The sequence below is a fragment of the Natrix helvetica genome (assembly GCF_964273705.1).
Source record: "Natrix helvetica genome assembly, chromosome: 6".
Classification (NCBI taxonomy): domain Eukaryota; kingdom Metazoa; phylum Chordata; class Lepidosauria; order Squamata; family Natricidae; genus Natrix; species Natrix helvetica.
In genome coordinates, this window is record NC_138553.1 from 77,279,367 (window position 1) to 77,350,946 (window position 71,580).

General features: G+C 44.4%; 3 protein-coding genes across 5 annotated transcripts in view; 2 read left to right on the forward strand and 1 right to left on the reverse strand.

Moving 5' to 3' along the window:
- Positions 1–1,674: 1,674 nt before the first annotated feature.
- On the forward strand, positions 1,675–23,853 carry LOC309395002 (fatty acyl-CoA reductase 1-like; the record flags this gene model as incomplete). The annotated part of the gene is made up of 11 exons (XM_081958728.1): positions 1,675–1,875; positions 2,994–3,169; positions 6,968–7,147; positions 9,204–9,381; positions 12,781–12,825; positions 14,005–14,123; positions 16,149–16,216; positions 16,786–16,957; positions 18,747–18,876; positions 20,483–20,610; positions 23,691–23,853. 11 exons carry the CDS (start codon positions 1,675–1,677, stop codon positions 23,851–23,853), a joined length of 1,560 nt encoding a protein of 519 aa, XP_081814854.1.
- A 21,677-nt stretch (positions 23,854–45,530) lies between these two features.
- LOC309395001 (fatty acyl-CoA reductase 2-like) lies at positions 45,531–66,166 on the forward strand. The gene is made up of 12 exons (XM_081958727.1): positions 45,531–45,749; positions 48,055–48,230; positions 48,921–49,100; positions 53,369–53,546; positions 55,897–55,941; positions 57,073–57,191; positions 58,995–59,062; positions 59,705–59,876; positions 61,888–62,017; positions 64,054–64,181; positions 65,663–65,755; positions 65,854–66,166. Exons 1-12 carry the CDS (start codon positions 45,549–45,551, stop codon positions 65,924–65,926), a joined length of 1,563 nt encoding a protein of 520 aa, XP_081814853.1. The 5' UTR covers positions 45,531–45,548; the 3' UTR covers positions 65,927–66,166.
- A 2,990-nt stretch (positions 66,167–69,156) lies between these two features.
- Positions 69,157–71,580, reverse strand: part of LOC309394623 (uncharacterized protein) — an 8,510-nt gene continuing 6,086 nt past the window's right edge. For all 3 annotated transcript variants that reach the window (XM_081958033.1, XM_081958034.1, XM_081958035.1), the window contains exons 3-4: positions 69,836–69,910; positions 69,157–69,757 (exon numbers count right to left, since the gene is read on the reverse strand). In XM_081958033.1, coding sequence (XP_081814159.1) covers positions 69,513–69,757; positions 69,836–69,910 — 320 coding nt within the window. In that variant the 3' untranslated portion in view covers positions 69,157–69,512. The remainder of the gene's footprint in view (positions 69,758–69,835; positions 69,911–71,580) is intronic.

Sequence of the window (71,580 nt, forward strand, 5' to 3'; positions counted from 1 at the left end):
CTCCAGTGTTTCACCATTCACAATGGAGGGAAGCCATTCGACTGATTAGTTCTTCTAACTTCCAGGAAACCTGTCCTTAGTTCTAGGTTGGTCCATTTCCATCTGTTGCTTCTTGTCTTGTTAAGGTGTTCTGAATATTAAACATGCTGTCAGGCCTGTAGTTATGTTCTTTTTAGGATCTTTGGCCTGCCACACTTTCTTATAATTTTCTATGCTGTTTCATTAGTGTAGTAGTTGGGAGGGGGGAATAGAAAGGAGTAGGATTGTGGAATGTATTGTTGACATTCTTTTATAGAAGCCAAGGTCATCTTTTGTCTCCGCACCTCGACACCTGACCGGAAGCAGAGGGGTGTAGATGCCGGCGTGGAAGATGATGATTGGAACATGTGATGGATTTGTGGGCGTGGGGATAGATCATGAACTTTCAACTGGGTGGAATTCCAGGATGCAAATCAGAGTTGGAATTTTCCATAGACGTGCTAACTTGCCTGTAGAATAAATTGGACCTTTAAGGATAACTTTGCCTTGGACAATGATTTAATTCTGCATGGTATTTAGAACACTAATACATGCACAAGAAGGATGGACTACTTCTGAATAGGACCCTCCTTAAATCGGTGGGGAAGTTCAAAAGTGTTGAGCATATTTGATAAACACAACTTATGCCTCCAAGTTTGACAGCCCTTAGTTTTACAGTCAAGAAGAAACACGGTTTAGCAAACTAATCATACAGATGTCAACGGTCTGACTAGCCACCCCCAGTGGTGAAATTCAGGTTTTTTTTACTACCGGTTCTGTGGGCGTGGCTTGGTGGGCGTGGCAGGGGAAGGATACTGCAAAATCTCCATCACCACCTAGAGGTGAGTTGCTACTGGTGCAGCCCAGTGCAGCCGAATTAGTAGTGGTATTCTGACCTGGGTCACAGAACCAGCAGCGACCCAGGCTGGCCACACCCCCGAACTAGTTCCCTGGTTGCCGCTGAGGCTGCCGTTTCCGGCATGTTGTTTAGTAGTGCGTGTGCATGCACAGTTAACTGTAAATTGTCTGGCTCGCGAGCGAAGCAAGCCCTAAGCGAACCAGTAGTAAAACCAGAAGCAACCCATCTCTGTTCCCACATCACTCCAGGCGAAGGATACTGCAAAATCTCCATTCCCACCTCACTCTGGGGCCAGCCAGAGGTGGCATTTGCCGGCTCTTCAAACTACTCAAACTTTTTACTACCAGTTCTCCAGAACCTGTCAGAACCTGTCAGAACCTGTCAGAACCTGCTGAATTTGACCCCTCCCCCCCAAATAGGCACTCACAGGAACTTGCATGGTTAAACAATAGCTTCACGCTTTCTCCACCCATGGATGTTCTCACTGTCCAATTATGAATGGTCCTTTTGTTTTGAGAACAGTTCACTTCTTTGTCAGATACCTGCAGCAGTGACCTTGGTGGATTCTTGGCTGTCACGGTGTATTCCCTTGAGCTTCTGCATTCTTTCCCACCCTTCCTTCCCCCACAGTTCTTTGTCACGTTGAATAGTGATAAGACTTGATAACTTTCAAAAGTGCTTCAATCATGACAGCAGGTGTGTTGTAGACCACAGGACAGCTTTCTCATAAGCTTTGAAGCTTTGATTGTTTGTTTTCATGTGTCTTCCTGCCAGATCCTGCCACAAAGAACTTGGAAATGAAGGACACCATGTCTTTGGTTGGCGCTTACTACAGTGGGAAGTCAGTCCTTGTTACAGGAGCTACGGGGTTTATGGGGAAAGTCCTGGTCGAGAAGCTTCTCCGGTCTTGCCACGACGTGAAAGCCATCTACATTTGTGCGCGGCCCAAAAGTGGACGTTCCATGCAAACCAGAGTGGAGAATCTGCTGCAATGCAAGGTAAGGAAATTCAAGGATGGACAGAAATGGGTAGCAGCTGGTAGGGTTTTGCCACAGGTTCACTGCAGAGGTGGTATTCAACAGGTTCTGACCAGTTCTGGAGAACCGGTAGCGGAAAGTTTTACAGTACGGTTCGGAGAACCGGTAAATACCAGCTCTGACTGGCCCCATCCCCATCTATTCTCTGCCTCCTGAGTCCCAGCTGATCGGGAGGAAATGGGGATTTTGCAGTATCCTTCCCCTGGAGTGGACAGAGAATGGGGATTTTACAGTATCCTTCCCCTGGAGTGGGGAGAGAATGGAGATTTTACAATATCCTTCCCCTGGAGTGGGGAGGGAAAGGGGATTTTGCAGTATCCTTCCCCTGGAGTGGGGAGGGAATGGGGATTTTGCAGTATCCTTCCCCTGGAGTGGGGAGGGAAAGGGGATTTTGCAGTATCCTTCCCCTGGAGTGGGGAGGGAAAGGGGATTTTGCAGTATCCTTCCCCTGGATTGGGGAGGGAATGGGGATTTTGCAGTATCCTTCCCCTGGAGTGGGGAGGGAAAGGGGATTTTGCAGTATCCTTCCCCTGGAGTGGGGAGGGAAAGGGGATTTTGCAGTATCCTTCCCCTGGAGTGGGGACAGAATGGGGATTTTGCAGTATCCTTCTCCTGCCATGCCCACCAAGCCACGCTCACCAAGCCACTCCACTGGCAGAGGGCTGCAGCAATGTGGCTGAAAAGGAGCTCAAGGGCCTCTTTTTGCTGGCAGAGCGCTCGGGCCGCCACAGGCGACCCCAACACAAGTGACGTCAAGTTGTCTATGGTCACCCCAGCCCCCGAGGTCAAACACAACCCCGATGCAGCCCTCATTGATATTGAGTTTGACACCCCTGCTCTCTCTGCTAGCATTTGATGCCGCCATTAATAATATCAAATAAATTAATTCCTGGTGTCTCTGGAGATTCTCAGTCATCCAGGTCATAGTTATCCCAAAGGTCCTTTTTCAAGAGGCAACTGGACTTCCTGTTACAAGAAAGTCCATTGGCCTCTTGGAAAAGCACCTTTGGTTTCATTCAACCTTAGGAACCTTAACATTTCCATTTTTTGTTAAGTGAATATTCTCTGTTGCACTCCAGGTGTTTGATAGAGTCCGGGAAGAGTGGCCCAATTTCCATGAGAAGATTAAGCCCATCAGTGCCGAGCTCACCCAGCCAAACCTGGCTATCCCTTCCGAAGACATGGAGGAGCTGCTCTCTGAGGTCAACGTGATCTTCCATTGTGCAGCAACGGTTCGGTTCGATGAGGCCCTGAAGTAAGTTTCTCCTTCCTTTCTTCTTGGGTTTCTTGCCCTCCAGCCCCAATCACATTTTCTTGAAAGGAGACATGAGTAAGTACATCAAGCCATTCCCAAGAATTAGGGCTACATCACTTTGAAGAAGACCATATTGGAGTGCAGCCATTATTTACAACACAGGCAGGGTGGGCTGCTACGGGTTTGCCTGGGTTTGGGAGAACCTGTAGCTAACATTATGGCCAGTTCGGAGAACCTCCAAATCCCACTCCTGGCTGGCCTCGCCCACTCCTCCCCTCCCAGGAGTCTCCATGCAGCCCATTTTGGATGCAAGGTAAGTGCAGCACCCATGTGGAGGCTCTAAGAGGGGTGGGAGAATGGGCTTACCGGAAGTTCCAGAAGTCTGGAAATGGGTCTGTTTCCAGCCTCCGCAGGGCCTCTGGAGCATGGGCGAAGCAGTTTTGGCCCTCCCAGAGGCTCGAGGAAAGCCTCTGGAGCCTGGGAAGGGCAGAAATGACCCATGGCAGTGGTGCAAGTAGGCCTTGCCCACCAATGGACACACCCACCCATCAACCACAGAACCTGTTGCTGAAATTTTTGAAGCTCACCCCTGAACACAGGTAATCCTCAATTTATAACCATAATGAAGCCTAGGATTTCTGGGGTAAGTCATGATGGTCATAAGTCAAGGCACTCACATGACAAGGTCCGGTTTTATGACCTTTGCTGTGGTCATGTGACTGTTGATGTGTGTGCACCCATTGGGACTCCAGAACTAGGTTTTTAAGTAGTGTTTGTCATAACTTTGAATGTGCACTAAGCGACTAGTTAGAAGTCGAAGACCATGTGTAAAAAGGTTAGAAGAGATCCATAAAGTGTACCGTATTTTTCGGAGTATAAGACGCACCTTTTTCCCCTCAAAAAAGAGGCTGAAAATCTGGGTGCGTCTTATACACTGAATACAGCATTTTTTGCCTCCCGAAACCCCGCCCCTTCAACAAAATGGCCGTGCAGAGCCTTTAGGAGGCTTATAGAGTGCTCCTGGAGGCTGGTTTTGCTCAATTTCTACCCCCCAGCCCCCAGAAGCACTCTATAAGCCTCCTAAAGGCTCTGCATGGCCATTTTTTTTGACAAAAAATAAGCTCATTTGCATGAAAAATGGGCCATTTCTGGCAATTTGTTTGCCCCCCCCCCAAGAGGACTTTACAAGCCTCCTAAAGACTATTCATGCCTTTTTTAAAAAAAAAAAACACATGCCCGTTTTCGTGAAAAATGGGCCATTTTGGGGAGGTCTGCAGAGCCTTATACTCCGAAAAATACGGTACTTGTTTGCTTTGCCAGAACCAAAAGAACTTTGAACAATGAAATATTTCTTTAGCTTATTGGTTTGGTTTAACGAAGAATACTACTTCCCACCTAAGTGATGGGAGGGGAGAGTGGAGCAGGAAGCATCTCAGAGGCGAACTAAATGCATATCCATCTTTTAAAGCTTAAGAATCGAAGTTGTCTAAAGTAAGGTTGGCAAAATTTGGCAATGGTGTGACTCAGTTTTGACAATCTGGTTTGAAATTGTTCCAGGCATCTGGATAAGGTTTGAATACTAGAAGTGGAAAGCTCCCACATTCTTTCCGACCTGATTCGTTAATTTTTTTAAAAAATTATTCTGTCAAAAACGAGGCAGCTACTTTCACAGGTGTGGTATTCACTTACCTTCCCTACCGGTTTGCAAATGTGAGCGCGCACGCTTGCTCACTTCACTTGCACACACCACCTCTGCGCATGTGCACAGCCTTCCACGCATGCACTTTTGGCAAAAAAATGGCCTAAATGGGATGCCGTAGATCTAGGGTGAGTGGGCAGGGCCACCTGTGATTTCTGCTATTGGTTCGAGCAAACCAGTCCGAAATAGTAGAATACCACCTCTGAATTAGTAGGATTATAATGTGCAATTTGCTGGCCTATTTCTGCTTTGCATCAACCCTCAGAACTTTCCCCAAGACATTGTTTGTTTGTTTGTTTGTTTGTTTGTGTGTGTGTGTGTGTGTGTGTGTGTTTAAAAAAAATAGAGATAAATAAAATTTATCTGAAAACTGTTTCAGCCTGATACCCTTTAGAGAGCATGGGGGAAAAAAGTACATTGCTAATATTTTACTCCTTAGTTCTCCTAACCTATTTAGCGAATGGACACAATGCTGGAAGTTCAAAGGGCTTTCATTCCAGTTTTGCTCGTAAAATTTGCTCCAAATAAATAGAAATAAAAGATATTGTCAGAGCCCCTCTGGCTCTGGTGCAAGCTTTCACTGGGTTTTATCTTCTCTCTGGTGTCTCTAGTCACTCTGGCCTTCTCTCTGGATTGGGCCCGTAACCTGTCAGTGTATGCACAGTGTGACTATTATTTTGAGACAACCCAGGAGCAAAATGCAAAGTTCCAGGTGTAGCTATAAAAGAAGAAACAGACATTGCGATCTCGGAACTTTAAAATATATCGCTCGCTTAGCTTTCGTTAACCACTGCTAACATTGTCAGAGTGCAAAAACCATTAAAGAGATACTTGCCTTTATACACTATTAATCAATTTGGCCATTGTGCACGTGATAGGCCAATCCACCCAACAACAAAGCTAATTACAGGTGGGAGGCGAGTGGATGGGCCTATCACATGAGCAATGGCCAAATTAATTAATAGTGTATAAAGGCAGCTGTCAGGTTCCAAAGGGTAATAAAAACAGCCAAACACAGAAACGGTTTGAAATGCAGTTTGTATTCTTCCTTCGGCACGAAATGACCAACAAAGCACTAAGGCAATGAATAAATTGTCAGAGCTGCCACCCAGTGCTCCCCACCAGCTTTTATAGTTACTTAGTAATTAGGATAGCCTGTTTGTTGTATCATAAATAGCCAGTTCACATTATCAAAGGCCTTCTGCGCATCGAGAAACATCAGAGCCAGTTCCGGAATCGCAATGTCTGTTTCTAGATGATAGATAGATAGATAGATAGATAGATAGATAGATAGATAGATAGATAGATAGATAGATAGATAGATGATAGATGATAGATGATAGATGATAGATGATAGATGGATGATAGATGGATGATAGATGGATGATAGATGGATGATAGATGATAGATAGATAGATAGATAGATAGATAGATAGATAGATAGATAGATGATAGATAGATAGATAGATAGATAGATAGATAGATAGATAGATAGAATCAATCAATCAATCTTAACTATAACATGGAAGTACACATGGAGAGACAGAGAGAGAGAGAGGGAGGGAGAGGGAGAGGGAGAGAGAGAGGCCCTCACATGCCTCCCTTATATAGACGGCTTCTTAACCCTGCTGACTCATTCTCATTTCATCATCTTGGTTTACAGCCTTACAGCAGCTGGTAAGCTATTAAATCCATCATTACCTTAACATATATGCTCTTTAGGAACTATGGGGGAGAGGCTCTGATGTTCCCATTGCCAAACAGCAAATGACCTTAAAAAGCAGAGTCCAGGTATCTTTTAAATTCACCAGGTAGTCAAAAGTGGAGTTTGTCTTCACTGTAGGTGATGCTGTTATCTTTATTTGCTGGGGGGGGGGTGGAGGGGGTTAGTCAACTAATTTGTACCAAGCGACGGTCATTTCCACAACTAGCAGAGATCTCTCATAAGGTGATGTAGACTATACCCGTGGTCTTCTCCGCACTACATGAGATATCTTGCCATCAAGACGTTCTGAAGCTCCTGAGTCAACTCTGAGAAGAGCCAAGAGGACCTCACACCAGCAAGACCTCATCCTAGCTTTATGTTCCTTCTTGAGCAGGGATGCTCTTCTCCTGAATGTTATGGGCACCCAGCAGCTCCTGAGGCTGGCCCACCAGATGAAGAACCTTGAAGCTCTCATCCACGTTTCAACAGCCTATTCAAACTGTAATCGGAAGCACATAGAGGAGGTCTTCTATCCTGTTCCTGTGGAACCAACGAAGCTTTTGGACCTGGTGACGTAAGTAATGGAAGCAACCCTCCCTCTATTGTGATGTGATTGTAAGTACATCTGAAGGAATAATTACTGTCTTATCCTATGCACTTTCTTCCAAGAAAGAGAGAGAGTTTGTGGCAGGGAAGTTCCAGAAATGTACAACATTTATGGAGGTGCCTCCTGCAAAGAGTATTGTTACAATATAGAACATAATTCTTTATAGAATTAGAATTCTTTATTGGCCAAGAGTGATTGGACACACAAGGAATTTGTCTCCAGGCAGGGGTAGGCTGCTGGAGGTTCGCAGGGGTTTGGGAGAATTTCTAGCTAAGATTCTGTGCAGTTTGAAGAACCCCCAAATCCCACTCCTGGCTGGCCCTGCCCATCCTACCCCTCACCTCCCAGGAGCCCACACATGCCTTGTTTTGGATGCAGATAAGTGCAGAGCACACACGAAGGTTCAGGGAGGGCGAAAAACGGGTCTACCAGAAGTTCAGGGAGGCCAAAAGCAGGTGTGTTTCTGTCCTCCAGAGGGCCTCCGGAGCCTGGGGAGGCTGTTTTCACCCTCCCAGAGGCTCAAGGAAAGCCTCCGGAGCCCAGGGAGGGCAAAAACACCTCCCCCACTGTGGTGCAAGAGGATTATTAGGCCACGCCCTCCATAGCCACGTCCACCCAGCAAATGGGCAGAGAACCCCTTGTTAACATTTTTGAAGCCCGTCCCTGTCTCTGGTGCATAAGCTCTCAATATCCATGCAAGGAAGAGGTGACAAATCGTGGTCATAATCATAAATGCAGTGGTTTTATAAGGTAATGATCTTTGTCCTGGTAAATGGTAATGGAGAAGGCGGAAAACACACATACTTGGTTAAAAGATCAACCGCCATCATTGTTCCTGTGGAACCAAAGAAGCTTTTGGACTTGGTGGCATAAGTCAATGCCCCCCCCCAACCTTTTGGGTACCAGGGACCGGGTTCCATGGAGAGAGATTTTTTCACGTACCAGAGTGGGTATGGCTTCCTGTGCTGCCTGCATCCCGCGGATGGGGCTTCGCTTGTTTGCAAGGACCGGTTTCTGGCATGCCGCAGACTGGTGCCAGTCCACAGACTGGGGATAGGGGGACCCTGGTGTAAGTAATGAAAGCAATCCTCCCTCTGTTGCGATATATTTGCAAGTATGTTTGAAGGAATACTTATTGCCTCATCCTATGTACTTTCTTCCAAGAGAGAGGATTAGTGGTAGGAAAGTTCCTGAAATGTGCAAGGATTGCTAAAGTAGATATACCATGGGAAGAATATATCATGTGATCCTTCTTGACCCAAGGTCTGTCTTCCTCTTGGTAAACAATGTTGAGATTGAACAAGACACATGTGGAAGGCAGGAAGGAAAGAAGGAAGGAAGGAAGGAAAGAAGGAAGGAAGGAAGAAAGGAAGGAAGGAAGGAAGGAAGGAAAGAAGGAAGGAAGGAAGGAAGGAAGGTGCCATGCCCTTATCAGAGTCTAAATCCAAGGGGGAAGATGAACAGCTGACCGAGAGAAGGAGAGTGGCTCTGTTGGCTGTGGAAGAAACTGGGGAAGGGCTGGGCAGAGCAGGGAAGAGATAGAACAAGGGAAACGGGGTTCAGATGAAGACCAAGGCCCACCTCCCTCTTCATCCGGGGGCACACTGGGGAGAACGGAGAAGAAAGTGGTTTCAGAGGTGGCATTCTCCCAGTTTGGATCGGTTCACCCTAACTGGTAGTGGAAATCGTCTTATTCCTATGGCTCTATTTTGTCCTATTTAGGGACGATTTTTGAGCAAAGCACATGCGCGTAAGGTCAGGTGCATGCATGGACAGGGCCCGTGTGAGCGAAACAAGCACACACACACATTTGGTACGGAAGGTAAGTGAAAGCCACCCCTGAGTGGTACATAAATCTAAGAGCTATTGCTAATGCTATCTTAAAAGAGGACCTGCCATGTACAGTATATAAAATTTTAACTTTTCCAAGGAGGTGCATGTGAAAATGTGTAAGGACAATGCTTTAAGTTTAATTTTCTCCCATCAATATATTTTATTTTATTTTTAAAAAATATCCTGCTAGGTGGATGGATGAGTCCCTCATTGAGGCGATCACCCCCAATTTGCTTGGAGACTGGCCCAACACCTACACCTTCTCCAAAGCTCTGACTGAACATCTGATCCAGCAGGAGAAAGGGGACTTAAATGTTGCCATCGTTCGACCCTCCATCGTGGGGGCTAGTTGGCACGAGCCCTTCCCGGTAAACATGTGTGCTCTTCTGTTGCTCGATTTACATGCTACTTCTGGCAAAAAAAAGGTGATTTAGAGCCATTCCCTAATGGCTCTAAATAAGAATGTGTTTCTTATGCCCTGCCAGCAGAGCTGGCAGCAGATTCAGACAGTGAGGAGGTTGGAGAGGAACATGGGCCAGTCCTGGATTCTGGGGAAGGCTCTGATGGGGACTCTGCATCAGAGGCAGAGATGGGGACAGGGCCGTCTGACAGTTATCAGCTCCCTTTGGAGTCAGACATCAGTGAGGCAGAAGAACAGCTGGAGCCTGTTCCCAGTGTGCGCATGTGCAGAGTTGTCAGACGAAGGGAACAGCTAAGGAACAATGGTCGACTTGGGAGTAAGGCCACAGGTGGACGGAGAATAGCCCCTTCCATAGGGAATAAAAGAGGAGCGAAAGGGGAGTGGAGTTTGCAGGAATAATTAGTTCATTCCTGCATTCTTGCCAAGTATTGTGGTGTCCAAAAGATATTGGCTTGGCCACTCTTCAAGCCTGATAAAAATCGGTAATTGTGAACTAACTTGAAAGACTGTGGGAGAGGAAAGACTTTGCTGGAGAGGAATTCACTGTAAATTAAATAAAAGGGGTTTATCGGGACGAGGACTCAACTTCGTGCTGCTGGGGAAGCCTCGGTCAGAACAGTGCTTCTAATGCTTTTAGCAAAGCCATCACCAATAACCTTTAAAGCTAAAAAGAGTGAACCTGGATTCATTGATGGGATCTATTATGGAATCTTAAGGTTAGGAGGTCATGTGTCCCAAATAATGTCTGCAAAGGCTTAATTTTATGGGCACAATCATAACATTGAAAAGCAGACAAACATCCCAAAGGCGTCTGAGTCTAATCGCCATCCAGAAATCATGATGAAATCCCTTGTTTACAGCCAAGCCCTTCAAATTAATTACAACAGAACATTGTTTTCTAGAAACTCGCACCGGAGGTTATATATTGAGCATCTGGATGTTTTTAAGAAGAGTCTCTAGACCAGATGTGTCAAACTCAGGGCCCAGGGGCTGGATCCGGCCCACAGGGTGGTTAGATCTGGCCTGCGGGGCCACCCTGGAAACAGCGAAGGATTGGCCCACAGTGCCTCTGCCACAGCTGCCCTCCCGGTCTCTGTTTTCACTGGCAGAGTGTTGCAGGAGGCCGTCGCAGCTGAAAACGGAACTCGGGTGCCCATTTTCACTGGCAGAGCTCTCGAGCCACCACAAGCACCCTTGACACAAATGATGCCAAGCTGGCCATGCCCCCCACCCAGCCCCCTCAAGGTCAAACACAACCCTGATGCAGCCCTCAATGAAATCGAGTTTCACACCCGTGGTCTAGATTATCACTTATCTAAATCGGCATAAGATCTCCTGCTTAAGCAGGGGGCTGGACTACAAAGCCTCCATGGTCCCTTCCAGATTCTATCCTATCCTAGTGTAGTCTTCTTCATTATTCTATTCTATTCTATTCTATGCCATGCCATGCCATGCCATGCCATTCCATTCCATTCCATTCTATTTATTCTACCCTACCCTACCCTACTCTATTCTTCATTATTCTATTCTATTCTATTCTCTCTCAAACTTTACTTCCCAAACTATAACATATTTCTCAGAATGATCTACAACATTTGGTTAGGTGCCTCAAGGACTCTCTTTTAAGTAGAGAAATGGACTATTATGTGAATAATAAATACCGAAGAGCCGCTTTTCCAAGGGGGGTGGAATTCCCCCCCCCCAATCTAAACTCCTCCAGAAGTTGAAACAAAGTCCCAAAAAGAAAACTGCAGAACACTCAAAAGAGTAAGGATAATAAAAGACCTGGGGAGACCCCTCGCCTCACCACTCTTCAGCTGTTTCGTTCCAATTAATTGTTTCCTTCCAGGCTGCGTTCAGCGAAGCATGCGGTGGCATTCCGCGCGCTCCCTATGCTCCCCAGCTCCTGGGGCAAAGCTGGAGACCCCCCCCCCGCGGCCGCCGCCATTCCAGGGGGTCCCGCAAGCCGCCCCTATGGCAGGGCACCACTCCAAGGCGCCCTGTGCTCCCCCTAGACTTCAGGGGAGCCCACCGGAGCAGCGAAAAGGCAGACGCGCGCGTCCGTCACCTTCGGCTGCCGGAAGTCGTCCCTGCCGGAAGTTGTCCCTCCCTCACGATGTAGCTGTCAAAATGTTTTATAACCCTATAACCCCTTTTCCTTGTAAAATTTTTAAAACTAATAAAAAATTTGAACAATAAAAAAAATAAATACCGAAGAGAAAGTATTTACAACTTATGGTTTATGGCGAAAGGTACTCTGAAGCACACCCAGAGCCACATCGACCAAATGTATTTCCCTTCCATGTGCTTCAGATTAAACACAACATTTGCTCACAGCCGCTCAACCTAAAAGATGATTAACTAATACCAGCAGGATACTAATCAACAAGAGCAAAGCTTGCCATAACAATTCACGTCTAGGCAACCAGTTCCTATGATAGGAAAGCTTAGAAGGCAACTCTGCCCACACATTCTTGTGAAAGACCTAGCAGCCTCATTCAGGAAAGCAGTCCCATCTTCCAGTCTGACTATCGACAGCCTCTTAGTACAATTTATGCTGGACGAACAGGACTAACGTCTGAGACATTTAGATTTTGACCGTGAAGGGTCTGTCTTTCTGTTCTTTTGCAGCTGAGAAACTAGCTTCCGATTTGTGTCTCTTCATCTAAATTCAAAGAGAAACAAAACTGGTAACCTCCATATTAGTTTTCAAAAGGTTTGGGCAGTATTCATGTCTTTACACTACCACTCTTTTACATTCTTTTTTGTTGGTTACCCCTTTGTTGTTGTTAGTTGCAAAGTCACATCCGACCCATCATGATCCCATGGACAACGTTCCTCCAGGCCTTCCTTTTCTCTACCATCTTCCGGAGTCCATCATGCCGACTGCTTCGATGACTCCATCCAGCCATCTCATTGTCTGCCGTCCCTTTCTTCTTTTTCCCTCAATCGTTCCCAGCATGAGGCTCTTCTCCAGGGAGTGCTTCCTTCTCATGAGGTGGCCAAAGTACTTGAGGTTCATCTTCAGGATCTGGCCTTCTAAAGAGCAGTCAAGGTTGATCTCCTCTAGGACTGACCAGTTTGACTGCCTTGCAGTCCAAGGGACTCGCAGGAATCTTCTCCAGCAACAGAGTTCAAAGGCCTCCATTCTTTCTCAATTCTTAGCCAGCATTTAGCATTGTTTGCAATATTGGCTTAATCCATCTGTGAAGAGCAAAATTCCGCAAGGGAACCTCAATTTTCAGTCCTGAAGGTGCTTGACTCTGTTAGCCATCTGAAATATGTTGTAGACAATCTTAATGGACACACAGACTCCACAACAATCTATGTTTCATTTTTTTTTCAGGGCTGGATTGACAACTTCAATGGTACAAGCGGCCTCCTTGTCGCGGTAAGTAGAGATGAAAATAGGACTGCAAAAATCTTGGGAGCAGTGAAACAGGCCCAGAAGAAACCATGAAGAACCGAAGCATGAAGCTTATCTAGAGAGATAAGGGCAGAATCTAGGGATTCTGACAATGCATAGCCTATGCCAGGGGTGTCAAACTGGATTTCTTCGAGGGCCAAATGAGCATTGTAGTTCTCCTCCATGGGCCAGAGTGGGAGGGAGGAGCGTTGGGGAAGAAATGGAGCAGATGCGTCCTGCAACACTCTGCTGGCCAAAATGGGGCATGGGGCAGCCGCACACAGACTCCCTGTGCTGCGTTTTTGGCCTGGACGGCCTCCAGAAGCTATTTGTCAGCCAAAATAGGGCATCCTTGTTTTCGGCCTCCTGCAGCACTCTTTCAGACATTTTTGCACAGCAGAGTGCTGCTGGAGGCTGGGGAAGTTGAATACGAGCCATGCAGGGGCCTCATGGCACCTCCATGTGGCCCGTTTTTGGCTGGCAAACTGCGTTGGAAGCCGGGGAGGCCGAAAACAGGACACACAAGGGCCTTGTGAGACTTCCCTGTGGCCCGTTTTGGCCGGCAGGTGTACTGCAGGCTGGTCCTTTGATATTTCCAGGCCGGCCCCATGGGCCAGATCCAGCCTTGACTTTGACACCCCTGGCCTAGGCTGGTCCAGGAGGAGGTTCACCAGGCCTGGCATTTCTGAGCGAGTTCAAGAGCTTTTGGCTTTCCTGACAATTATGACAGTTAAAGCACCAGAATGATCACACTGCAACAGTGGAAGGCTAGATTCTGGGGAGAGCAGAGATAGTTCCACTGTTACAGAATTCAAGTCTCAGACTAACTAAGCCAGAGGTGGGTTCCTACCTATTTGGTCCGGTTCAGATAGTAACAGATAGTAACTCCGGTGGACAAGTGACCGTACCGGTTCTGTGATCGGCGACGCCATCTTGATTTTCTGTTCTGCGCATGCGCAGAACAATCTCCATTGAAAAAAATGTAATTTTGATTGGTTTTTTAATGTGCGCACGCGCAGATCGTTTTAAATGAAAATGCACATGAAGCGAGCGCACGAAGCAAGCACAATTTTTTAAAATACCAAACCAGCTGGAACCTGAACTAAACTCTATGCTAAATAAGGAAGTCGAGTTACATGGGTTAATTAACTTCTTTATTTCTAGGGTGCAAAAGGGATTTTACGGAGTATAAAATGCAATCCAGCGGCAGTCGCTGATATTATCCCAGTAGATCTCGCTATCAACTTAACCATCGTCGCTGGCTGGCACACTGCAGTTCACAGGTGGGGCCTCTTTCTTGAGCAAGAGATAAGCCATTGAAAACAAATGTTTTTTTTTTTCAAGGTGGCAGATTTTTCAGGAGCTGCCAGAGTTGCAATTCCTCATATCCTCATCCAGGTTTTTAAAGCTTCCTGAAAGTCCAACAGTGCCTCCTATAGGCAGTACTGCAGTACAGTACAGCAACAGCACTTATATACCGCTTTACAGTGCTTTACATCCCTCTCTAAGCGGTTTTACAGAGTCAGCCTATTGCCCCCAACAATTTTGGGTCCTCATTTTTCCCACCTCGGAAGGACGGAAGGCAGAGTCGACCTTGAGACTGATGAGATTCGAACTGCCAAATTGCAGGTAGCTGGCAGTCAGCAGAAGTAGTCTGCAGTACTGCACTCTCACCAGTGCGCCACCGTGGTTCGTTTGTTCCTTCACAAGATCCGTAGTGTTGTCTTCTGCCCTCTGCCTTGTGAGAGACGCCAGCACACCTACTGTTTTCCCAACCCGCAAACCGGAAGTTCAGGAACCCTCCCGAAGCCTCCGGACAGAGAAAAATAGCCCAACTGCCAACATGGAAGTCCATTCCAAAACTTCTGGTTTGCGTGTTGGGCCATTTTTGCCCTGCTCAGGCTCCTAGAAAGCCTTTGGAGTCTGGGGAGGGTGATAAACGGACCTACCAGGCCCATCGGAACTCAAAAATCAGGGTGTTTCCAGCCTCTGGGAGGGGCGGGGGGTATTTTTGTCCTCCCCAGGCTCCAAGAAAGCTGTGTATACGCATGTGCGGGGCAGTGGTTAGGTGTCACACAAGCATGCACAGGGGGCAAGGCACAGGGGCATTAGATTATGGGGGAGGGCACACAAGTATGTGCGACTTGGCCCCTGAGGTGAAAAAAGTTCGCCATCGCTGGTATAGTGCAATATGAATGCAATATCAATACAATGCAATACAATAGTAGAGTGGGAAGGGACCTTGGAGGTCTTCTAGTCCAACCCCATGCCTACGCAGGAAACCCTACACCATTTCAGACTAATGGCTATCCAACATCTTCTTAAAGACTTCCAGTGTTGGGGCATTCACAACTTCTGGAGGCAAGTTGTTCCACTGGTTAATTGTTCTGACTGTCAGGAAGTGTCTCCTCAGTTCTAAGTTGCTTCTCTCCTTGATTAGTTTCCACCCATTGCTTCTTGTTCTACCCTCAGGTGCTTTGGAAAATAGCTTGACTCCCTCTTCTTTGTGGCAACCCCTGAGATATTGGAACACTGCTATCATGTCTCCCCTACTCCTTCTTTTCATTAAACTAGACATACCCAGTTCCTGCAACCGTTCCTCATATGTTTTAGCCTCCAGTCCCCTAATCATCTTTGTTGCTCTTCTCTGCACTCTTTCTAGAGTCTCAACATTTTTTTTACATCGTGGTGACCAAAACTGAATGCAGTATTCCAGTATTCCAACTGAATGCAGCATTCCAAGTGTGACCTTACCAAGGCATTATAAAGTGGTATTAACACTTCACGGGATCTTGATTCTCTCCCTCTGTTTATGTAGCCTGGAACTGTGTTGGCTTTTTTGGCAGCTGCTGCACATGGCTGGCTCATATTTAAATGGTTGTCCACTAGGACTCAGAGGTTTTCAATACAATTGTATAGAATATGAAGGATGTGTGTTTTGAGTTTATTTTTTTATGTATAATGTGCACGCATTTAATTTCATTGTACGAGGTGCAATGACAATAAAGTAAACTATTAACTATTAATCAAAAAACCTCCCTCTTTTCAATGAGTATTGAGAACTGACATCACAAACAATTGCCGCTCTAGGGTGCCACACTTGTTCTCCTTAACAGCCTAGACTCTCCCTTCCACCTCCCATGACATCACAAACAGTTGCCACTCTAGGATGCCACACTTGCTCTCCTTAATGGGCCAGGCATTCTAGAGTTATGCTGGAACACACACACAGACACACAGACACACACACAGATAATAAATGTAGTATTCATACATTTTGTGAACTTTTTATTTCTATTCTTTTTCAGGCCCAAATCGCCACTGATCTTCAACTGTACCTCAGGTGGCCTCAACCCGTTGTCATGGGAAGAATTGCGTGAGTATTTTTTTTTTTAAAAGGATTAAGGATTCAGAAAATTCCACTAGACTTTTTGGTCATCCTGGACAGCTTGCCTTGCCATTGAGATTTAAAGGGGCACCACTCTCATTGTGGATAAGTAAGCACAGGGTGAGGTTCTTCGCAAGATTCGGTTAATGTAATCTGACAATGAAGTTACAACGCCCGTCTGTGCATCTTGTGTGGAAATACCTTGCAAGGCCGACAGTAGCCCAATGATTTGTTTTATTGTTTTATTTGTGAATCTCTAAGGCCACCTTCTTGTTAATAGGAAAGCGGTGGCCCTAAACACTCTTTGTAACAACATAATAACAATGCTAGCTATAACAATAAAAAAGACCAATGGCTGAGGGAGGAGACCTTTCTTTCCTGACAAGGACTTATTCCTCTTTCTTCAGCTATATTTACATCATGTGGCAGGAAACCACATCTGGTTTCTTTGATGGTCAAAGAGCACTTTGCCTTCTCAAATGGGCATTTCTGATCATTGTCCCTTTTTCATGCAATTACCACAATGGGTGCAGTATCTCTTTTCTACCATTCTGCAGAAATTAATGCAACAAATGTGTATGAAAAAAATCCACTGGAGAAACCTTTCAGAATACCAAAGGCCAGCATGACCTCAAGCTACTTCCTCCATCATTACTGCACATTTGTCTATCACACCACCCCTGCTTTTCTCTGTGACCTGTATCTGCGGCTGCTAGGAAAGAAGCCATGGTGAGATTGCATCTACATTGTGAGGTGTAGGGGATCCTTCCAAAAAAAGTCCAGGTAGCAGTTTTAGGGAAGCGCCCTTAAGAATACAGATGTTGCAGCCTACCAGCTGCAAGCAGAGCTGGTGTTAGACTCGGACGATGAGGAGATTGGGGAGGAACTTGGACCAGTCCTGGAGTCTGGGGAAGGCTCTGATGAGGGCTCTATGTCAGAGGCAGAGAGGGGGCCAGGGCAGTACAACATTCCCCAGCTGCCTTCAGAGTCAGAGATAAGTGGAGAAGATGAACAGCTGAGGCCTGTTCCGGATGTGCATATGCACAGAGCTGTCAGGAGAGGAGAACAATTGAGGACAAAGAGTTGACTCCGGACGCAAGGCACATAGGGACGCTGAATGGCCCCTCCCTAGCTGGGGAATAAACAGAAGCAAAAGGGGAGTGGCATTGTGGGTGACAACCAGGGGTGAAATGCTACCGGTTCGGACCAGTTCACCCAAACCAGTAGTAAAAAATGCTACCGGTTCAGACAAAATGATAGTTCCAACGATCAGCTATGCAACAATCAGCTGTGCCGCCCAATTTGTATTAACTAGAAAGCAGGAAATCCTGCTTCCTGGTGAATCTAAATCGGCATCGCTCTTCCTCCCCTCGCTGTTCTACTTACGTTTGCAGACTCAGAAAAGACTTCTTAATCCTCCTTTGTCAGCACTGCACGGTAGCGCCTGTGGTGTGCACGCAAAGCGAACCAGTAGCGAAGTGAACCGATAGCAGAGTTCAGAGCATTTTACCCGTGGAGAGAACCGTGCGGATTTATTTAGGAAGACTTGTGTATTGAGGTTCATACCTCAGAAACGTATTAGCAGGAATTAAATTACAGCTTTGTGACTGTAAAGGACTGATAAGATCTGTTATTGCAATTAACCCTTAGAAGGATTATTGCCTGGACTTTTGTACAATGTGACTACCATGAATTCACAGTAATTAAATAAAGAGGATTTTTTCAGAACAAGGAGTTTGTGCATTGGTTCCACTAAAGCTGGGTCAAAACAACAGATGACCTTTTTCCAGGGAGGACTACCGTATTTTTTGGACTATAAGACGCACCAGAGTATAAGACACACCATGATTTTGAAGAGGTAATTTTTTAAAAAAAATGTTTTTGCACTCTGCAGGTCTCCCAAACCCTCTGCATGCCTCATTTTGTGCACAAAGAAGGGGGCGTGAAGAGGCTTTGGGAGGCTTGTAGAGTGCTCCTGGGGGCTGGGGGAGCAAAAACCAGGAAAAACGGCCTGTTTTTTGCTCATTTTTGCCCTCCCCAGCCCCCAGGAGCACTTTGCAGGCCTCCCAAACCCTCTGCACGTCCATTTTTGCAAAGGGGGCAGGGTTTCAGCAGGACAAAAATTCTGTATCCAGTGTATAAGACACACCCAGATTTTTACCTTCTTTTTGGGGGGGGAGGGGGAAGGTGCGACTTATACTCCGAAAAATACAGTACTTTCTCCATCAATTTGACAGCTTTGGGGATTTATTTGAAAAACGACCTGATTGACTTGCAGCTTTGCTCATTGTTATGTGTGCGTGCGCCTGCACACACACACACACACACACACACCAATAACAACAGAAACAACTCTTCTACATCTTCCAAGGTCATAATCCTTCCAACAGCTTGAAAACCATGGAAATGATTCTGCTTAAAAACACCATCAACTAAATTAATCATTAGGAGCCAATATTGGTTGTGGTGTCCCTTCCAACCCATCTATCGATAGATACGTTTCCATTTTGCCTTTCAGGATGATGAAACTTGTCACCCGCTTGGACAAGACCTTGAATCTTCTTGAATATTTTACCAGCAATTCCTGGGACTGGAGCTACGAAAATACAAACATGTTACTGAAAGAGCTCAATCCAAAAGACAAAACTGTAAGCATCTTATTGAACCCCAGATCCCATCAATTACATTTAAATAATGAAAAGGCGTGTCCGGGCTAGATTGCAAACGATTTCCAAAAGGACAGATTCCTTCTTCGGAGTGCTATGCACTGGTGGGATTCAGACGGTTCGCACCTCTTCAGGAGAACCGTTGTTAAATTACACACACACCCCACTATCAAAATAGATCCTGGGCACTGTGCTGCAATGGAAAAAACGGGCAATGGAGTGGCCCGTGCAAGGGAAGGAGAAGGCTGCTTTCCCTCTTTCTCCTCCCTGCTCCTCCTCCTTCCCTCATGCCAGCCTCTCCGTTTCCCGTTTCCCATTTCTCCATTGCAGCACAGGGCTCAGGACCCTTGGGAGATGGAGGTAAAGAGATGTTGCTTAGAGAATGGTCAGATAAGAGGCAGCATAGCCCACAGATGGAAAGTGGGTAAGGCAAGAGGTTTAGAATGGACCCTCTTTAGTTTCTCTACCGGGTATAGAACTCTCAAGCTAATAACAGATCCCGCCATCAGATTAAAGGGCCTAGGTTTCTCTCTTTCTCTAGAGCAAGTGTCAGCAACCTTAAAACACTCAAAGAGTCACAAAGGTTCTAACCGGAACCCCTTCATTCAATTCTGGAGCCAACTGGAACTCCGGTTTCCCCACCATAGAGTCTCCTCCTAGCGTGGCATCCTTTTTCCTCTGCCAACCAGAAGTCTGGTTCCGCCCACCATAGAGTCTTCTCCTAGCACGGCATCCTTTTTCCTCTGTTGTCCAGAAGTCTGGTTCCCTCCCCCACCATATAGTTTCCTCCTAGTGCAGCATCCTTTTCCTCTGCCAACCAGAAGTCCAGTTCCCCCACCATAGAGTCTCCTCCTAGCATGGCATCCTTTTTTCTCTGCCGACCAGAAGTCTGGCTCCCCACCCACCATATAGTTTCCTCCTAGTGCAGCATCCTTTTTCCTCTGCCAACCAGAAGTCCAGTTCCCCCACCATAGAGTCTCCTCCTAGCACGGCATCCTTTTTCCTCTGCCGACCAGAAATCTAGTCCGCCCCCCATAGAGTCTCCTCCTAGCGTGGCATCCTTTCTCCTTTTACCGACCGGCGACAGGGAGCCGCAGCAGAGGGATGGTGTGGAATTTGAGGGGGCAATTTTGTTGTATACCTATTCAAAATTTTCACTATGGTACAGCTAATAAAATGATTTTTTTTCAATATCTATATTGTCTGACATATATTGTCATTCCACATATAACCTTGCCATCCAAATCTTAAATCATGTGCTCCCACTTCCAATAAAATCCTAATTCTTAAAGTCACCTACTCTGTAATCCAAACTAAGTAACAAGCTGCAAAGTACAATTTCAAATTTGATCATTTGAACTCTCTCCTTTTTTCTTTAGCCTCCTGCGGGCGTTTGTATTTAATTCTAGGTTTCTTGCCTTGCCAAACGAATTTAGAAATACCTATTTTGCCATTGTTTGAATGGTACATCCGTATATCGATATAGGTATTTGTCCAGAAAAAGACATTTTTTATAATGTTGATCATAAAATCAAGAATGGAATAGTCCTTCTCCATTTTAAGTAATCTTCTTTCTCTTTGATTCCAGCTGTTCTGCTTTGACATTTGCCAATTGAGTTGGTCAGAATATATGGAAGATTACTGCTTAGGAACTAAGAAGTATCTGTTGAATGAAGACATGGCTGGACTTCCTGCCGCCCGACAGTATATCAGAAAGTAAAACACCATACAATCTTTTGTGTTAACTTTCACAACCTGATAAAATATTGTGTTCAGTGAATGAAATTGTTTGGTCACCACAATTAAGGGTTTGGGCTGAGTGCCACTTATAGCTCAACCAAACTTGGTACACAGATGACTTACCCTCTGGAAACAAATACCGTGGCGGTAAGACACCCCTAACACCCCTCAGGGGATGTTTTGTTAAGATACAGCCTGTTGTGCCTTAAAATGGATTCTACTGTACTGCCTTAAAATTGCTTCTATTGTACAGCGCAGTGGAGTTGCCATGGCACAGTACTTCACAAGGGGGCTCCCTCTGGTAAGGGGGAAAATACAATATTAGACATTGTGTCAATGTTCATGGAAGGGGGGTTGGGATAAATAAATATCCGGGCAGCACTGGGTTATCAGCTAGTGTATCTATATTAAAGCATACACAATTAAAAGTGCCACAAAGAAGGGGAGGGTTCAAATTGTCTCAAATTGTACTTGGTCTCCTGCTTGAGCAGTGGGTTGACTATAAGACCTCCAAGGTCCCTTCCAGCTCTGTTCTGATTACAATACAATAGCATAGTTGGAAGGGACCTTGGAGGTCTTCTATTCCAACCCCCTGCCTAGGCAGGAAACCCTATACCATTTCATACAAATGGATATCCAACATCTTCTTAAAGACTTCCAGTGTTGGGGCATTCACAACCTCTGGAGGCAACTTCTGTTCCACTGATTAATTGTTCTAATTGTCAAGAAATTTCTCCTCAGCTCTAAGTTGCTTCTCTCCTTGATTAGTTTCCACCCATTGCTTCTTGTTCTACCTTCAGGTGCCTCGGAGAATAGTTTGACTTCCTCTTCTTTGTGGCAACCCCTGAGATATTGGAAGACTGCTATCATGTCTCCCCTAATCCTTCTTTTCATTAAACTAGACAGACCCAGTTCCTGCAACCGTTCTTCACATGTTTTAGCCTCCAGTCCCCATATCATCGTTGTTGCTCTTCTCTGCACTCTTTCTAGAGTCTCCACATCTTTTCTACATCTTTGCGACCAAAACTGAATGCAGGATTCCACGTGTGGCCTTCCCAAGGCATTATAAAGTGGTATTAACACTTCACATCATCTTGATTCTATCCCTCTGATTGATTGATTGATTAATGATTGATTGATTGATTGATTGATTGATTCTGGGGTCAAGCTATTCTCCAAACCACCTGAAGGCGAGACATGAACCAATGGATGGAAACTAATCAAGGAGAAAAGCAACCTAGAACTATGGAGAAATTTCCTGACAGTGGTAACAGTTATCAGTGGAACGACTTGCCTCCAGAAGTTGTGAATGCACCAACACTGGAAGTTTTTAAGAAGAGATTGTACAAGCATTTGTCTGAAAGTGTATAAGGTCTTGTGCTTCAGCAGGGGGTTGGATAGATGGCCTCCAAGGTCCCTTCCAACATTGTTGTTCTATGTTATTCTAAAAGTAACGTTAATTCAATGCCCCTTGGATGCTATTCTTCTCTGTATTTAAGCATTTCTCATTCCTATCACCATAAGCATGAAACGTGAAGAAAGTTGTCCAAGAGCTGAACAGGAAGACTTAACAATAGCAATAGTTATTTAGCTTAGGTAGTCCAGGTGCATCTCATGTCTGATCCTTACTTAATAATCTAGATCTGCTTGCAATTCTCATGAAATGCAGGGTTAACATTCTGAATGGTTAGTGGTAGGTGGGAACGGACGTTGCTATCTTGAGCTGGACTGCTCAAACCTTCTATCTAAGGTGGATAAGGAAACCCCATAACAGGAGTTTTTAAGATCTGGGTCACTGGGTCTTCTCACCATGTCTGTCAGGGTTCCAAATAGCATCCAAAAGTAAATCAGAGTCCAAGGCAAAGTATTGCTCAAAGTTCCAATTTATTAAGAGAGACATGTTGGCACATCTGGGAAAACCCAAATCTGAAAGCTTCCCAGTTCCCTCCCCCCCCCCCAGTTGAAAGATGCCCCCACAGCCACAAGTCCATCACATGGTCCAGTCTTCCACTGCCATGCTGGCAGCTTCCACCCATCCAGTTCCGGTCAGGTGCAGAGTTGCAGAGATAAAGGATGACCTTGGCTTTCTAGAAAGAATTTCGTTATGGCTACATATCATCTAACTCCTTACGATCCCCCTTCCCATTTTCCCACAATAGAAAATGCCCAGTAGAATAATAGAAAGTGTGGCAGGCCAAAGATCCAAAAGAAAAGAGAGCCGCAGGCCTGACAACATCCCCTCTCCTCCCTCCTGTTTCCCTAAATCACTGGGATCATAGGGATGGTCACAGGTGGACTGCTGGGGGGTTCGCACGGGTTCGGGCGACCCTCTAGCGAAGATTCTGCATGGTTCGGTGAACCCCCAAATCTCACTTCTCGCTGGCCCTGCCCATCCCTCTCCACCCTGCCCCTCCCAGGAGTCTCCAAGCAGCCCATTCATTGGACCAGGTAAGTGCAGGGCCCACGAGGAGGCTCGGGGAGGGGAGCAAAAGAAGCCTACCGGAGGTTCCAGAAGTCAGGAAACAGCCCTGTTTCTGTCCTACAGACCCCGGAGAAAGCAGTTTTCATCCTATTGGAGGTTCGAAAAAAGCCTCCAGAGCTTCGGGAGGGTGAAAAATGGGCCTACTTACTGGAAGTTCTGGAAGTCCAAAATAGCCCTGTTTCCAGCTTCCAGGGGGCTTCCGGAGCCCAGGGGAAGCAGTTTTCAGCCTCCCAGAAGCTCAAGGAAAGCCTCCAGAGCCTGGGGAGGTCAAAAAACACCTCCCCCACCCCCGCTGCGGTGCAGGAGGTTGACTAGGCTAAGCCCACCATGACCACGCCCAACCAGCCACAGGGCAGCAAACCCATTGCCGCAATTTTTGCTGCACCCCTGGATGGAATGATTACTTTATTTGGGGCCAAGGTGGCACAGAAGGTCATACTTTTTTTGATACGATGAGTACATCTCACTCTACAAATTCCAACTGGCGGTTGATCTGGTGTCTATATCTGGCACTATCCTAGTTCAGCTCTTCTTCTTTTTTTTTTCTCTTTCTCTCTTTTCTATTTTTTATCAGGCTCAGGATCATCCAGGGTACCCTGAAGGCCGCTGTGCTTGTGATCCTCTGGCGTGTCTTCATTGCAAGGTCTCAGATGGCTCGCAATGTCTGGTATTTTGTACTAAGCCTCTGCTACAAGTTCCTTAGCTACATTAGAGCTTCCAGCACCCTTAGACCTTGACTGTGCCTTTCAAGGGATCGTTTCCCTATGTCCTGGAATAACCTTCATGTCCTCAAAGCGACTCCTGGTTTCTGTCTGCTCCAACAGCAACGAGATGCCATTCAGCTGCTTGTTTAAGCATTCAACAGATATCACAAGAGACTTTAATTGCTACTACTGCTACTATTAAGTTATTGCTGCTGCAGTGGGCACTGACTTCCTGTTCCTACATCCATCCCATCATCTCTTATGAAGCTGCATTTTTCACTATGGCATTTACCTGTTTTGTTTCATCCCAGTGCCCAGCTGAAGCATGAAAATCGGCACTAGGTATCTCCTACCCAGAAGTACTGAATGATATAATTTTCAGGCATTTTGTACTGTATATGAATTGATTTGTATTCCATGTACTCCTACTGAATCCAACCAGCAGAGCTAAAAAAATTGTTTGTATAATTAAGGTTCGGGGATCTCCTTCACTCCTACTGATGATGGGAACCAATGTGAAATCAACCAAGCAATGACAGCTACTTTTGAGGGTGGGATATCACACACACCCCTCTGTTCTGACCAAGACTTCCTGAGATCATGAAGTAAACTCCTTGTCCCGACAAAAATCCCTTTTTATAAATTTACTGTGAATTCTGCTCATTCACATCCAGCAAAGTCTTTCAAGGGAGGATTTACAGTCACAGTAAGATACCCCTAACACCCCTCAGGGTGTGTGTTCTGTTAAGATACAGCCTGTTGTTCCTTAAAATGGCTTCTACTGTACAGTGCAGTGGAGTTGCCATAGTAACGGCTTCACAGTACTCCACAAGGGGGCTCCCTCTGTTAAGGGGGAAAATCTAACATTAGAAAGTACATTTGGTCTGGACATTTTCCCCCTATAAATAAATCCCCGGGCAAAGCAAGGTTATCAGCTACTAGCAGAATAAATATATGCTTGTGGAGTCCTGGTCTTGGTATGGTCTACAGTGAGGCTGACAATTGTGAATTCCCAAGCTGATTGTGTTGTGTTGTACTGTCTCCTTCCTCTAATGCACCTGTTTATTAGGGAGATATCTATCTGCACACTTCCAAATATTATCTGTCTGTTATGGACAAACATATGTTTCATTTTTATTGCTTTGATAATACCGATTGCATATTTATGAAATTCATCTTCTTTATGCTCAATAAAAGATTTTTCAAAAATCATTTCTTAGTGACATCATTTTAATATTCATTTTATAAAATGAATGGATTATTGGACGCATCCAAACTTTCGACATCTACTGTGTGAGTTTTCTTGTCATCACTTATAAAACCAACAATTGAAAACCTATTGGTGTCTTGTGGTCGATATTTCTATAGCGGTGTAGAAGTAACACACACCCCTGTCCTAGAAAAATGAAATATTTTGAGAAATATTAAGAAGGCAGAATATTATATTTCCCCTACTGTGTTTCCCTGAAAATAAGACAGGGACTTATTTTCTTTTGACCCCCCCCCCAAAAAAATAAGCGCTTGGCCTTATTTTTGGGGAGGTCTTATTATTTTTGAGGTGCAGGAGGCGGTGAGCGTGGCCACCTCATGGCTGCTGCTGTGTTGCAATATTTTCGGGGAGGACTTATTTTCAGGGGAGGGCTTATTTTAGTGCATGCGCTCAAAATCCCAATTGGGTTTATTATCTGCGGAGGTCTTATTTTCATGAAAACAGGATAAAAGGGAAATAAAAATCTTAAAGTGAGACAAAAACTCAGTTCTCTGCCCCTAAGCAGATACTGAGCTGAGGCCAGCTTTTAGAAATGCAGGTCTGGTAATCCATTCAAGACAGGCATCAGGGTTCATATAAGAGCATCCAAAATTAAATTAGAGTCCAAGGCAAAGTATTGCTCAAAGTTCCAATTTATTAAGAGAGCCACGTTGGCATATCTGGGAAAACCCGAATTTGAAGGCTTCCCAGTTTTCCCACCCAGTTGAAAATTCAAAATCTTGAATAACCCACCATATTTTTATCCAAAATGCTTTAACTTTTTTACAAGTCCACCAAATATGATAATACATGGCATTAACACAATCACATCTCCAACATTTAAATTGTAGATTCGGATACATACAGGCTAGCCTTTTTGGATCTAAATGCCATCTGTACAGCATCTTGTAGAAATTCTCTCTCATGTTCTGAGCTTGTGTAAACTTTACATTTCTTACCCAAATCTCTTCCCATGTTTCCATCATTATTGGTTCTTCAAAATTTTGTGCCCATTTTATCATACAATCTTTAACTAATTCTGTTTCTGAGTCTATTTCTATCAATACATTATACCACCTTTTTATGTGCATTTGACCCTGGTCCCTGATTTGTTTTATCAAGTTATCCACATTTTGGATAATACCGGATTTCTGGTCTTTTTTCCATCTAGCCTGTAACTGACCATACTGGAACCAGTTTTGAATTACCCTTTCATCTCTTAATGCATTCAAAGATTTTAACTGTAGTGCACCTCTATCCATACTAAGGAGTTCTGCATATGTAGTTACATCTTGTTTTTGTTCTATACTTATGTTCTCTATAGCGTGTCTAGGCACCCCCCACATGGGTATCTTGTTGTTTAGCCTATTTTGATATTTTTTTCCAGACACGCAATAAGGCATTCCTTAAAATATGACTTTTAAAGATCTTGTCGACCTTCTTGTCATATATTAAATAAGCGTGCCAGCCATATACCAAATCATAACCCTCAATATTCAATATTCTATCCTCTGTTAGGTTAATCCAATCGCTGATTGTTGTTAAAACTGCTGCTTCATAGTATAATTTTAAGTTGGGCATTTTTAAACCTCCTCTTTCACGTATGTCTTGCATTATTTTAAGTTTTATTCTCGGTTTCTTTCCTGCCCAAACAAAATTGTTAATACCTTTCTGCCATTCTTCCAAATTTGCGTCTTTTTTAAGTATTGGTATCATTTGAAAGAAGAATAGAAACTTGGGCAAAACATTCATTTTAACTGCTGCTATTCTTCCCAGCAAAGACAATTGTAGTTTTTTTCCAAATATTCATTTCTCTCTGTATTTTATGCCATAATGGTTCATAATTATACTTACATAATTTCCCATTTGAAGTTGTAATATAAATTCCTAAATATTTAACCTTTTTTACTATCTCACATCCTGTTACTCTTTCTAATTCTTTTTTTTTTTTTTTGGTTCGTAGTCATATTTTTAGCTATCATCTTTGTCTTCCCTAGATTTACTTTGAACCCAGATACTTGACCACATTGATTAATTATATTCATTAGACCTATAACTGATTCCCCCGGCTGGGTTAAAGTTACAACCAAGTCATCCGCAAATGCTCTTACTCTATATTCGTAGTGCCTAATCTTAATTCCTTGTAGTTCGTCTGTTCAATAACAATTCCAGGGTTAAGATAAACAATAATGGAGACAAGGGACACCCCTGTCTTGTTCCTTTTTCAATTTTAAAAGATTCTGTTAGGCCTCCATTAACTATAATTTGTGCCGTCTGGTATATTGCTTTGATAGATTGCATGAAATGCTCTCCGAACTGCATCTTTTGTAGTATTTTTATTAAAAATTGCCAATTGACTTGGTCGAATGCTTTCTCCGCATCTAAAAATAGAAGCACTGCTGGGACTTGATTATACTTTCCCAGATATTCCATTAATGATTTGTCTTACATTACTTTTCATTTGCCTTCCCTGTATAAAACCAGACTGGTTTTATACAGGTTTTATATTGCCAATTGACTTGGTCGAATGCTTTCTCCGCATCTAAGAATAGAAGCACTGCCGGGACTTGATTACACTTTCCCAGATATTCCATTAATGATTTGTCTTACATTACTTTTCATTTGCCTTCCCTGTATAAAACCAGACTGATCATTGTGAATCATTTGCTGCGCAATTGGCATTAACCTGTTTACCAATATTTTAGCAAAGTTTTTGTAGTCTGTGTTAAGTAATGAAATAGGCCTGTAGTTTTTTTGGCTGGGTAGGATCCTGTTCTTCTTTTGGAATCAATGAAATAAAAGCTGTTTTCCAAAAGTTGAAACCCACCACTGTATCACATGTACTGCTAAAATGCTCATTATCCCAGAAGTGGTATTCAGTCAGTTCGGACTGGTTCAGGTGAACCGGTAGTGGTGACCTGCTCACCCACCCACACCAGCCCTATGCCATCCTATTTAGCCATGTTTTCAAAGCCCTGTGCATGAGTGCAAGCCATGTCGACAAGCAAAGCGCATACACGGAAGGCCACGCACATGCGCGGAAGGTGAGCACCAGGGTTGGGTTCCAGCTGCTGCTACTGCCGGTTCGTTCAGGGACACTTTGTGCGTGTGCAAGTGCTTTGAGCACATGTGTGCTTGAGGCATGCTATGCGTGTATGCGCAGTGCTAAAAAACACTGCTGCTCATGTGCAGAAACAAAAAACAAGGTGGTGGCATCTACGGCGGCACTGAGAGAACCAGTTCGGGGGCGTAGCAGGCCAAGTTACTACCTATGCGGCCGATCCGGTCCGAAATGGTAGGAACCCACCTCTGGTGGGCACACTCATGAAGGAGGTGAGAGAGTGAGTATGTGAATGCACGTGGAGAACCGGGGGTAGACTTCTGTAAAACCCACCTCTTCATTATATGCTCAGTGGCTTATTGATCATCAAGCTCTGATGATCATGAGGTCCCTTCTCTGATTCCATGAGATAGATCTCCAGAAATCTCCCCAAGAAGATTGCAACATTTTAATCAGTAGCTCTCTCTTATAGAAGTCTTTACAAAATCAGATCTGTTTTGTAACTTTTTAATTTTATCACTCACGTATACACACACACTCACACATACAGAGAGAGAGAGAGAGAGAGAGAGAGAGAGAGAGAGAGAGAGAGAGAGAGAGATGTTGAAATATTTGAACTTTTTTTTTATGAAAGCTCTCAAACTGTAAACAAACTGAATGGACCTTATTATTGCTTTTAGTGTATTATGTTTTTTGAGACCATGACTGCACTCATCCCCTAAAAGACATCACAGTTTTTGTCACCATGGTATAAAAAAGATGTTAAGAGTCTAGAAAGAGTGCAGAGAAGAGCAACAAAGATGATTAAGGGACTGGAGACTAAAACATATGAAGAACGGTTGCAGGAACTGGGTATGTCTAGTTTAATGAAAAGAAGGACTAGGGGAGACATGATAGCAGTGTTCCAATATCTCAGGGGCTGCCACAAAGAAGAGGGAATCAAGCTATTTTCCAAAGCACCAGAAGGCAGGACAAGAAGCTATGGGTGGAAACTAATCAAGGAGAGAAGCAACCTAGAACTGAGGAGAAATTTCCTGACAGTGGGAACAATTAACCAGAGAAACAACTTGCCTCCAGAAGTTGTGAATGCTCCAACACTGGAAGTCTTTAAGAAGAAATTGGACTATTATTTGTCTGAAATGGTATAGGGTTTCCTGCCTGAGCAGGGGGTTGGAGTAGAAGACCTCCAAGATCCCTTCCAACTCTGTTCTATTTTATTCTATTTGATTCTATACTTGTCACATACTCATCGTGTAAGGTCACAGTAGTGTGGTAAGATTCCTTTGACCTACAAACAGCTCTTATTAGGATAATGGAGATCTGAAGATACTTTAGAATAATGATATAATCTTCGAGAAAATAGCTGGTGAAAGCTTGTGCCACAACTAATTAGCTTATTAAAACAGCTGTGTTTGTCTTCTACCTAGTGAAATGTCAAAGATGGTGTAATCAAGAACATTAGATTAATAGTACCCGTGATGATCTTGTCAGGGCCACACCTATTAGATAAACACGGATTTAGAAATTGAAGTGTGGAGATATTACAGATTCTCCCTCAGTCTTGCAAGATATATAGTAATACTGTATGCTTAAGAAGATCCACTTACGGTATATCTAGGAAGTAATGGTTGTTGCCGGATTGTGTTTTTTTAATATAGTTATTGAGTTAATCTTCCAGTTGGTTGTGGTTTTTCGTATGTTTTGGTTTTTTTTTCCTCCTTTTATTTATAAGGCACTGAGTCATTAAGGAATCGGGAAGTCTGAAAATGGAAACAGTCCAAGAAATCAACACATATGGAATGCTTCTCTCTGAATGGGTTGGGAAGTTTTTCTAACATGGATGAGAAAAGGCCCTTCCTCACGTAAGGAAGGGCTTAAATGGACAGGGAACTTTCATTGGTGTTGGAGGCTGGATAGAGGCGGAGGAATGTTGTCCATCCATAAACCAGGATGGCTTAGTGTTGCATCCTTTAAAGGCAGAGGAGGGGTATAAGAAACTGAGTCTTCGGCTTGCTTGGGAGACAGCCAAACTCCCAACAGGGCATCTGTCTTTAAAAGGTGGCAGTTGCAATGGTGTGCTTGAGCTATCACCCATGTTTAATGCGTGTACCATTGCATATTGTCTGTCTGGTCTGAGGACTTCCCATGTGTGCTTTTTTGACTTGGAACTTTGCCAGCTGAATCACAAATGGCCATTGAATCCGAGTTATCAGCACTAAGAACTGCAAGAGATTTTACTTACCGTATTCTTCGGAGTATAAGACGCACCTTTTTCCCTCAAAAAAAGAGGCTGAAAATCTGGGTGCGTCTTATACACTGAATACAGCATTTTTTGCCTCCGAAACCCCACCCCCTTCACCAAAATGGCTGTGCATAGTTTGTAGGAGGCTTTCAGAGAGCTCCTGGGCGCTGGGGAGGGCAGAAATAAGGTTCAATTTTGCTGCACCCCAGCTCCCAGGAGCACTCTGAAAGCCTCCTAAAGCAGGGGTGTCCAAACTTGGGAACTTTAAAACTTGTGGACTTCAACTCCCAGAATTCCCCAGCCAGCATGGCTGGCTGGGGAATTCTGGGAGTTGAAGTCCACAAGTCTTAAAGTTCCCAAGTTTGGACACCCCTGTCCTAAAGGCTATGCATGCCCTTTTTTTGCTCGTTTTTGCCCCCCCCCCCTCCCGGAGCATTCTACAAGCCTCCTAAAGGCTATTCATGTCCTCTTTTTTTGAAAAAAAAAAACACGGCCCATTTTTGTGAAAAATGGCCCGGTTTTGGGTGGTTTGCAGAGTGCAAAAACTTTTTCTAAAAAATGTGCCTCTTCCAAACCTTGGTGCGTCTTATACTCCGAAAAATATGGCATTTTTATTTCATGTATTTTATATATTTCATCAAGCATGTATTAGATAACATATTTAAGTATAAACATGATTTTGTATACATGAAATGGACGCTACTCACAGCCATCAGCCGCTTCCTGGGTTGCGCACTATGAAGAACCCCTATTATGGGTTTCCTGCAAGGCTGTTTTTTTCCCCCTGTGCTACATTTCAGGGCGGTTGTGTGGCTATGAGGATTACAGCAAAGCGGCCTGCCTTAGTCATAATCCGATTCAGCAGTCATCAAAAGCACATAATCCATGTGCCTAAACAAATATGTGGGTACAGTTTGTCCTTTAATTGCCTCGTGCTGTACTTTTATCCTACTGCGCAAGGCAGTTTGACGAATCAAGGAGCCTCACTGGCTGTGTGCTTAGGAATTCATGTCTGTTGCTTTGCAAGAAAAGCTAACCAAGTCCTCAACAATCCTAGATCCATGATGATGAATCTATGGCACACGAGCCATCGCCCAGCTCAGCTCCATCTCGCGGGTATGGGTGCCTCCCGCTATCCAGCTGAGTTTTGGGTCTCTGCCGCGCATGCGGGAGATGAATGCGCATGCATGGGGGCACTGGGGAGGGTCGTGCGTGCAGGCACAGGTGAGGGGGGGTAGTGTGGGGATGTGTGGGGATGGGGAGAGCACAGGAGGTGTGGTGTGGCGCCCACCCCGCCGTGGCCCATTTTTGGTCCCAGGAGGCTTCAGGGAGGCATGCTAGGCCTAAAACAGGGCACAGGGGGGTTGTGTGGATGTGTGTGTGGAGCACAGGGGGGTCATGTGCATACACGGGGGACAGGGGAAGCATGGGAAGTCGTGCATGCATGCGCAGGGGAGGGGCGCATTGCACTATGGATGTGGGCATGGGCACATGTGCTGCCAAGCGCACGCACTTTTGGCACATGAGGAGAAAAAGGTTAGCCACCACCATCCTAGACTCTTAGCTATTTCAACCTATCTAAAAAGGACTGATTAGCTACCTGATAGGACTGTCTCCTTAAAGGTGTGTAGAGGTCCCAAAGTGTTGGTGAACACAAGTTAAGCCTCAAAAAAAAACTAGTCCTTGGTTTCACATTCAGAAGAGAAACACAGTTTAGCAAAGTGAACATGCAGATGTGATACACGTCATAGGATAGTTTCAAAGTCTGTTCCATAAGGTTTGAAGATTGAATTGTGTGATTTTATGTGTCTTCCTACCTTTCAACGACTTCTTCAGCTTCAATCTCAATATTCCTCGGGCAAACAATTGATACAAACTCAAGGTAAACTGCTCCAAACTCGATTGCAGAAAATACGACTTTAGCAACAGAGTGGTCAACGCCTGGAATGCTCTACCCGACTTCACTGTTACCTCCTCAAACCTCCACAGCTTCAACTTCAAACTGTCTACCCTAGACCTCACCTCATTCCTAAAGAGGTCCGTAAAGGGGGCATGCATAAGCGCACCAGCGCGCCTACCGTCCAGGGGTGGGTTCCTGCCAGTTCTAACCTCTTCTATAGAATAGGTTCCACAAATCCACAGTGCCGTTTAGAACCAGTTCCAGCTCTCTCCCCCCGCCCGTCAGCACCACGCTTGGCCCGCCCACCACTCACTGATTGGCTAGCTCACCAATCGCCCTGCCTGCCTCTAAGAGTCCTATCTAAACCTTAAAGTCTTAAAGCTGTCAAGTTTGAACACCCCTGGGTTTTTTTCTAAAGGGTTTGGGGTGCAAGGGTCTTGTAACTTGACAGCTTTAAAACTTGCGTGCTTCAGTGCCAGAGTTCCTGAGCCAACATGACTGGAGGAGGAATTCTGGGAGTTGAAGTCCACAAGTCTCAAAGCTGTCAAGTTTGTACACCCTTGGTTTTTTTTTTTTTCTAAAGGGTTAGGGGTGCAAGGGTCTTGTAACTTGACAGCTTTAAGGCTTGCGTGCTTCAATGCCAGAGTTCCTGAGCCAACATGACTGGAGGAGGAATTCTGGGAGTTGAAGTCCACAAGTCTTAAAGCTGTCAAGTTTGTACACCCTTGGGTTTTTTTTTCCTAAAGGGTTAGGGGTGCAAGGGTCTTGTAACTTGACAGCTTTAAGACTTGCGTGCTTCAGTGCCAGAGTTCCTGAGCCAACATTTTGGTTGCTAAGCAAGAGCGTTGTTAAGTGAGTTTCACCACATTTTACAAGTTGGCCATATCCACCCAGTCACATGACTGCCAAGCCACTCCCACCTGGTCACATGACCAGCAAGCCACTCCCATGAAGCAGGCCACACCTACAGAAGAGGTTCTAAAAATTTGAAACCCACCACTGCTATCATCCCTGTCCTACTGTCCCCATTTACTTGTACTCATTCCTTGTTCATGTCCATGTTTGTACTTATACCTGTTATTTAGTACCTGTTCAACAAATTAAATAAATAAAATAAATAAAGAGATCCTGCCAGAAAGGATACCAGGTCTTTGGTTGGCACCTACTATGGTGGGAAGTCAATCCTTGTTTACAAGAACTACTGGATTTATGGACAAAGTCTTGGATGAGCTTCTCTAAAGGTAAAGGTTCCCCTCACACATATGTGCTAGTCGTTCCCGACTCTAGGGGGCGGTGCTCATCTCCATTTCAAATCCGAAAAGCCAAATTCTTCACACCCCCGTCAGCCCTTCTTTATTCTCCTGCCATTGGGAAGGAGATATAGAAGCATAGGCAGCTGCACAAACAGGCTGAAGAACAATTTTTATCTGTCAGCTGTCAGACTCCTGAATGAAAAATAACTCTAACAACAATATGGTACGATTGACTTGTGGGGCCGGTGCGACGTGCAATAAATTCACATCAGTGGTGGGTTCCAGATCCCATTGCAACTGGTATGGTTGCAATGGGGGCCCGGCATCCTCCACAGGAATGTGTGCAGTGCGCGCACGTGTCTTACCTCCCAGCGATGCCTTCAAGAGCCTCCCTGATGCTCCAGCTTCTTGGCGGAGTGTCGCGCAGGCACTGTACGTGCAGAAGAGCCGAAGAGTTTAAAGACAGGTAAGGAGCTCGAGCGGGCAGGTGAGCCTTCCGGAGCACCGTACTGGAACAATACCCAGTGCTCCAGGCAGGCACCAGTACATCCGTACCAGGGCGTACTGCCTGCAACCCCGCACTGGTTCACATGGTGCAATAGGACTGAGTGTTTGTTAGTAGGATTCATCGGGCCAGGAATTTTCTGTCTTTCACAATGAGTTGTATTTTGTTTGGGGGAGGTGCACGAAGAGAGGCTCAACCAATCTCGTTGTACACATGATGTACTCTGACAATAAAAAGTTTGAATTTGAATTGGATTCCATCCGTTTTTCCCATCCACTCTTCTATTCTGGGGGTTCTTCTATCTTTCCATTTTTTGCACATACAGAGTTATTGCTGCAACAAGCATATGTCGTATTTTTCGGGGTATAAGACGGACCTTTTTCCCTCAAAAACGAGGCTGAAAATCTGGGTGCGTCTTATACACTGAATACAGCATTTTTTTGCCTCCAGAAACCCACCCACCCCCCCTTCACCAAAATGGCCATGCATAGCCTTTAGGAGGCTTATAGAGTGCTCCTGGGGGCTGGGGAGGGCAGAAATGAGCAAAAAATGGGCCGGGTTTTTTTGCTCAATTTTGTCCCCCCAGCCCCCGGGAGCACTCTATAAGCCTCCTAAAGGCATCCGTGCCCCCTTTTTTTAAAAAGGGGGCCCTGTTTTTGCAAAAAATGGGCCATTTTCTGCTGATTTTTGGGCCCTCTGACTGCTCTGGAGCCCTCTACAAGCCTCCTAAAGGCTATTTGTGCCCTTTTTTGAAAAATAAACGGGCCCGTTTTCACGAAAAACTGGCTGTGTTTGGGAGGTCTGCAGAGTGCAAACACTTTTTTTAAAATTTGCCTCTTCAAAATCTTTTGTGCGTCTTATACTCCGATGCGTCTTATACTCCAAAAATATGGTACATTAACAAAGATCCAGATGTAATAGTCTTGTCAAATAGTCCTAAGAGAAAAGCCCCTGGTTTCAATGTTATATTCAGCTATGTTCATTTTAAGAATCCTCTGTGTTACACAATGAATCTAGCCCCATTGTTTCTGACCCAGTTGGAATCCAATATAATTGTTCTTCCATCCGTGTCACGCTAACTAATCATTTTATTGTAGGGTGTTTGACTCAGATCAAGGCAGCTTACATCTGTACTATCGACCACACCTTCTACTGCTCAGAACATGATCCCAAGACAGCCGAGGTGAGGTTGGCCTCGCAAGATCTCCTCTTGAGAAATCCACACTGTTCTCCTGCAACTGGGAAGCTCTCCCTTGTGACCAGCGAGATGGCCTTCAGCCCTCCCAAGGCACCACTTCAGTGGCCAATGTTGTGGTGCTTCATCATACAAGGAGGTTTTTAAGAAGAGACTCGACAGGCACTTGTTTGAAATAATATAGGGCCGTGATGGCGAACCTATGGCATGTGCGCTGGAAGTGGCACGCAGAGCCATCTCTCCGGGCATGCTGGCCATCGCCCATTGCTCTTCTGGGTTCCAGCATTTGTGCTGGCCACCTGGTCTTCAAGTGCATGGGAGTGCCAGAAACTGGAAGAGCAGGTGACTGGCACACATTCATATGCCGGAAACTGGAAGATTAGCTTCCCGGCGCACACATGCATGCTGCAGAAGTGCTCTTCCGGTTTTCAGCACTCCCGCACTTGCGCGCCAGGGAGCTACACTTCCATTTTCCAGTACTCGAAGGCACGCACGCACTCCCATTTTGGCACTTGGTGCCGAAAAGTTTCGCCAACATTGGTATAGGGTCTCCTGCTTGAGCAGGGGGTTGGATTAGAAGACCTCCAAGGTCCCTTCGAGCTTTATTCTGGTTGATTGATTAATGAACAAGGAAGCATTACAACTACGAAGCAGTTCTTTCAGACCTCTCCCTTCCAGAGACAGGACTCCAAGCCAACAGAAGATCCTACCATCAAATCAAAAGGCCTAAGCAAAAGGCCACCACCAGACCAGTGGTGGGTTACCGGTACGGGCATACCTGAGCCTGCCCAAAGCACTGGATACCGTTCTGGTATGGTGCTCCGGAGGGCCCAACCACCCACCCACCCGCGCTCCTTACCTGTCTTTTAAGGCTTCCACATTTCTGCGCATGCACATGGCATGTACAACACCTGTGTGATGTTGCACAGAGCAGCTGGAGCATCGCGGAGGCGCTAAGACGCATGTACAAGCTGCGCACATCCATGTGGACAATGCCAGGCCTGTTCCAACTGTACCGGTTGGAACGGGATCCAGAACCCACCACTGGCCCAGACTTAAGGACCCTACAGATCGGATTCATCCCCCGGGCCTTGAGTTTGACACCGCTGCTTTAGAGCTTCCAGCGCCTTTCAGTATAGACTCTGCTTTCCTGGGGATTGTTCCCTGTGTCCTGGAATAACCTTCCAATCCGCAAAGCAACCACTGGTACCTGAATTTCAACAGTAACAAGATATCCTTCGACTGCTGCAGCATTCAACAGGTATCACCAGAGGCTTGCTCTGATTACTACTGCTTGCTGCTAAGAAATGCTGCTCTAATGGGCATCGACTTTTGTTTCCACGTCATCTCTACGAAAGCTTCCATTTTCACGTTGACATTCTCCAATTCCAGTTGTGTTTCACCCCAGGGCCCAGCTGAAGCATGACAACTGCCACTGGATGTCCTCCACCCAGAAGTACTGAATATGAATCGATTTGTATTCTGTATATTCCTAATCAGAGGTGATATTCAGCCAGTTCGGACTGGTTCAGGTGAACCGGTAGCAGAGACTCCGGGTGGACGGTGTTTTGCTGTCCTGTTTAGCCATGCTTTTGAGGCCAGGCACATATGTGGAAGGCACATATGCGAGCACAGCGCATGCACAGAATCCGGGCGCATGCAGGGAAGATGCACACATGGGTTGAACCGGTGGTAAAAATAAGTGAAACCCACCGCTGTTCCTAATGTATTTATCCAACAGAGCAAGAGATTTTGTTTTTATTTAAAATATTAATGTTATGGATTGTAACAAAGATGTACAGTGGATCCCTGGTAGTGGGGGTTTGAATTCTAGAGGAGAAAGGCGCAACATAATCCAGATATTATATGTCAGAGAAAAGAGGGTAAGGACAGTACATACCTAATGAAAATATATTGTAAATGCAAATAGTAGGATCCACAGCCTGGCAAGATTTTGGGTACAGGTGTGAAACCATAAAGAACTCACCTTGGAAGACTTGCCATGTTTCATTCTTGCTCTGGAGGCTGACATAGTTTTTGGGGAATCTCTTTCACTCATACTAAAGCTTCATTACCAAAGCAACTAAGGATGAAATGTATGTTAAATCCACAGCAGAGAAATGTTATTATGACAAAGCTCAGGGTTGAAACACTCTAGGTGTAGTCTTACTAAGGCTTTATAGAGTGGTATTAGTACCTCCTTTGATCATGAATGTATCCCTCTATTAATGCAATTTAGGATTGCGTTGTCTTTTTTTTTTTTTTTTTTGGCTTTTTCTTCTTCACAATTTTCTCTCTTTCTCTCACTGGAATCTGAAGTAGAAGCTTAAATGAGAAGATGATTGGAAATTACACTTAGAAGGCAATTACAATTATCCAGAATTGTTCATTACATGCCAAATGTATTTGTTTGATAAGCAGTAATAATCTAATACAGTTAGTTGCAGTTCCAATACTCGCAGTCATAATTCTTTCATGAAAAAATGATTGCTTTAAGCAATATATTCCGTGGTCCCAGCATTTCTCTCTACAAGATATACAGTAACTGCATTAATAGTCTTACTAAGAAGAGGAAGGAAAGAAGGAGGGAGGGAGGGAGGGAGGGAAGGAAGGAAGGAAGGAAGGAAGGAAGGAAGGAAGGAAGGAAGGAAAAAGCTCAGATATACGTATATCTCCCCAATCCTAACCCTAACCCATACTATCATACTCAAGCCCATGGGCCACATCCAGCCTACAGGGTTATTATCTATTTAGTCACTAAGAATCCACAATGAGTTAATGGCATATAATCAATCAATCAATCAATCAACCTATTTCAATATGCTGACATTATTTCTAGGTTGATGGTATCTAATCAAGCAATCGAAATATAGCAATGAGCTGTCATTAGACAGTGTACAGCATAAACTGTAAATGAATATTCATAATATATAATTTATTGTTCCACAGCAACCACAATCAAACACATCGGCTCAGTTCATCATGAATGAATGAGCCGTTTAAGGTGTGTGCTTACTCATCTAGTTTACAACCGCTTGACACAGGGTGACACATCCATTTCACTTCCTTGAACCCAGATAGGCGGAGCTTGCAATGATCTAATTTCGAGATACTTTCCCCATTTCCAACTATCAGATGCAGCTTTCGGCTTTCAGAGGTTCTCCTTTTCCAATAGCAACCAACTCAAATTAGGATAACAACAGAAAATACCCAAGGAAGAGGCAACAATCTATATACCAGGGGTGAAATTCAGCAGCTTCTGACCAGTTCTGGAGAACCGGTAGCGGAAATTTTGAGTAGTTTGGACAACCGGCAAATACTACCTCTGGCTGGCCATGCCCTCATCTATTCTCTGCCTCCCAAGTCCCAGCTGATCGGGAGGGAATGGAGATTTTGCAGTATCCTTCCCCCAGGAATGAGGAGGGAATGGGGATTTTGCAGTATCCTTCCCCTGGAGTGGGGTGGGAATGGGAATTTTGTAGTATCCTTCCCTCAGGAGTGAGGAGGGATGTGGATGTTGCAGTATCCTTCCCCCAGAAGTGGGGAAGGAATTGGGATTTTGCAGTATCCTACCCCAGCCATGCCTAACCAAGCCATGCCCACAGAACTGGCAGTAAAATAAAAATTTGAATTTCACTACTGTTACGTATATACCCACAGAAGGCAGGAAGCAAGATGCACACTGCCCCCACCAACTACCAGGAGCAAAGACCGGCAAGAAGGCGCACACACTCACAACCATTGATGGAGTCTGGGAAAGGACGATCTCCCCCTTCCCAGCAAAAATACAGAATTTTTTCCTGCTACACTTTCCCCCTTGGGTCACCTGATATCAGTGTTACTATATTTGAGGGGCTGCCCCAGAGAGGAGGGGGGGGTCAAGCTATTTTCCAAGGCACCTGAAGGCCAGACAAGGATTAATGGATGGAAACTGATCAGGGAGAGATTCAACCTGGAAATAAGGAGAAATGTTCTGACAGGGAGAGCAATCAACCCATGGAACAGAAGTTGCCTTCAGAAGTTGTGGGAGCTTCTAATGAATTAAACCAGGGGGAAAATATACCAAGAGAGTCGAAAAGAGAATTGGAGATACAGGAAGACACCTTTGAAATGGAGAAATAGGGACATGGGCAGAAATCCTGGAAACTAGTGCAGTGATTCACTTAACAACTAGGGCAAGGAATGTCATAAAATGGGGCAGAATTCACTTAACATTGGCTCGGCTGAACCGGTGATGATGTCACCACCGCCACTACTACCGGTTCGGCCAAACCAGTGCGAACCGGCACACTACAACCTCTGGCTCAATTGTAGTCGTAAATTAAGAACTAACTGGAGAGAGAGAGAGAGAGAGAGAGAGAGACCAAGACCGAGACAGAAAGAGAGGGAGGGAGGAGGGAGAGAGACAGAGAGAGACAGAGAGGGAGGAAGGGAGGGAGAGAGAGGGGGAGGGAGGGAGAGAGAAAGATGGAGAAAGGGAGGGAGGGAGAGGGGGAGGGAGAGAGAGGGGAGGGAGACAGAGAGAGAAAGAGAGGGAGGGAGAGGAGGAGGGAGGGAGAGAGAGACTGAGACAGAAAGAGAGGGAGGAAGGGAGGGAGAGAGAGGGGAGGAAGGGAGAGAGTGAGAGAAAGAGCAAGAGGAAGGGAGGGGGGAGAGAGGGGAGGGAGGGAGACAGAGAGAGAAAGAGAGGGAGGGAGAGGAGGAGGGAGGGAGGGAGAGAGAGACCGAGACAGAAAGAGAGGGAGGAAGTGAGGGAGAGAAAGAGAGGGAGGGAGGGAGAGAGAGTGAGAGAGAAAGAGCAAGAGGAAGGGAGGGGGAGGGAGAGAGGGGAGGGAGGGAGACAGAGAGAGAAAGAGAGGGAGGGAGAGGAGGAGGGAGGGAGGGAGAGAGAGACCGAGACAGAAAGAGAGGGAGGAAGAGAGGGAGAGAAAGGGGAGGGAGGGAGAGGGAGAGAGAGACAGTGAGAGAAAGAGCAGGAGGAAGGGAGGGAGAGGGGGAGGGAGAGAGGGGAGGGAGGGAGACAGAGAGAAAGAGAGGGGGAGGGAGAGAGAGGAGGGGGGGAGGGGGAGAGAGGAGGAGGGGGAGGGAGAGAGAGAAAGAGAGGGAGGAAGGGAGGGACAGAGAGGGGGAGGGCCAGAGAAAAAGACATGCTGTTGTGTTTGATATATTTTTATGAATGGTTTCAAAATGCAAACTATCCTCATTGCTTTTCGGTTATTGTGTTGTTGTTTTTTTGGAGACCATGACTGCGCTCATCCCCTAAAGGACATCGCTTGTCACAGACTCATCCCGTAAAGTGACAGTAGGGTGGCAAGAGTCCTTTGCTTTCCAAGCAACCCTGCTTAGGATGATGAAGATGCGAAGACACCTTAGAATAATAACCTTCGAGAAACTAGTTGATGAAAGCTAGTGCCCTAACTAATTGGCTTATTTTCAATCCTCTTTTTCCTCTAACTTTTGAAACGTCAAGAATTATGAAATCAAGGACGGTGGAGTAATAGCATCTATGGTGATCTTGCTTAGCCACACCTGTTATATATATAGGAAGATTTAGAAACTGAACTGTGGAGAGCACTTTACAGATTCCCTCTCATTCTCCCAAGACACAATTCTATTTTTTTTTAACAAAAATCCACTTATATCTGGTGAGTAAGGGCTGATATTGGGGGGCGGGGGGGGGGGTTGCAGGTGTTACAATTATTGAGTTCATCCTCCAGTTGGTTGTGATTTTATTTATCTGTGTTGTTTCTCTCTTTCTGTCTCTCTGTCTCTCTCCCTTTCTCTCTATCTGTCTCTGTCTCTATTTCTGTCTCTCTGTCTCTTTGTGTCTCTGTCTGTCTGTCTCTGTGTGTGTGTGTGTCTTTCTCTCCCCCTCTGTCTCTCTCTCTCTCCCTGTCTCTATCTCGCTCTCTGTCTCTCTCTATCTCTCTCCCTCTCTTCCTCTCTCTCTCTCTCTGTCTCTGTTTTGTAAGCCACCGAGTCATTATGGAATTGGAAGGTCTGCAAATGGAAATGGTTCAAATGTGTATGGAATGCTTCCCTGTGATTAGGCTGGAAGTTTTACTAACCTGGATGAGAAGAACCCCTTCCTGGGTTTCTTAAGGAAACTTAAGCTCCTTAACTACTATTTTGGGGCTTTGTTGTCTTCCTTCATTGATCCTTGTTCCTTTCCTCTTTCCTATACCATTTATCCCATATCTGGTAGCATTCTGTTTCTTCTTTTCCCTGGATTTCTTTTGTTAATTTGTCCATTTCAGCACAGTCCATAACCTTTCTTATTATTTCATCTTCCCTTGGAATTAATTTGTTTTCCCATTTCTGGGCAAAGGCAATCCTTACTGCCGTAATTATATGTAATATTAAATACTGAATTTCTTTTTTTATATTTCACAGTCATTATTCCTAATAAAAAAAATTCAGGTTTCCATTCTATTTTAACACCTGTTATTACCTGTAGCCACTTTTTGATCCTTTTCCAATTTTTTTTAGCCTCCTCACAGGTCCACCATAAGTGGTAGTATGTTCCATGTATTGATTCACATTTCCAGCATTTTGGGGAGGTATTTGTTGAGATTTTAGCTAACCTTGTTGGGGCCAGGTGCCATCTGTAAAATATTTTGTACTGATTTTCATTGTATGCAACTGGTAGTGTCATTTTTTAAGTTTGTTCCCCAAAGTTTTTTCCATTTATCCAATTCAATATTATAGCCAAAGTTCTGTGCCCATTTTATCATTTGTTCTTTCACGATTTCCTCTTCCATTTTATGCTTCAGGAGAAATGTATATATTCTCCCTATCATCTTTCTATCCGAACTATGAATTATTTTATCCAATTCGTGTGGTTCTGTTTCAATGTCATATATTTTAGTATCATTATTGTGTTTAGTTTTGATTTGCAAGTAGATTAGCCAGTCAACTTTCATGTTTTGTTCTGCCAATTCATCAATTGTTTTTAAATTTCCCTGGCTGTCAATTATGTCTCTGTATCTTAGCATTTTATTCATATCTATAAAATTTGGATGGATCGTCCTTTCTGTCAGTGATAGCCAATTCGGGATTTTCACATTGTGGATTTTTTTTTTATTTTGAGCCACTTTTGCAATAACGCACTTCTAATTAAATGTTTTTGAAAGTATTAACACATATATATGTTTCCAAGAGCTTTAAACTTACTAAGGTAATCAGCCAATATAGCAGACAGAGGAGTAAGATAAGAGGGTTAAGAATGGTGAAATACAAATGAAATGTAATAGAAGGGGAAACAATATAAGGTGAACAATATCGATTGGCAATTGCTATTAGAAAGAACAGAAAGCTCCTGCTCGTATTGTATTGTGTAACTGTGGTGTACATCTAAGTTTTGTGTGTGTGTATTTTACATGTTTGCAAATAAAATTTAAAACTAAAAAAGAAAGAAACTTAAGCTCAACTTAAATTTTATTAATTTGTTCTCTCTTTTATTAGTTTTATTGTTTTTATATGAGGTTTTATATTCTTGTAAGCCACCTCACTGGGACACATTGGCTCAATGGTTAAGCTTGTCAATCAGAAAGATCAGCAGTTTGGTGGTTTGAATCCCTAGCGCCGCATAACGGACTGAGCTCCCGTTCCTTGTCCCAGCTTCTGCCAACCTAGCAGTTCGAAAGCATGTAAAAATGCAAGTAGAAAAATAGGGACCACCTTTGGAGGGAAGGTAACTGCGTTCCATGCGCCTTTGGCATTTAGACATGCCGGCCACATGACCACGGAGACGTCTTCAGACAGCACTGGCTCTTTGGCTTTGAAACGGAAATTAGCACTGCCCCCTAGAGTTGGGAATGACTAGCACTTATGTGCGAGGGGAACCTTTATATTTATCTTTAAGCTGCCTTGAGTTGCCATTTGTGAATTGGTGACAATATAAATGTCCAAACAAATAAACTTTCCTTGGTCTTCAAGGCCAAGTCAACGAGGAAGAATGCTGTGCACCAATCACATAGAATGGTTTCTCGTTGCCCTCTTGATAGGCCAGGGGCTGTAAGGCACTGAGTCCTGGACTTGCTCCAGAGACATTTGAACTCCAAACCAGATATTGGAGGTTGGGGTGGAGACAGCATTCACTCAGCCATTATGGCAAGGTCATTTTCCTCCTAACCTGACGTACTTTGTAAGAACTAAATAGAAGGAATGGTATCATTGTAAAAAGCCTTCATCATGGTTTATGCTGATGACACCTTGCTTTCTCTTTGCAGTCAGTTGTCTGAAAGTTGAAGGTGGACTTGAATGAATGGGCCAGGGTTGAGCCTAGATGAGAAGGACAATCTAGTTTCTTTCTTAGGCTAGCTCTAGAGATGATTATCAAACTAGCCCTTTACTTAACACTGTGCTTAAGACCCTTGCACCCCTAACCCTTTAGGGAAAAAAAACCCCAGGGGTGTTCAAACTCGACAGCTTTAAGACTTGTGGACTTCAACTCCCAGAATTCCTCCTCTCGCTCTTCATCTTGATGATGTGTGGACGGGCGGGGGGAGGGAGCTGGAACCGGTTCTAAACGGCATGGTAGATTTGTGGAACCTCTTCTATGGAAGAGCTTAGAACTGGCAGGAACCCAACCCTGCTTGTTCTAGCTTTCTTGCATTCGACCATCACTTATTCATCTTATTTCCCAAACTGATCTTTCATATGGGGGATGCACCATTTGTTTGTGTTTCCTTGCTTGTATATTTTGCATCCAAGTCATTCAGTTATAGCTCCAGCCATGTTGTATATGGGATGATTTATTTCTTGCAACCCCCTCTCCGTGCTTGAGCAGGAGACCTTATACCCGCGATGGGGAACCTATGGCACACATGCCACAGCCCTCTCTACGCCCACACGAGCCGTCTCCCCAGCTCAGCTCCACCGCTCATGTGTGCCATAGGTTCCCCATATAAGATCTCCTGCTCAAGCACGGGGGGGGGGGGGATTTGCCAAGTGATTTTTCAGGTCTCTGCTGCACATGTGCGGGGGGGGGCATGCGGAAGACACATGCGCATGCGCAGGAGAGGTGAAGGAGCCCATTTTGGAGGTCTGCAGGGAGGTCTACTAGGCTCAAAACGGGTGACGGTGGGGGAGTTGTGCATGCATAAATGCGTGAGGGGGAAAGGGGAAGTGTGGGGGTGTCACACATGCATGTACAGGGAGGCAGGGTGCGCAGGGGGTGTCGCACACGCATTGCATTATGGGTGCTTTCGGCATGCAACAGCAAAACGTTTAGCCATCACTGCCTTATACCTTCCTAGACAAATGGTTGTGCAATCTTTTCTTGAAAACCTCCAGCAATGCAGCATCTGAAACTCTAGATAGCAAACTGTTCCACTGATTCACTGTTTTCACCCTTAGGAAATTTCTCTTTTGTTCTAGATTGGAACTCTCCTTGATAGGTTTCCATCCATGACTTCTTATCTTGCCCTCAGGTGCTTTGCAGAATAGGTTGACCCCCACCCTCTTTTTTCTGACAGTCCGTCAAATTTTGGAAGACTACTATCATGTCCCCCTTAAGCCTTCTCTTCAGTAGACTAGACACACCCTGAAGCCATTCTTCATATTTATTCCTCAAACCCCCCACAGCTTCAACCTTAAACTGTCTCCCAGGGACCTCACCCCATTCCTAAGAGGTCCGTAAAGGGGGAAGGCATAAGCCCACCAGCGTGCCTACCATCCCTGTCCTACGCTCCCCATTTATCCGTACCCATTTCCTACCCATTATAAAGTGTTAATACCACTTTATAATGCCTTGGTAAGGCCACACTTGGAATCCTGCATTCAGTTTTGGTCGCCACGATGTAGAAAAGATGTGGAGACTCTAGAAAGAGTGCAGAGAAGAGCAACAAAGATGATTAGGGGACTGGAGACTAAAACATATGAAGAACGGTTGCAGGAACTGGGTATGTCTAGTTTAATGAAAAGAAGGACTAGGGGAGACATGGCAGTACTGTTCCAATATCTCAGGGGTTGCCACAAAGAAGAGGGAGTCAAACTATTCTCCAAGGCACCTGAGGGTAGAACAAAAAGCAATGGGTGGAAACTAATCAAGGAGAGAAGCAACTTAGAACTGATTCCTGACAGTTAGAACAATTAATCAGTGGAAGAGAAGTTGCCTCCAGAAGTTGTGAATGCCCCAACACTGGAAGTCTTTAAGAAGATGTTGGATAGCCATTTGTCTGAAACGGTATAGGGTTTCCTGCCTAGGCAGGGGGTTGGACTAGAAGTCCTCCAAGGTCCCTTCCAACTCTGCTATTGTATTGTATTGTATGTGCGATTTCATGTGTCTTCCTACTAGATCCTGCCACCAAGAGCTTGGAAATGAAGGATCCCATGTCTTTGGTTGGCGCTTACTACGCTGGGAAGTCAGTCCTTGTTACAGGAGTCACAGGGTTTATGGGCAAAGTCTTGGTCGAGAAACTTCTCCGTTCTTGCCACGATGTGAAAGCCATCTATGTGTGTGTGCGGCCCAAAGCTGGACATTCCATACAAACACGAGTAGAGAATATGTTGAAATGCAAGGTAAGGAAGTTCAAAGGTGGGAAGAAAAACAGGTAAGCAGTTCGTAGGGTTCCGCTGAGTCAGACAGAGTCATTTGTGCATTTGGTGCTGTGGTAAGGAAGCATGTCTATCCATAGTGGCAAAGATGACTTTTCTTGAATGACATCCATGGTTTTACTTCACCCAGCACTTGTAAAGAAAAGTAGGCTTGGAGATGCTGCTATCAAACTTAAATATTCAGAGGGAATGCCAAACATTTATTTTCAGAAAGAAGTACCATATTTTTGGGAGTATATGATGCACCTTTTTCCCTCAAAGAAGAAGCTGAAAATCTGGGTGCATCTTATACATTGAATACAGCATTTTTTGCCTCCCAAAAAACCCCACCTTCACCAAAATGGCCATGCATAGCCTTTAGGAGGCTTCCAGAGTGATCCTGGGGACTGGGGAGGGCAGAAATGAGAGAAAAATGTGCCGGGTTTTACTCAATTTTGCCCCCCACAGCCCCCAGGAGCAATCTGCAAGCCCCCTAAAGGCTATTCCTGCCTTTTTTTGGGGGGGGAAACGGGCTGGGTTTGGGAGGTTTGCAGAGTGCAAACACTTTTTAAAAAAAATTGCCTCTTCAAAACTTTGGTGCGTTAATTTTATACTCCGAAAAAATATGGTAAGTGTTGGAATCCATTATTGGAATGCATCTCTGTGCAACAACTACAGTAATATTCAGCCAGTAGATGGCAGTATTTACAAGTTTGGCTCTATGGTATAGACCTGTGAATGGCGAACCTATGGCACGCGTGCCACAGGTGACATGCGGAGCCATATTTGGTGGTATGCCAGCCGTCAGCTCCGGCGCACATGTGCGTGCCAGCCAGCTGATTTTTCGCCATTCCAAAGGTCCAGGGGAAGCTGTTTTCACCCTCCCCAGGCTTCAGGAAAGCTCCAGAGCCTGGTGGGTCATGTGCTCATTGCGCAGGTGGGCGGGGAGATTGAGTGGGCACACATACGCACACCAGTGACGTGCAGTCAGGTGAGGCAAGTGAGGCACAGCCTCACCACTCTCATCATGAAAAAAAAAAGTAAAAGGAAAAAGCTGAGCTAGTTGCTGCCTCACCGTGGATGACTCTGCTTAACCTCACTGGTGCTCTCCCTCCCCAAGTGTAGTGACTTCCTCCCCAGGCCCCCATTCATTTCTCTCTCACACACACACAGCTGGATAAAACTATATAAAAATCTAGCCCAGCTTCACTGATTACAAGTTTGAAAAGGCAACATGGCTCCACCTGCAATCAAACTACACTTGGGGAGGGAGAGCACAAGGGGGCACTGAGGAGACCACAGGAGGAGGCAGGAAGCCAGGCAAAGAGCCATGCTGTAGTACACACACTTCCCCCCAGCCTCTTTCTTTTGGAAGGCTCGGCTCCCCTCCGGCTTCTCTGCCTCTCCTCTCATCCCAGCCTGCCAGCAGGAGGTGGTGGGTGGGCTTTATTGTGTTCCAGGCATTTCCCACCCAGACAGCAGGCTGCATTTGCAATGGGTGGGGGATGGCAGAGGAGCTGCTTTCAAGCCACTGGAAAAGATATCCAATTCAACTTTTGTGTGTGGGGGGTTTGTTTGAGAGTGAGTGAGAGAGGGAAGGGGTAGGAGAGATAGTCCAATCCAACTTGTGTGTGTGTGTGTGTGTGTGTGTTTGAGAGAGGGGGAGGAAGGGAGAGAGGGAGGAAGGAGGGGAAGGAGAAGAAAAAGAAAAAGAAAGAAGGAGCAAAGGAGAAAAACAAATGATGTCGCTTTAAATTGGAACTGAGCATGCCTGGCTGTGGAATTCTGGGAGTTGAAGTCCACAAGTCTAAAAATATTTGAAACCCAGCACTGTGTCAGTGCCTCACCAGTCATAAACCTCACCGCACGTCACTGACGCACACAATAGTGCATGGGCATACAATTTTGGCACGCTGTAAGAAAAAGGTTCACTATCACTGGTATAGACTCAATTCTCTTTTGTTCTAAGCAGAGTTTCCTGTTTGTGTTACTCTTATGTAGTTGCACAGTAAAGCACATGGTGACTGTACTCTTTGTCTCCTCTGTGGTGCTTTATATAATCTGAATTTCTAATAGTAAGAAAGATTTTTTTAAAAATTATATCCAAAGCTAATATATTCTTAAATTAATCCATACATTTGAAACATCTGCTCAGCAGTCATTTTGGCTCTATCTGCCAGCATGGGATGTTACTTTTAATACTGTAAAATAAATTAAATCTGAGTGGATTTCGACTTGAGGAACCTGGAGCATTTTTGTTATTTATTACGTGAATATTATCTCGAACTAGGTGTTTGATAGAGTCCGGGAAGAATGGCCCAATTTCCATGAGAAGATTAAGCCCATCAGTGCTGAGTTCACCCAGCCAAACCTGGCCATCTCTTCTGAAGACATGGAGGAGCTGCTCTCTGAGGTCAACGTGATCTTCCATTGTGCTGCAACGGTTCGATTTGATGAGCCTCTGAAGTAAGTCTCTCCTTCCTTTCTTCTTGGTTTTGTTGGAAATCACCACTTCAGGCCATTCCTGAAGACTTTCTCAGAGGGAAAAATTAGTTACAAAGAAAAAAGTAATAGATGGTGGGTTTGTTTTGGTTTTTGTTTGGTTAAATAATGTGTAAATTCAACCAAGCCATGGTATTTCCAATTTTACAATGGAGACAGAGGTGGTATTAAGCCGGTTTGGATCAGTTTGGACCGGTTTGCCTGAACTGGTAGTGGAAATCACAGGTGGCCCTGCTCTATACCGTCCTATTTAAGAACGTTTTTGAGGCCGGGCATTTTCACGGAAGGCACGTACGAAAGCAAGGAGCATGTGGGGAAGGCTGGGTGCATGCACAGAAGTGGTGCATATGCCTGCATAGCAGGCGCACGCGGGAGGCGAACCAGTAGTAACAAAATGTGAAACCCACCGCTGAACAGAGACCTTTTGTAAGGAGATGTAGATTCCACCTGTGTTCTTCTCCATGAAACGTGAGATACTACTGAAGTCAATCCAGTGAGGAGGGATTTCTAAATCCAGCAATGCAGTTTTATCTCTTTGAAATGATGTTGCTCTTCAGTCCTCGAAGACGTTATCAGAAGAGCCAAAAGGATTTATTTGGACCTGGTCTCATACCAGCAAGACCTTATCCTAGCTTTTTGTTCCTTCTTGAGCAGGGATGCTCTTCTCCTGAATGTTATGGGTACCCAGCAGCTCCTGAGGCTGGCCCACCAGATGAAGAACCTCGAAGCTCTCATCTACGTTTCAACGGCCTATTCGAACTGTAATCGGAGGCACATAGAGGAGGTCTTCTATCCTGTTCCTGTGGAACCAACGAAGCTTTTGGACCTGGTGACGTAAGTAATGGAAGCAACCCTCCCTCTGTTGTGATGTATTTGCAAGTGCGTTTGAAGGAATACTCGTTGTCTTGTCCTAGACACTTCCTTTAAAAAAAGAGAGAGAGGATTTGTGGTAGCAAAGTTTCAGAAATGTACAAGATTTACATAGATGCCCTCATGCAAAGAGTATCGTTACAATATAGAATATAATTCCTTATTGGCCAAGTCTGATTGGACATATGAGGAATTTGTCTCTGGTGCAGAAGCTCTCAGTATCCATGTGAGCAACAAGTGATAAATCATGATCATAATCATAAATGCAATGATTTTATGATATAATGATCTTTGTCCTGATAAATGGTAATTGAGGAGGAGGAAACACACATACTTTGACAACAGAGCATCAGCCATCATTGTGTTGCCTTCTTGACTCTGTGGACCACAGCCTCAGGCCACCCCAGTTCTCAATAGCAATAGCAATAGCACTTAGACTTATATACCGCTTCACAGTGCTTCACAGCCCTCTCTTAAGTGGTTGACAGAGTAAGCCTCTTGCCCCCAACAATCTGGGTCCTGATTATACCCACCTCGGAAACATGGAAGGCTGAGTCAACCTTGAGCCTGGTGAGATTTGAACTGCCAAATTGCAGGCAGCCGGCAGGCAGCAGAAATAGCTTGCAGTACTGCACTCTAACCACTGTGCCACTGCGGCTCCATGGTCTTTTTGTTGTTGTTAGTTGCGAAGTCATGTCCAACCCATCGCAACCCCATGGACAATGTTCCCCCAAGCCTTCCTGTCCTCAACCATCCTCTGGAGTCCATTTAAGCTCATGCCTATTGCTTCGGTGACTCCATCCAGTCACCTCATTCTCTGTCGTCCCCTTCTTCTTTTGCCCCCTTCCATCGTTCCCAGCATGAGGCTCTTCTCCAGGGAGTCCTTCCTTCTCATGAGGTGGCCTAAGTTTTTGAGTTTCCTCTTCAGGATCTGGCCTTCTAAAGAGCAGTCAGGGTTGATCTCCTCTAGGACTGACCGGTTTGATCGCCTTGCAGTCCAAGGGACTCGCAGGAGTCTTCTCCAGCACCATAGTTCAAAGGACTCCATTCTTTGGCGCTCAGCCTTCCTTATGGTCCAACTTTCACAGCCATCCATTGCAACTGGGAAAACAATAGCCTTGACTATACATACTTTTGTTGGCAAGGTGATGCCTCTGCTTTTTAGTATGCTGTCTAGATTTGCCATAGCTTTCCTCCATGGTCTATCACCTAATAAACAGTGCTCCCTCTGTCCCTCGAGTCTATGGGGAGCCTAGAAGTTATATGTCATCAGCCCCTGCAATCTGATATACAGTATCAATGTGAGAAACACGAGGCGCACGTGACTCTTAGATTTAGCAGAGATTTCTAACTTCCTCTTTAGAGGCGAGTGGGAAAATTAGTTTTGATTTAAGGTGGCCATCAGCAGAATAGGATATCATTCCATTTACAGAAGGCCCTTCGGTTTTCTTGTGCTGCAAGACTCAAAGAAACTGATGTTTAAATTTTATTTTATTACCCTTCAACGGAGATTAATACTTCATTTCAGTATAAGCTTCTACTGTGCCCAATGATTGTTCCATTTGGGAACAAACCTATTACATCCATTCTCTCAGATCTGACTGAGAGACAATATATTCACGTGTTTGTGTTCTTTTCCAATGTATTCTTATCGCGAGTTTATTCCCATTTCAATAGCTATGGATGATCATAATGAAATATGATTTTCATTCAATGGAAGATTTAGTGTACAATTCCAGCGCGCAGATGTGACATTGTGAACATATTCCCTATGCGTTTCTCTTCTTTTTAGTCTTCGCTTTTGGTTTCTTTTGAAGATATTAAAATCAAAACCATTAAAACACTTGCATACAATGCATTATTTACTTCTTATTTACCTCACCTTTAACTTAGTTGCATAAAGGAAGCTCAGCCATGTAACAGAAATGTAACTTTTACAAGGATAGGCATATGAAAATATATTAGGACAACTGTTTCCCCCTCCCATGGATAGCTCCAGAGGTGGTAATCAGCCAGTTTGGACCGGTTCCCCTGAATCGGTAGTGTAAATTGCGGGTGGGCCTTCCCACCCACCTCAGCTCTATGTTGGCCTATTTAAGGATGTTTTTGTAGCCAGGCAGATGTGTGTATGGCACATGCGCAAGCAAAGCACATGTGTGGAAAGTGTATGCACATGTGTGCACATTTGTGAACCAGTAGGGAAGGTAAGTGAAAACCACCCCAGATAGCTCTAATTATACAATAATACAATACAATAGCAGAGTTGGAAGGGACCTTGGAGGTCTTCTAGTCCAACCCTAGGCAGGAAACCCTATACCGTTTCAGAAAAATGGCTATCCAACATCTTCTTAAAGACTTCCAGTGTTGGGGCATTCACAACTTCTGGAGGCAAATTCTGTTCCACTGATTAATTGTTCTACCTGTCAGGAAATTTCTCCTCAGTTCTAAGTTGCTTCTCTCCTTGATTAGTTTCCACCCATTGCTTCTTGTTCTACCCTCAGGTGCCTTGAAGAATAGTTTGACTCCCTCTTCTTTGTGGCAACCCCTGAGATATTGGAAGACTGCTATCATGTCTCCCCTAGTCCTTCTTTCTCTTAAGCTAAACATACCCAGTTCCTGCAACCGTTCTTCATATGTTTTAGCCTCCAGTCCCCTAATCATCTTTGTTGCTCTTCTCTGCACTCTTTCTAGAGTCTCCACATCTTTTCTACATCGTGGCGACCACAACTGGATGCAATATTCCAACTGTGGCCTTACCAGAACATTATAAAGTGGTATTAACACTTCACGTGATTTTGATTCTATCCCTCTGTTGATGCAGCCTAGAACTGTGTTGGCTTTTTTGGCAGCTGCTGCACACGGCTGGCTCATACTTAAATGGTTGTCCAATAGGACTCCAAGATCCCTTTCACAGTTACTATTATTGAGCCAGGTACCACCTATACTGTACCTGTGCATTTCGTTTTTGTTGCCTAAATGTAGAACCTTACTCTTTTCACCATTGAATTTCATTTTATTAGATAGTGCCCAATGTTCAAGTTTGTCAAGATCCTTCTGTATCTTTATCTAATATATATCTAATTATATATATATATTAGATATTATATTGTATATTAATATAAATAATATATATTAGACTATAATATAATATACTATTAGATATTATATTATATTATATTATTATATTATATTATATTATATTATATTATATTATATTATATTATATTATATTATATTATATTATATCATATTATTATATTATATTATATTATATCATATCATATCATAATATTATATTATTATATTATATTATATTATATTATATTATATTATATTATATTATATTATATTATATTATATTATTATATTTACGTACGTACATATACATATACATATACATACATACATACATACATACATACATATATGATATTGTTCTGACCTAGGCTTCCTGAGACAGTAAAAATCACACGCTTAGTCCCAAAACCCCTTTTTTTCTTTAAACAGCTGTGAATTATGTTCATTCCCAGCCCGTAATGATTCACAACCAGTTTGTTAAGAGTCCGACAGAAGTCTGCCACAGTCTTGCAGAGTAAGCCTGATAAGGACCCACCTTTGTCTTCCTTGAAACACTGCCAGAGACCTAATTGCCCATTATTTTTGCAAGGCCAAATGGAGCACAGAGTCAAAACAGGGCTTCAGAGTTTAAACCAACCAGAAGGAACAAAGTTGCTTCCTACAAAGGCACGTGTGCTTTTGCTCCTCCTTTATGTCTTATGGGAGGGGCCATTCATATCCAAGCCTTACTCCTGAGTCGCCCCTTTTGTCTTAACGGTTCTTGCCTTCTGGCAGCTCTGTGCATGCATGCCCTGGGAATAGGCTCCCCCTGTTCCTCTGCCTCGCTGAGGTCAGACTCCGGAGGCTCCGGAGGCAGCACATAACTTGCAGGTGGCCCTGGGCCCCTCTCTGCCTCCAATGCAGAGCCTCATCAGAGCCTTCCCCAGACTCCAGGACTGACCCATGTTCCTCCCTAACCTCCTCACTGTCCGACTCAGCGGCCAGCTCTGCAGGCTGCTGGCGGGCCACAACAGGTATACCACATCTTAGGTGATGGATGGGTCCCTCATACAGCTTTTCCAGAAAAAACGTGTATAAAAAATATGTAAGGACAATGTTTTTCTTCTCATGCATATCTTTTATTGTTATTTTTTTCTTTAAAAAAATCCACTCAGGTGGATGGATGGGTCCCTCACTGAAGCGATCACCCCCAATTTGATTGGAGACTGGCCTAACACCTACACCTTCTCCAAAGCTCTGACTGAAATTCTGATCCAGCAGGAGAAAGGGGACTTAAATGTTGCCATCGTTCGACCCTCCATCGTGGGGGCTAGTTGGCAGGAGCCCTTCCCGGTAAGTAGGCTTGCTCTACCAGTGCTTGCTTCTTGTCCAACATCGAGTAAAAGGGTTGATTTGGAAATAAGCATGTCCTTCTCCTGCAGGAGGGAAGCCTTCATCAATGAGCTCTAAAGCAATGGTTTGCCTCAGAGGGAGTGAACCTGGATGGGGTTTTATCATGGTACCTCACGATTCGGAGTCCATCTGGTCATGTAATTCCAAAAGAACTCCAGTGAGGTGGGCTTCATTCTCAAGACTTAGATCATAGATCAAACTCAAGGCCCGTGGGTCGAATCCTGCCTGCGCGGTGCTTACATCTGGCAACCACCCTCGAAACAGCGAAGGACTGGCCCATGGTACTTCTGCCGGCAAAAATGAAGCTCAGGAGGGCCAAACGCAGCCTACCTAAGCTCCATTTTAGGCTGTCTGTGAGGGGCGCACGTGGCCCTCCCAAACTCCCTTTTCGCTGGCAGAGCACTTGGGCCTCCACAGGCACCCCTGATATGAGTGGCGTTGAGCTGGCCACACCCACCCTGGCCACACACACACACACACACACACACACCAAGGTCAAACGCAATCCTGATGCGGTCCTCAACGAAATTGAGTTTAACACCCCAGGCTTAGATTAATTTTATGGACACAACCGTAACATTGAAAAATAGATGGACAACATGGAGAGATAGGTGTCTAATCCCCAGCCAGAAAACCTGACAAAAATCTCTTATTGTAGAGTCAAGCCCTTCAGATTAATTGCACCGACACAGTATCGTTTTACAGAATTGCACATCTAGAGCTACACATTGGGCATTTCCCAAACTGTTATTTCTTCAATTCAACTGTGTTACATAGATTTCTTGGAATGATCTGTTAAGATTTGTTTAGGTGCCTTCAGGAGTCTCACTTCAGCGTGAAAAAATGGGATATAATGTGAATAACAGATATTTGTAATACTACCGGCCAGTTTCAGAAGACAAGATAATAGGGAAACTACTTATTATCACAGGTTATGTTGAGAGTTACTCAGGCACGCAGCCATATTGAGCAATTACATTTCTCTTCCATGTTCTTTGAGTGGGGCCCAATATTCGTTCACAACCACACAGCCTAAAATACCGTGTGATAATTGAGTATATTAATTATCATACTAATCCACTAATTAATTAACCAATCAATCAATCAATTAGCATGCAGATCGGAGGATGCCACACAGTGGTGGGATTCAATTTTTTTTTTACTACCGGTTCTGTGGGCATGGCTTGGTGGGCATGACAGGGGAAGGATGCTGCAAAATCCCCATTTCCACCCAACTCCAGGGCAAGGATACTGTAAAATCCCCATTCCCTCCCCACACCACTAACCTGCTTTCCAGCTCCATTCTCCTGTGCAGGGCAACAAAAGAAGACCCAGCCGATCAGCTGGGACTCAGGAGGCAGCGAATAGATAGGGGGCGGGGCCAGCCAGAGGTGGTATTTGCTGATTCTCTGAACGACTCAAAAATTCTGCTACCGGTTCGCTAGAACCGGTCAGAACTGGCTGAAGACCACCTCTGATGCCACAGCAATTCAAATATAGGAAACCAATTCTTGTGATAGACTGATTAGCAAGCCTGCCACACATTCATGGGCGAGATCTAACACCTTCATTCATGACAGCAGGGGAGATAATTCTCCCATCTTCCAGTGTGACTATCAACAGCCCTCCACTACGGTTTAACTTGAACAGACTGGCAAGCTTTACACAAAAGAATAAGTAGACCCGAGCAATGGTGGCGCAGTGGTTAGAATGCAGTATTGCAGGTGAATTCTGTCGACTGCCAGCAGTTTGATTCCCATGGCTCAAAGTCGACTCAGGCTTCCATCCTTCCGAGGCCAGTAAAATGAGGACCCAGATTGTTGGGGAAAACATGCCGACTCTGCAAACTGTTTAGAAAGGGTAGTAAAGCACTAGGAAGCGGTACATAAGACTAAGTGCTAATGCTATTTCTTACTGCACTGCATCATAAATGCATGAATTCATGCCCCTGGCTAGTAACGCCCATACATTTATCCTTTCATCTTTCCCATTTATGTATGTACTGACAATGGCTGGGTTTTTAAATAAAATAATATTTCAGCAAATTATCTTTTTTTTTTCCATGAAAATTGCTAGTTTAATCTGAGAAATTCAGACATTGGCCATTTTTTGAGGGGAAACAGTGCATCTTATGCTCTGAAAAATATGGCAATTGGTAAAACCCGAAGTCAGCATTTCATTGTTCTCCGCATCAAGCAGAATTGGTTTCCCTCTGGCAACAAAAGCACTTATGTTCTTTTCTTTAATCAAAGTAGGCAAAGTTACAGTTTTTCTACGTTTTGCTTTTCAGGGTTGGATCGATAACTTCAATAACATAAGCGGCTCCTTTGTCGCGGTAAGTAGAGATGAAAGTAAGATTCAGGTCTTCTGTGTCTTAGGGCAGCAAAAGGAGGAAATCACAAGGACCAAAGCACGAAACTCCTCCAAGTTCTTGGACGAGAAGCAAAATGCCTTCAAAAAACCCCAGAAAAGAGGAAACATGAAATATACTTATAATGGAAAATTATTGAGATTATAAAGACAGAACTACAAATTTGGGGCATGTAAAGATGCATAACTATACACTGTAAATATAATGATGAGAATAGCTGGGAATAGTAACCAGGTCTACATCTCGGCCAAAAATAGGTTGGGGGGGGGGGCGTTAAAAATATAATTACTATATATGTATACTTTTTTTCTTTTAAAAAAGAAGAAGGAATACATATGTTAAAATTAAATATATATATTGAAGAGGAATTATAAATACCATCAACATAAAATGGAGCTCGCTCAGAGGCTGAAATACACCACGTAAATGAGATGAAGAGTGGGAAGTAGAGGAGGGAGTTAAGGGAAGAAGAGAGGAAGAGGAGAGAGGGGAGGGGAGGAAGAGGAGGAGAGAAAGGAGGAGTGGAAAGGGGAGAGAGGAGAAGGGGAGAGGAAGGGGAAGTTGAGAAGAGAAGGGTGACAGAGGGAAGAAAGGAGGTATGGAGGGGGAAGAGAGAGGGAGAAGAAAGTGATGGATAAGGTACAAATATGGTGTATGGAGAGCAGAAGTGCCAATAATTGTTTTTGGGAGTTGATGGCAAGATGAATTGATGTAAACATTTAACAATATAATATAATGTTGGTTATGTAATAGTATACATGTGGTTGTTTGTTATGAAAATGGAAAAAAAACTTTATTAAAAATAAAACCAGAAAGTCCATTTGCCTCTTGAAATTTGTATGATATATTATACAATATAGAATATATTAAAGAATATAGAAATAGAGCTTATGTAAATACGAATGATATCAACGACACGGATACAGACTCGCTGCAATGAATGGAAATGTGTGTTTCATTTTTTAATGTTTAAAAAAAGCTTCATAAAATTATTATTTTTTAAAAAAAAAGAGAAAGAAAAAAAAGGCCTCTTTGGGATACGCTAAGCAAGGAAATCAAATTATATGTATTAATCAATTTCTTCCCTTTTTCTAGTTTGCCAAAGGGTTTTTACGGAGTGTAAAATGCAATCCAGTTGCAGTCGGTGATATTATCCCAGTAGATCTCGCTATCAACTTAACCATTGTCGCTGGCTGGCACACTGCAGTTCACAGGTGGGGCCTCTTTCTTGAGCAAGAGATAAGCCATTGAAGTAGAATGGGGGTTTCCCTCCCCCCCCCCCCCAAGGTTGCAGGTTTTTCAGGAGCTGCCAAAGCTGCTAATTCCTCATATCCTCATCCAGGTCTTTAAAGCTTCCTGAAAGTCCAACAGTGCCTCCTACAGGCAGTGGTGCATTCACACAATACCAGCACATCTACAATTTTCATTGTTGGGTTTTCTTTCCTGGAAACAGGTGAACGGTGCCATTTTGTACCATGTTATAGAGAGCACCTGAACCGAGCTCATTGACAGCATGATTACGACAGCTCAGTACTAATTTCAAGGGCAGGAATCACCACAAGGAAGAGGAAGGCTAATTCTACTTTGATTCAGTTTGTATTTCAAAGCCTGCCCCCCCCCCCAAAAAACACTTTCATGGACTCTGATGGCTTTAAAAGAAACTTTTTTTAAAGAATAGAGTGTAGAGTAGAGTAGAGTAGAGTAGAGTAGAGTAGAGTAGAGTAGGGTAGAGTAGAATAATAATAGAATAGAATAATAATAGAATAGAATAGAATAGAATAGAATAGAATAGAATAGAATAGAATAGAATAGAATAACAGAGTTGGAAGGGAACAACTCTAGTCCAACCCCCTGCTCAGACAGGAAACTCTAAATCAAGCTAGTTTGGGAATTCTAGGCTGGAGCCCTTTGGAGAAATATTTGTAATAGCTAGTTGAATTATTTGTCCTTATGATCCAAGGCTACTTATAAACAGTTGTAGAAAGTTAACACCCACCCCTCTTTTAGAAGGATGAAATAGAGTAGAATAGAATAACAGACTTGGAAGGGAACTTGAAGGTCTTCTAGTCCAACCCTCTGCTCAGGCAGGAAATCCTACACCACGTCAGACAAATGGTTGTCCAATCTCTTCTTAAAAACTCCCAGTGTTGGAGCATTCACAACTTCTGGAAGCAGGTTATTCCACTGGTTAATTGTCCTCACTGTCAGGAAATTTCTCCTCTGTTCTAAGTTGCTTCTCTCCTTGATTAGCTTCCACCCATTGTTTCTTGTTCTAACCTCAGGTGTTTTGGAGAATAGTTTGACTCCCTCTTCTTTGTGGCAACCCCTAAGATATTGGAACACTGCTGCCATGTCACCCCTAGTCCTTCTTTTCATGAAACTAGACATACTCAGTTCCTGCAACTGTTCTTCATATGTTTTAGCCTCCAGTGCCCTAATCCTCTTCGTTGCTTTTCTCTGCACACTTTCTAGAGTCTCCACACCTTTTTTACATCATGGTGACCAGAACTGGATGCAGTATTCCAGGTGTGGCCTTACCAAGGCATTGTAAAGTGGTGTTTAGAGAGAGGCATTGCAAGGAGGGGAGCTCTGGGTTCAAAACCTCAAGGAAAGAGAACAAGCTTGAGTCAAGTAAAGACTGGATCATTTGCACTTCATAACTGGGATCTGAATGTGGTTTACTGATCACTCCCTTGTTGGTCCTGATACAGACCAAACAGAAAATGATTTCATATAGGAATGTCTGGAAGAGGGACTTGGGGGGAGGAGCAATATCAAAACAAGAGTGGCTGGGGTGAAAAGCATGTGCTTTTTTGTGTGTGTTATGTGTGAAGCTCCAGTATGGTGTGGCTTCAATCAACAGCTGTCCTCTTGTCCCTTTTAACTTCTGATTTTGCTATAATTGTGGATGTACAATATATAATCCTACTTATATACACCACTATAGCAAATAACATATTAATACATTTGGTGTATTGTCTGAATGCTGAGTTGTCTTTTATTTCCATTCTTTTCAGACCAAAATCACCCCTGATTTACAACTGTATCTCGGGTAGCCTCAACCCATTATATTGGGGAGAAATGGGTGAGTTTTCTTTCTAACAAAGGGGCAGAGATGATGGTTTGTTGTGTTACCTTTCCAAACATCAAGGGACAGATTAACAGAGTTGGAAGGGACCTTGTAGGTCATCTAATCCAACCCCACCCCCCGCCCCACCCAAGCAGGAGACCCTACACCATTTCTGATAGATGGCAGTCCAGTCTCTTCTTGAAAGCTTCCAGTGATGAAGCTCCCACAACTTCCGAAGTCAACTTCTCTTCCATGGGTTGATTGTTCTCATTGTCAGAAAGTTCTTCCTTATTTCCAGGTTGAATCGCTCCTTGTTCAGTTTCCATCCATTATTCCTTGTCTGGCCTTCGACATCTCCCCTGCCAAAATAAGACCTGGTGCTTTTTTTTGGTGGCAAAGAAATGTAAGACAGGGTCTTAATTTCAGGGGGAAATGGTAATCAGTAGGACTTGTCTCTAGGAAGAGCCATTCCTCACAGGCCAACCCTCTATTTCCACTTCTTCACCTTTTATAAATCATATGTGACTAATAACCCACATCTGGTTTCCTGATGTTCAAATGACGTTGCCTTCGTAAATTCACATTTCTATCCATTGTCGGTTTTCTTCATGTCATTACCTCACCGGAAGCAGTATCTGTTTTCTACAATTTTTGCAGTAATCCACATGAAACACACGTTTGAGAAAAACCCACTGGAGAAACCCTTCCGAATACCAAATATCACCATGACCTCCAGCCATTTGATCCATCAATACTGGACGTTTGTCTGTCACACCGTCCCTGCTTTTCTCTGTGACCTGTACTTGCAGCTGATTGGAAAGAAGCCACGGTGAGTTTGGGTCTACATTGTGGGGTGTAGTAGGGGACAGTTCCGAAAAAGTCCCGACAGCGCCCTTAAAAATAACCGGAGACATTTTTTGCCAGGGAGAACTACCTTCTCCATCAATTTGACAGCTTTGGGGATTCATTAGAAAAAGGATCAGACTGGCATGCAGTTTTGCTGATTGCTATATTTACAAATACATTTTTGTCTTTTTTTAAAACACAAATATCATCTTTGCAACATTTCCACACCATTAAACCTCCATTGTACTCTTTTTATCTGTATTTTTCTGAGTATAAGATGCACCCTTTTCCCTCAAAAAAGAGGCTGAAAATCTGGGTGCGTCTTATACATTGAATATAGCATTTTTGGCCTCCCGGAACCCCTCCCCCTTTGCAAAAATGGCCATGCATAACCTTTAGGAGGCTTCCAGAGTGCTCCTGGGGACTGGGGAGCCCCAAAAATGGCTTGTTTTTTTGCTCATTTTTGCCCCCAACCCCACCCAGCCTGCAGGAGTATTCTATAAACATCCTAAAAGCTATGCATACCCTTTTTTGATGAAAAACAGGCCCTTTTTCACGATTTTTGGGAGGTCTGCAGAGTGCAAAACCCTTTTTTAAAAAATTTGCCTCTTCAAAATCTTGGTGCGTCTTATACTCAGGTATGTCTTATACTCCAGTGCATCTTATACTCCGAAAAATACGGTATATATGTTGTATATATGTACACATTTTTCATCTACTCATATGGTAATTTATACTTATATTTCTTCTATACATATTATTCTTTCAATGTACTTATTTCTATACATCTTATATCATTCTATGTACATATATTCCTCTTATAACTATTATTCTGTATTATTTTATATACAATCTATCTTACATTCCCCCCCTCTTATTAATTATGCGGTTTTTACTATTGCTTTCTAATTTCTAATAATCTTTTTTCCCTTTAATGCTTTCTTATTCTTTGCATCTTTCTTCTAGCCCAGTGTTTCTCAAACTTGGCGACTTTAAGTCCTGTGGACTTCAACTCCCAGAATCCCCCAGCCAGCATAGCTGGCTGGGGAATTCTGGGAGTTGAAGTCCACAGGACTTAAAGTCGCCAAGTTTGAGAAACACTGTTCTAGCCACTTGTACCATAAATTCCATACTAAGTAATACTCAGATTCTTCTTTGTCTTTTATTTCTTTTGTAAGTCTGTCCATTTCAGCGCATTCTAATTAGTTTCCAAACACAGGGCAAGGCAACACTTGGCACAGAGTCTCTTATAGTCACAAACAGAACTTTCCACCCCTGAAATGACTGAAGGAATGAATTGTTTCCTGCAAAAGTCCACTCCCCGTTCGCTCCTCTTTTGTTTCCCATGGGAGGGGCCAATCACCTGCAAGGTGTGCCTTTACTCCCAAGTCGACCCTGGTTTCTTAGTTGTTCTTGTCTTCTGGCAGCTCTGCACATGCGCACATTGGAAACAGGCTCCAGCTGTTCCTCTGCCTCACTGCAATCTAGCTCCCTCTCTGCCTCCGACGCAGATCCCTCATTTGGACTTTCCTCAGCCCCCAGGACTGGCCCATGTTCCTCCCCAACCTCCTTACTGTCTGACTCTGCTGCCAGCTCTGCAGCAGGTCAACCCCCCCTCCCGGGAATGACACAATATTCCAGGGGGTGCAAAAACCTGAGTTTAGAAGTTTCAAAGCATACCCTTACTGGGATTTGAACTTGGGTTATTTTACAAGTTAGACAGGTATATTAACCTCTAAGCCACAAGCTCTCCTCCCTTATCAGCTGAGCCAAGGGGATGATTAGATGTTTTGTCAAGGCACCTGGTATGCCCAAATATATATATCGAGAATATATCAGAAGCGTTCTAGAGATGCAGGGTATAAAAATGGGTGGGACCCCTGTCCTAAAGAATTGTGGCACCAAGATCTTTTCAAATGATCCCCTGCCCAGTTGTTTTGAGGTAGGATGCTAGAACACCCAGTTGTTTCAAATGTTTCTATTCTGTCTTTCAGGATGAGGAAGCTTTTTACTCGCTTGGAAATGGTCATGAGTCTCCTTGAATATTTTACCAGTCATTCCTGGGATTGGAGCTCCAACAATACAAACATGTTGATGAAAGAGCTCAATCGAAAAGACAAAAACGTAATGACAAAGTTTGTTGCATACATTCAAATCCAGAGAGCACACACAGATAAATGATTCAGCTGGATTCATTAACTTCTTTATATACATAAGAATAGAGGAATAAATGTACAATACCAACAGGTGATTCTTCCAAGGAAACACAAGGCAGGAGAGTTACAGGCAAACACAGTTAGTTTCACATCAGCAGACAAGCCCAGAGAGACTGCTAGTTTACTTCTCAGAGCAGCAGACTGCTTAAGTTTCTGTTTCAATTCTCTGCACAGACTCAGATCTGTTTAAGCTCCCATTGGCTGACTTAGTTGCTATGCCTATTCATTGGCTGACCTTGTTCCCATGTCTCTCCTAGTCATGAATACTTTACTGAACCACCGCATCCTCATGGATATTTAAAATGTGTATTCAGGGTAGATTCTGGTTGCTTTGCAAAAGGACAAATTATTTTCTCAGAGCCCTGTGGAAGTGGTCAGTCCATGCGGTTGAAGAGATGTTGCTTAGAGAATGGTCAGATTAGAGGCAGCATAGCCCCCAGCTGGAAAGTGGGTGAGGCAAGAGGTTCAGAAAGGACCCTCCTCAGTTTTTTTGGCTTTTAAAAGAAAAAAAAGGAGAACGGTATTTCAGGCTCACAAAACTCTGCTAATGTAGCTGTTAAGTTTCCTAACGATACCGTAATTGATTCATAATAATCGAGCCAATGCTTTAATGCAAAAACCAGTGATTTATTGATAGCTTCGTTAGGCAAGATTTGTTCGCAGTCAAGTCTTTTTGTTTTATTTGCTTCTGAAGTTTACCCCTGTTCCTCCCCTCCCCTCAGTCTGTGTCATAAATCACGCTACCCAATAGATACACCCCTCCCAACCCAGCAGCAGTAATCTGAGACCCCATTCCAGCCGACAGTATGCATGGAATGCACTCCCACTCATTCTGTCCCCATGACAACACAGAGAGTTGACAGTAGCTTTACCATAAAGTAGAATTATCTTATCTGGACATATTTCCTGTGTGGAAACTGTCTACCTATAAAGGGAGACAGTTCTAGAGTTAAGGACTAGGGCACATTGGAATATTTTTTTGTAACAAACAAACATCTAATTGAGGAAATGGACAGCTACATACAGCCTCTCCTTCACTGACAATTCAGTGAGCAAAAGAAAATTAAGAAAATAATCAAGTGGAAGTCCTCGGCATCTGCCTAACCATTTTTTCACTTATTTTTCACTCCCCCCCCCCACATTTTTCACTTATCTTTGCTAATCTCAAATATGAAAAATGAGGGATGTCCTGGTTGGTGGGATCAGCGAGATTAATGAGGAATTTTCTCCTCCAAAGCTAAATGTATTATTCAGAAGTCATTTCATGTAATATTCAGCGTAAATCAAATGTTCTGAACTAGGCATCACAAAATCACGAAGCCGACTCCTTGTCCCAACAAAACTCTTTTTGATTAAGCTAATGTGAATTCCTCTCAGTCACATCCAGCAAATTTCAAGGGTGTATTTACAACCACAGACCTTATCAGGCTTGGAGAGCTGCCAGGCCAATATCTTCCAAACGCAACACTATATACAAGAAAATACTTAGCAAGGAGTCTCTTGAGAGCCACAAACAAATCTTCACACTAATTAAATGAACAAATTGTCTCCTGCAAACTCCCCTCCCCTTACGCTCCTCTTTAGTCCCTATGGGAGGGGCCATTCACCATCCACCTGTGCCTTTACTCCCCAATCTGCCCTTCTTCCTTAACTCTTCCCTTCCTGATGCGCACATCAGGAACAGGCTCCAGCTGTTATTCTGCCCCACTGATCTCCAACTCCAAAGGCAGCTGATAAATGTCGGATGGCCTGGCCCCATCTCTACCTCCAATGCAGAGCAATCATCCGAGCCTTCCCCAGACTCCAGGACTGGCCCATCTTCCTCCCCAACCTCCTCACTGTCTGAGTCTTCCGCCAACTCCGCTGGCCATTTGCAGCCACAACATCAAAAATGAAATAGTCCTTCCACCCTTCTTTGATATTCTCCTCTCCATTTTATTCCAGTTATTCTCCTTTGATGTTTGTCAAGTGAATTGGTCAGAATACATACAAAATTACTGCTTAGGAACTAAGAAATATCTGCTGAAGGAAGACATGGATGGAATTCCTGCAGCCCAACAGCGTATCAGAAAGTAAGTGTCCATGGAGATTCTCAGTCATCCAGTTTCATGGTTGTCCCAAAGGTGCTTTTTTTCAAGAGGCAACTGGACTTTTTTGGTTTTTCTTTGAAGACGTTTCGCTTCTCATTCACGAAACTTCAACTCTGACTGGATGGACTGGATCCTTCCATTCCTCACCATCCAGTCAGTGTTGAAAGAAGCTTCTTGGATGAGAAGCGAAACCTCTTTAAAAAAAAAACCCAGAAAGTCCAGTTGCCTCTTGAAAAAAGCACCTTTGGGACGATCAGAAAGTAAGGCATATACAATCTTGTGTGTTAACTTTCATCATCTGAAAGCAGATCCTTTCAGTGCATTAGACTGTGTTTAGTCACCACAAAGCCCAGTGTGAAATACTTTTGGGCTGAATGCCACGCCTAGTTTGGAGCGACATCAGAGGCGGGTTGCTCCTGGTTCGGCTTGGTTCGGCCGAACGGATAGTGGTAATCTGGCCTGGGTCACAGAACCGGCAGTGACCGGGGGATTTGTATCAAGATCATGTGAACTGATAGTACCAATTTATATTGGTTTTGTAAAACCACACTTGGAATATTGCATCCAGGAAAGGGTGCAGAGAAAAGCAACAAAGATGATTAGGCGGCTGGAGGCTAAAACATATGAAGAACGGTTGCAGGAACTGGGTATGTCTAGTCTAATGAAGAGAAGGATTGGGGTGACATGATAGCAGTCTTCCAATCTTTGAGAAGTTGTCACAGAGAGTAGAGGATCAATCTTTCCCCCAAAATCTCTGAGGGCAGGATAAGATGTAACTGATGGAAGACTACCAAGGAGAGATCCAATCTAGAATACGAAGAAATTTCCTGACAGTGAGAATAATTAATCAGTGGAACTACTTGTCTCTAGAACACATCAAACGCAAGGCTCAGGAGCCAGATCTGGCCTTTGGGGTGCTTAGATCTGGCCCACTGGGCCACCAGGAACAGTGAAGGATCAGTCCACAGTGCCTCTACCAGCAAAAACGGAGCTTCATTTTCACTGACAGAGAGCTGCAGGAGGCCATCGCAGCAGAAAACGGAGCTCTGGAGCCTGTTTTCGCTGGCAGAGTGCTCAGGCCACCACAGGCGCCTCCGACACAAGTGATGTTGAGCTGGCCATGCCCACCTTTGCCACACTCACCCCGCCCCCCCAAAGTAAACCATAACCCTGATGCAGCCCTCAATGAAATCGAGTTTGACACCCCTGCCCTAGAAGTTGCAGTTGCACCCACCACTGGAGGTTTTCAAGAAGAGATTGGACAGCCATTTGTCCAGAATGGTAGACTGTTTTCTGCTTAAGTGGGAGATTGGACTGATTGACCTCCAAGGTCTCTTCCAATTCTGTTATTCTAGTATTTTGTATTCCATCACACTCTCCAGCTTGTGGTTGATTTGTGTTGTGTTGTGAACTATCTAGCATTGATATTTCAGCTCCTCTTTTTCTCTTCTCTGTTTTCTCAGGCTAAAAACCATTCACTGTGCACTGAAGGCCATTCTATTTGTGATCACCTGGCGTTTATTCGTTGCAAGATCAAAAGTGGCTCGTGATTTATGGTATTTTTTATTAAACCTCTGCTACAAGTTTTTTAGCTACGCTAGAGCTTCCAGCACCCTTAGACATTGACTGGGCTTCTCTGGGGATTGTTTGCCAGGCCCTGGAAAGACCTTTATGACTTCCAATCAACTTTGGGATCTGTCTGCTTCAAGGCATCTTTCAACAGTTGAAGCATTCAGTAGATACCGTACCACAAGAGACTGACTCTAATCAGTGTGGCTTCCTTAGAAAGCAAGAAGCAGAGTCTTGGTCCCGACAAAGCCTCTTCTATTTACACGACTGTGAATCCCTTTCATTCACAGTCAGCAAGGCTTTAGCAAACAGTCTTTCAGAGGAATGTTTATCCACACGCACCTTATCTCCTTTGGAGCGCTGCCAGATACCTAGTTTCCAAATGCAGGGCAAGGCAAAACTTGACACAGAGTCTCTTATAGTCACAAATAGAACTCTTGACACCACTGAATAAATGAATGGTTTCCTGCAAAAGCCCACTCCCCATTCGCTTCTCTTTTGTTTCCTATGGGAGGGGCCAATCACCTCCAAGGCGTGGCTTTACTCTTAGGTCAACCCTGCTTTCTTAGCTGTTCTTGTCTTCTGGCCTCTCTATGCATGTGCACACTGGGAACAGGCTCCAGCTGCTCCTCTGCCTCGCTGCTGTCTAACTCCCTCTCTGCCTCTGACACAGAGCCCTCATCTGAGCCTTCCTCAACCTCCAGGACTGGCCCAGGTTCCTCCCCAACCTCCTCACTGTCCGACTCTGCTGCCAGCTCCACTGGCTGCCGGTGGGCCACAACACAGTACTGTCACCACTACTACTATTAAATGATTGTTACAATGGGCATCGACTTTGTGTCTCTACATCTCTCACATCATCTCTATGAAGCTGCATTTTTCACTATGATATCTACCAGTTTTGTTGGCCTCTTCCGGGTTTCTGGTGTGCATGCCATGATCAGCTGACCTTTGTGCATGCCAGAAACCAGAAGAGCTGGTCTTCTAGTTTCTTCTGGTGTGCATATACATGCCGGCCAGCTGATCGTCATGTGTACATGTGTGCCAGAAACTGGAAGAGGAGCTGCCCCATGGGCATGCATGCACTGGAAAACGGAAGTTCATTTCCCGGAAGTTCATTTCCCGGAAGTTCTTAAAGATCCTATGTCCATAGCATGTGTTCCTAAAAGGAGAGATGCAATGAGCAAAGTTATACCTCTGGTGCTTAGAGATGTACTTTATCCAATCAATTTTTTGTTCACATTTATGTACCTACCGCCTCTCTCAAAGACAGCTGACGTGTTTGAGGTGAGAAAGAAATAAGTCAGAAGCTAAAGAACTGTTCTGACCCAACAAGCTTCCTCTGAAAGCAAGAAGCAAATTCTTGGTCCCGACAAAACCTCTTTTATTTACACGACTGTGAATTCCTTTCATTCACAGTCAGCAAGGCTTAGCAAACAGTCTTTCAGAGGAATGTTTATCCACACGAACCTTAGCTCATTTAGATAACTGGTTTCCAAACAGAGGGCAAAGCAAAACTTGGCACAGAGTCTCTTATAATCACAAACAGAACTTTCCGGACCGAATGAACAAATTGTTTCCTGCAAAAGCCCACTTCTCCTTCATTCCTCTTTTGTTTCCTATCGGGGGGGGGGATCACCTCCAAGGTGTGGCTTTATTCTTAAGTTGACCTCTGCTTTCTTAGTTGTTCTTGTCTTCTGGCAGCTCTGCACATGGGCACACTGGGAACAGGCTCCAGCTGTTCCTCTGCCTCACTGCTGTCTAACTCCCTCTCTGCCTCTGACACAGAGCCCTCATCTCAGCTTTCATCAACCCCCAGGACTGGCCCATGTTCCTCCCCATGTTCCGCTCCACTGGCTGCTGGCAGGCCACAACATAGTACTATCACCACTACTACTATTAAATTATTGTTGCAATGGGCATTGACTTTATATCTCGACATCCATCACATCAGCTCGATGAAGCTGCATTTTTTTTACTATGACATTTACCAGTTTTGTTGGGCCAGTTGAAGCATGAAAATTGGCCCTGAATATCTTCTACCCAGGAATACCGAATGGTATAATTTTCATACTGGATATGAACTGATTTCTACTGGACTGCACTGAGAAGGCTAAAGAGTTTGTTTCATAATGAAATCTTCACTCAGATTGGACATACAAACATGCAATGGATTAAGCGATTGGCTGGGGGGCCACAACAAGAACAGCAGAGAATTAAGTCAGTATATCATGTTTATTTAATTGGTTTGATAATGGACCCAGTTGCCAAACCTAATCAGAAATTCGCACTCTGTTGTTAACAAGGGTTAAAAAGGCACAGTAGAAGCTTCAGTTACAGCTTCCCAAACTACTTAACCAAATGCCCATCAGGGATACATAGAATGTCAAAGAAGTTAAGCAATTATATTTTAAAGGGAAAGCAGGTCTTCTCCATTCTCTGGACAAATGAAGAAAAGCTAAAAACACCGAGGTTAAAAATACAAGCAAATTAAGTTGGTGGTCTTCCCCGAAGCTCATTCTTTCAAGACGCCAAAGCCTCGGAAGCTGGGCCTGAATAAGATTTGACCTATTCAACATAACGTTACTCAACTGTACATCTTGAAATGAGTGTTGGCGAGGGTACCCACCTTGCTGGGATAACTTCCGTCTAGGGACATTGACATCTAGAGAGACGTTAAATCAGTGACTATCATCGCAGGCCCAGCCCTCAAGGTGGATTTAAAAATTAATAGCTGTTGGTTAGTTGTGTGTTAAAACAGATATCTCACAATTTAATGTTACAGAGTGCTTTTCAGGAGTGGGATTCAACTGGTTTGGAGCGGTATGATTGAACCGGATGTTAATTTTACATCCGGTTTGCCGAACCGGTAGTTGAAACGACTGGCTGGCCTCGCCCACCCCTCCCAGGATTCTCCACGCGGCCCGTTTATCATGCCAGGTAAGTGCAGGGTCTGTGCGGAAGCTGTGGAAGGGTGAAAAAAGGGCCTCCCAGAAGTTCCGAAAGTCAAGAAACGGGCTGGTTTGCAGCCTCCGGAGGGCCTCCAGAGCCTGGGGAGGCTGTTTTCACCCTCCCGCAGGCTCGAGGAAAGCCTCCGGAGCCTGGGGAGGGTAAAAATGGGCCACCTGGAAGTCCAGAAATGAGCCTGTTTTCAGCCTCCAGAGAGGCTTTGGAGCCTGGGGGAGGTCATTTTCACCCTTCCGGAGGCTCCAGAGGCTTTTCTTGAGCTTCCGGGAGGGCGAAAGCCTCTGGAGCCTGGGGAGGAAAGCCTCCAAAGTCTGGGAAGGGTGAAAACGCTCCCGCTATCGTGCAGGAGGCCAAGTAGGTCATGCCTACCATGGCCACGCCCACCCAGCAACCAGGCAGAGAACTGGTTGCTAACATTTTTCAATCCCACTCCTGGTGCTTTTCCCGTCATGTAAAGAAACCAAAACACAGGATCGCTCCATGGCTCAGCTACAAATGCAAAGACAGATGGAACAATCTTGGGCTAAACTGGGTCTAAATGAAACAAGGCAGGCCCAAAACGCGAAGGAAACTTACATTAAAATTTGGGAATAGCTACCACGGTGGAACGAGTGAAGCCAATTACATTAAAACAATCTTTTAGCTATGTGGTGGACATACCATTGCATCTGTTCAAAACAATGTCTGCAGGAAACGTTTGGTCAATTCTAAAAATAAGCACCAAAACCTGAAGCTCATCAGGAGGTCCTGGAGCTTTATATGGGACTAAGAGGATATTTAAGAAGAAAAATGAGGTGTATTTTCTGGAAGGAGATCCCTGGGACTGAGAAAGAAAGGGACGGAGATGGATCTGATTGCTGCAGCCTGCTGACTCAACAGAAGACCAAGCCTGTATACGTTGGAATTGATTAAATCATTTCCAGGCACAACAACATCCAATTGCCTCTGGATTCCCTGCAAAACTTGGAGCTGGACTTGTTGGTTGAGGATAAGCAGGTCAAAATTATGCCTGATCTTGGTGACTGTGGAGAAAGAGGTTGGTGTTGTCATTTCCCATCACAACACAACACAACAATCCAACTGAATGTTTAAATACTTACTTTCCTCAAGCAGGAATTCAGGATGCTCCCTTCCCGCATCCTCTTCTCCACCTTTCTGGTCAACACAAGGATTCCCTAGAAGGAAGCAGGGGAAAAGACTACATGTTAAAGCAGGGGTCACCAACCTTTCGAACCTCAGGGACCACTAAACTCATAATTTTAAATCCCACGGACCACTAAAAAAGATGTAAAAAAAGATGTGGAGACTCTAGAAAGAGTGCAGAGAAGAGCAACAAAGATGATTAGGGGACTGGAGGCTAAAACATGTGGAACAGTTGCAGGAACCGGGTATGTCTAGTTTAATGAAAAGAAGGACTAAGGGAGACATGATAGCAGTCTTCCAATATCTCAGGGGTTGCCACAAAGAAGAGGGAGTCAAGCTATTCTCCAAAGCACCTGAGGGTAGAACAAGAAGCAATGGGTGGAAACTGATCAAGGAGAGAAGCAACTTAGAACTGAGGAGAAACTTCCTGACAGTTAGAACAATTAATCAGTGGAACAGAAGTTGCCTCCAGAAGTTGTGAATGCCCCAACACTGGAAGTCTTTAAGAAGATGTTGGATAGCCATCTGTCTGAAATGGTATAGGGTTTCCTGCCTAGGCAGGGGGTTGGACTAGAAGACCTCCAAGGTCCCTTCCAACTCTACTATTGTATTGTATTGTATTGTAGTTATTGTACTAATAGGATCTGCTAATGACTGGCTGGCTGGGTGGGTGTGGCTAGATGGTCATGTGATTGGCTGGGCATGGCCAACTTGATGTCACTTACATTGAGGGGTGCCTCACCAGCCTCTACTTGCCACTCCCCTCCCACCCACTCCTCACCTGCTCACCCGGGCTCTTTAGGAAGCAATTGTTGGAGCTAAGCAGGCACCGTGACAAAGAGTTGGCAAAACAGCTCAGTTCAAATTGGGTTTGACCGAGAAGGAGGCTCAGCAGAAGCACCTCACTGAGGACTACGAGCATAGGCTTTCCAAGCAGAGGGAAGACCTGCGGGAGTGCAAGGCCAGCTACCGGCGCCTGGAGGCTCAGTTGGCTGAGATGGTCAGCCAGTTCCAGGCCATGATGCAGTCCCACTGGAACGAGGCCCTCCGGCTCTTTGCCACCAACAGCACTTCCCTCCAGCCTTCGTCCAAAGCCCCACACCAGGAGACTGAAGTAGATCCCAAGTTGGAATTTCTGCCCCCCTCTGCCCCGCACAAAAAGACCCCAAAGGGGGAGACTCTCTGCAGCAACACAAGCATTAATTGCACGTATCTGGCCCAGGGGCCGTAGTTTGAGGACCCCTGATTTAGTGCAATATAAAAAATGCATATAATTTTTCTGCGGGACCACTAAAATTTTCTCATGGACCTCCTTGGTCCATGGATCACCAGTTTGTGACCACTGTGTTAAAGGGTTACCATGTTTTGAAGCTTCAAGAGTTGAGCTTGGAACTTCACAAACCCTCAAGTGGGCAGTTAATAAAGTTAATTTTCTACAGTGGAGGATGCTGAGCTGCTTCATCCACAAAATTCAACCACAAAAAATGGTTTGTTTGTCTTGAGCTCTTGGCTTAAGCAGCAGCCTGAAGAGGGTCAGTCATTGTTGCCAATAAAGCTCCAAAGGTGCTTTTTCCAAAATCAGCTGGATGTTCTTGTTTTTTTTTCCCCCTTTGAAAACCTTTTGATTCTCATCTAAGAAGCTTCTTCAGCTCATGAACTCAGGTGAGAAGCGAAAGGCTTTCAAAGGGGGAAAAAATCCAGT

Bases quoted from the DNA above. Each gene is read 5' to 3' on its own strand.
- LOC309395001 (XM_081958727.1), top strand. From the start codon at position 45,549: ATGAAGGATCCCATGTCTTTGGTTGGCGCTTACTACGCTGGGAAGTCA. The intron at 53,547-55,896 runs GTAAGTAGGCTT...TTTGCTTTTCAG, and splicing joins GTTGGCAGGAGCCCTTCCCG to GGTTGGATCGATAACTTCAA. The intron at 62,018-64,053 runs GTAATGACAAAG...ATTTTATTCCAG, and splicing joins TCAATCGAAAAGACAAAAAC to TTATTCTCCTTTGATGTTTG.